The sequence below is a fragment of the Puma concolor genome, chromosome E4, assembly GCF_028749965.1.
Source record: "Puma concolor isolate L17-30 chromosome E4, mPumCon1.1.hap2, whole genome shotgun sequence".
Taxonomy (NCBI): Eukaryota; Metazoa; Chordata; class Mammalia; order Carnivora; family Felidae; genus Puma; species Puma concolor.
The window spans coordinates 29,869,375-29,928,056 of NC_141683.1; the positions used below are offsets into that span (position 1 = coordinate 29,869,375).

The 58,682-nt window shown below is 52.2% G+C and overlaps 1 protein-coding gene across 2 annotated transcripts; it reads right to left on the reverse strand.

Moving 5' to 3' along the window:
* Nucleotides 1-7,619: 7,619 nt before the first annotated feature.
* On the reverse strand, nucleotides 7,620-40,728 carry IGFN1 (immunoglobulin like and fibronectin type III domain containing 1). 2 transcript variants are annotated; one of them, XM_086694685.1, is made up of 25 exons: nucleotides 40,604-40,728; nucleotides 38,271-38,320; nucleotides 37,670-37,792; nucleotides 36,205-36,344; nucleotides 35,180-35,279; nucleotides 33,746-33,790; nucleotides 33,436-33,481; nucleotides 32,684-32,858; nucleotides 31,693-31,806; nucleotides 30,015-30,183; nucleotides 28,546-28,818; nucleotides 27,757-27,806; nucleotides 20,742-20,859; nucleotides 20,101-20,225; nucleotides 19,827-19,968; nucleotides 19,176-19,478; nucleotides 18,358-18,657; nucleotides 17,710-17,883; nucleotides 16,552-16,680; nucleotides 14,191-14,493; nucleotides 13,120-13,208; nucleotides 11,179-11,374; nucleotides 10,155-10,454; nucleotides 9,069-9,395; nucleotides 7,620-8,172 (listed from the first exon to the last, which is right to left on the reverse strand). In XM_086694685.1, exons 2-25 carry the CDS (start codon nucleotides 38,275-38,277, stop codon nucleotides 8,159-8,161), a joined length of 3,762 nt encoding a protein of 1,253 aa, XP_086550811.1. In that variant the 5' UTR covers nucleotides 38,278-38,320; nucleotides 40,604-40,728; the 3' UTR covers nucleotides 7,620-8,158. The 2 variants fall into 2 exon arrangements, with proteins under 2 accessions (XP_086550811.1, XP_086550810.1); XM_086694684.1 differs by lacking the exons at nucleotides 27,757-27,806; nucleotides 28,546-28,818; nucleotides 30,015-30,183; ... (7 more) ...; nucleotides 38,271-38,320; nucleotides 40,604-40,728 and having other exon boundaries at nucleotides 20,742-23,771.
* Between the last annotated feature and the right edge of the window lie 17,954 nt (nucleotides 40,729-58,682).

The following is a 58,682-nucleotide window of genomic DNA, read 5'->3' on the forward strand; positions in this document are numbered from 1 at the left end:
GTCCCTCTTCTTTCATTTTTATCAGTTGAGTCAGGAGAGGAGAAGATATGTGTGTGGTTGAGTCTTTGTATGTGGGTCTATTGAGAAATTGGAAGAGACATTAACATGTTGAAGAATAATCAATAGATATCCATCATCAATAGGAATAATCAATAGATATTTGAGCTCACTATATACCAGGAACTAAGCAAGAAGAGGAGGGTCCAAGAATGAATAAGGGCCAGTCCCCACTTGCACGGAGTCAATATCCTAGTTGGAGAAGAAACAGACACATACCTGCGCAGGAACAAAGATAAGAATGATGGCAGACTTCTCAACACAGCTGAAAGTCAAAAGATAATGGAGTGACATCTTTGGAGAATGGAAATGAAAACAAAGAATGACTTAGGATTCTATACCTCCCCCAATTTTTTTTCCCAAAAACCAAGGACTGGGATAATGCAATGTTGGCTTAAGCTGAATCTCCTATGGCACGTATGGAAAACAGGGTCATTTCTAGACACACCCCGGCTCCATGGTGAAATCTATACTCTTATTTTTTTTTTCAACGTTTTTTTATTTATTTTTGGGACAGAGAGAGACAGAGCATGAACAGGGGAGGGGCAGAGAGAGAGAGAGACACAGAATCGGAAACAGGCTCCAGGCTCTGAGCCATCAGCCCAGAGCCTGATGCGGGGCTCGAACTCCCGGACCGCAAGATGGTGACCTGGCTGAAGTCGGACGCTTAACCGACTGTGCCACCCAGGCGCCCCTATACTCTTATTTTTTATTAAGGTTTATTTTTGACACACACACACACACACACACACACACACACACACACACAAGAAACAACAAAAAAAGTCAGTGGAATCTTCAAGATTTCTGAAGTAAAATAGTTACATTTTAGATTTTTTCCTTTTTGAAATGTAATGGGAGCTGTTATATTACATAGTCATTTTGAGTCTTATTACATTCAAAACTAGAATTATTGTTTTAATTTTGATAAGTAATAACATTAAATGTATGAATATTGTATTTGGAATTAAGCACTTGAATTTACTCATTACTTCAGTAACTATTTATTGAGCCTTAGTACGTGCCTGGATTCTATCTACATCCTGGGGATAAGTAATAAACTAAGTTCCTGCTCTCATGGAGAGTTATAATCAACAAATTAACATTTAATTCATTTTATCGGCTCATTTCCCTGAATATAACACCCTGACTTCATCAAGTTTTCTGAGATTCTTATCTAAAGAATTGCTATCCTAAATAGCACAAATCATTTGAAAGAAAGAGTGGTCAGTGACGTATTTTGTCTTTTTACAAAATTTTTTTAACTTTATTTATTTTGAGAGACAGAGAGAGTGTGTATGTGTGTGTGTGAGAGAGAGAGAGTGTGCGCAGGGCAGGGGCAGAGAGAGTAGAGAGAGACGATCCCAAGTAGCCCCCTTACTGTCAGTGTGGATAACCAGGGTGGGGCTTGAACTCACAGACTATGAGATCATGACCTGAGCTGAGACTATGAGTTGGAAGCTTAATCAACTGAGCCACCCAGGTGTCCCTGTATTTTCTCTTTTATAGCTAAAATAACTGTAAAAAAAGAGGAGGGCAGTTCTGAGGGTAAAGATAACAGGTGTTCCAACCTTCTTGCTAGATTGCAGATGGAGTCTCTCCTTTTCTTTTTTTAAACTTTGTTTTGAGAAAGACAGAGAGAGCATGAGCAGGGAAGGGGCAGAGAGAGAGGAAGAGAGAGAGGGAGAAAAAGAATCCCAAGCAAGGTCCATACTGTCGGCCCATAGCCCGATGTGTGGTTCAATGCGGGGCTTGATGCAAGGGCTCGGTGCAGGGCTCGATGCCATCAACTGTGAAATCATGGCCTGAGCGGAAATCAAGAGTCAGACGCTTAACCAACTGAGCCACCCAGGCGTCCCTGGAGTCTCCTTCTAAATGATGCCATTTACACCTTGTGAAACTTCTCTAGACATTCCCCAGAACAGGACCCTTTGGGACTGTAGATTTAGTTACCTTCTCATGCTTTTGATGGCACTTGGCAGCCCCCTCGTGGCCAAATACTGTAACTAAAAAAATCTTTTGCTATGCTGAGATGCTCAGATGTGAAGTGTACTCATGTTTGAAACTCGCTTTGAGATGTGTAAAAAAATAATAGGATGGATTAATGGATGAATAGAGAAACGCACAGATGGTTAGGTACGTGATGCAGCAGATACAGCAACGCTAATTGTAGAATCCAGGCGATGGGCATATGGATCACAGTATAATTCAGCTTTTCTGTGAACGTTTATATGCTAATATATTGAATAAAAGCCTCTTTGGTAGGCTCTGGAAAAAATAAAGGATAAATAAAGACTTTTTTGGATGACTAGTAGCTGAAAAAATACATTGTCAAGAGACCTGCAATACGAGACACGTTCAAACAAGTTCTTTCGGCAGAAGCAAAATGATACCACATGGAAACCTGAACTACACAAAGGAGTGAAGAACACTGAAAATAGTAAATATAAATGGTTTTTCCTCATTAAAAATATCTTTAAAAGACAATTAAGGTTTTTTTTAAAAAAAGTTTATTTATTTATTGTGAGGGGGAAGAGGTAGAGAGAGGAAGAGGGAATCCCAACTAGGTTCCGCACTGTCAGCACAGAGCCCAATGGGGGTCTCGATCTCATGAACTGTGAGATGATGACCTGAGCCAAAATCACGAGTTGGGTGCTTAACTGACTGAGCCACCCAGGTGCCCTGACAATTGAGTTTTTAAAGCAGAAATAATAATGTATTTGGTGGGAATGCAAACTGGTGCAGCTGCTCTGGAAAGCAGTGTGGAGGTTCCTCAAAAAATTAAAAGTAGAACTACCCTATGACCCAGCAATGGCACTGCTAGGAATTGACCCAAGGGATACAGGAGTGCTGATGCATAGGGGCACGTGCACCCCAATGTTTATAGCAGCACTTTCAACAATAACCAAATTATGGAAAGAGCCTAACTGTCCATCAACTGACGAATGGACAAAGAAGATGTGGTTTATATATTAAATGAGACACTACTTGGCAATGAGAAAGAATGAAATCCTGCCATTTGCAGCAACATGGATGGAACTGGAGGGTATTATGCTAAGTGAAATAAGTCAGTCAGAGAAAGGCAGATATCATATGTTTTCACTCATATGTGGATCCTGAGAAACTTAACAGAAGACCATGGGGAAGGGAAGGGGGAAAAAATAGTTACAGACAGAGAGGGAGAGAGGCAAACCATAAGAGACTCTTAAATACAGAGAAAAAACCGAGGGTTGATTGGGGGGTGGGGGGGGAAGGGAAAGTGGGTGATGGGCATGGAGGAGGGCACTTGTTGGGATGAGCACTGGGTGTTGCACGGAAGCCAATTTGACAATAAGTTATATAAAAAATAATTTAAAAATAAAAATTCACTGAAAAAAAATAACGTATTTGGGGTTTGTAACTTATGTAGAAGTAAAAAGCCATGACAAAACAGCCCAGAAGATGGAAACAGGAGAAGAGAGTAAGCACGCTATGGTGAGGTTCTTACTCTGTATTTGAAGAGGCATATTCTTTGAATGTAAACTGTGATAAATTAAAGATACGTATTATACCCTAGACAAGCCCAGAATTTTGTTGGCTATGTCAACACTCCTTTCTCAGGAACTGAGAGAGAAAATGGCAAGAAAATCAATAAGAATATGGCAGATTTATAACACCATCAACCAACTTCACCTAATCGATATTTGCATAACACTCCCTGAAACAAAGGCAGAATGCATCTCCTTTCAAGTGCACAGAGAATATTTAACAAGATGGGCCATACTTTGGGCCATGAAACAAGTTTCATTAGGTTTTTTAAAAATGTTTATTTATTTTTGAGAGAGAGAGCATGAGCAGGGGAGGGGCAGAGAGAAAAGGGTACAGAGGATCTGAAACAGACTCTGTGCTGACAGCACAGAGCCTGATGTGGGGCTCAAGTTCATGAACTGTGAGACCATGACCTGAGCCGAAGTTGGATAGTTAACCAACTGAGCCACTCAGGTGTCCCCCATTAGGTTTTGAAAAGGTTGAATGACAGGGTACCTGGTGGCTCAGTTGGTTAAGTATCCGACTTCTTGATTTCTTCTCAGGTCATAATCTCACTGTCATGGGATCGAGCCCCATGGCAGTCTCTGCCCTGGGCATGGAGGCTGCTCAGGAGTGTCTCTCTCTCCCTCTCCCTCTGGCCCTTCCCTTAGCACACACACTCTCTCTCTCTCTCTCAAAAAAAGAATGAAGTAAACAATAAATAAATAAATAAATAGGTAGAATCATAAAAGTGTACGATCTAATTGCAATGGAATTAAGATAGAAATCAAGAAGGGATAGGTCGAAAATCTCACCTATTTCAAAATCAAACAACACACTTGTAAATAATCCACGGGTAAATAAAAAAGTCATAAGGTAAATTAGAAAATATCTTGAACTGAAAGAAAATGAATATGCATATCAAAACTTGTGGTTTTATAAACCACATAGCTCAAACAGCATTTCAAAGAAAAGAGCACGTTAAATCCAAAGTGAGCCAAAGAAAGGAAATAACAAAGATAAGAGCAGAAATCAATGAAATTGAAAACAGAAAAATAACAGAAAATCAATGAAACCAAAAACTGGCTCTTTGTAAGGATCAATAAAATGAATAAAGCTACAGCCAAACTGATTAAGAACAAAAAGGAGAAGACACAAATTATCAATATTAAGAATGAAAGAGGGGGCGCCTCTGTGGCTCAGTCAGTTGAGAGTCTGACTTCAGCTCAGGTCATGATCTCACAGTTCGTGGGTTCGAGCCCCACATTAGGCTCTGTGCTGACAGCTCAGAGCCTGGAGCCTGCTTCGGATTCTGTGTCTCTGTCTCTCTCTGCCCCTCCCCCACTCATGCTCTGTCTCTCAAAAATAAATAAAACATTAAAAAATTAAAAAAAGAAGAATGAAAGAGAAGATATCACTAGAGATCTTACAGCCAGTAGAAAGGACAATAAGTGAATATTACAAACAACTTTATGCTGATAAATTCAATAATCTGGATGAAACGGATAAGTTCTTTGAAAGTCATAAATAACCAAACATTCAAGATGACACTGATAGCCTGGATAGCCCTATACGCCTATTAAAGAAATTAAATTTGTGGTTAAATCCTTCCCATAGAGAAAACTCTAGGTCCGGTGGCTTTATTGGTAAGTTCTGCCAAAAACTTAAAGAAGATACTGTATCAATTCTATACAAACTTTCCCAGAAAACAGAAAAGAAGTAAGTAAGACAGATTCCAAAAACAGACCTACACATATACGGTCAATTGATTTTCAGTGAAGGTTCCGGCTAATTCAATGGGGGGAAAGGATAATCTCTTTTTAAAAATGGTGCTAGGCCAACTGGATAATGAAAAAAGAAAGAAAGCAAGTTTTGGCTATTACCTCACACCACATAGAAAACTTAACTCAAAAGGGATAGATCTAAAAGTGAGAATTAAAACCCTAAAACTTCGAGAAGAAAACAGGAGAAAATCCTTGGGGCCTTGGGTTAGGAATTATTGTTCTTCATTTACAAGTGAGGAAGCGGGCAAAGACAGGATAAGGAACTGCTGAGGCCACATAACTAGTTAGGTGGCAGAACTAGTCTTCAAACCCTAACATTCATGCTCACATGGAATGTACTTGACTGGCAAGGGCTTGGGGGCTTTGTGTGGAAATGAATGAAAATGTCCATGATATTTCCCCTCTCCTTCACGTTCTGTCCTGGTCATAGAAGTGTGCAACTCCCTCCCAGGCACACGTGACGTCACTTGCCCTGGACGTGAGCACTGGTGTCCCCACCGTCAAAACAGACCCCTGCTTTCCATGGTCCTGGGCTGAGTTGTTCACACTGAACCGCCTGCAGTCCTTGAACCCAGCCTGTGCTTTCCCACCTCCAAGCCTGCGCTAATCACGTTCTCATCTCTGCAAGCCCACTTCCTGCTTATCTGCCGAGAAGGTTTCCACCTCCTTTAGGAAGCCCTCCTTGATGCTCTCAGCCTGCAGCTCTCCCCTTCTCTGAGCTCCTCAGGACTTTCTTGGTGCCTTTGTTAGTCTTCTCTCCCTTCCAGAAGGTAGGTGTCTTGAGGGCGGGTCCCATGTCTGAGTCACCTTTGTACCTCCCTGCACAGCACCTGCTCTGGGCCGTCAAATGGATGAATGTATCTTGAGAAGCTATCACAAGTTGGGGTCTTTTGTTTTTGTATCTCCTTGGAAGGTCAGGCCCCAGCTCCACCCTTAGGAATGCGGAAAGGGCTCTTCTTCCATCCTTGCTATGTGAGCCTTTGTTCAGAGCCAGGCAGGCCGCGGGCACTGGGTCATCCCTTCTGTGGGAACCCCCCTCTTCTCCCTATTGCTGACACTGCGGTCTGAGCTGAAGCCCTGCCCTCCCCACACTGCAGCCTAAAAAGCACTCAGGCGAACAGTTCATACAGGCTGAAGTGTTCAGCCACTGCCTCGTAGTTTCCAAGAACTTCTTTCTTTGCCCGTGGCCCCAGGTTGGCCTGCCGTGGTAGCAAGGCAAAGACGGCAAGAGAAAACCCAAGGAAAACGGCTCTTGTGGGTTTCCCTGGTGGGGGCAGGAGTGAACCACGGCTTATACAAAGTCATCTAGTCCGTCCCCCTGCCTCTGGGGGCCTCTATTGGGCTATTTGGAGTGGACAATTATTTCTCGAATCCAGAAAGCTTTCCCCGGGTCACATATTCCCACATCTCGGAAAGGAGTTTTTGACATCCACCCTCCTTCATCCCTCCGTGGGGCTTGTGCGCCTTCCTTCCTGCATCTGATTGCAGTTGGGTGTGAGGGGAGGCCAGGAAGATGGAAGCCTGGATCCGGGCAGAGGGAGTGAAGAGCAGACTATGTCAGGCCACTGGCCAGGCCTCGGAGCTGGCACCCTGGGACAGAGTGGGGCTCAGGCTTCCCGGGGCCCCCTCCTTCCTTCTCGTCCCTGGGAACCCTGGAGTATTTCAGGGAAGCCCAGGAGGCGCAGAGGCCACGCCTTGGGGACGGAGGGGCACCTTCTGGTGGGAGGTCACATAGAGGTCCTTCCCTGGAAAGGGAGGCGTCCCAGCCTGTCTGTGACACAGGGACTGTGGAGAAGGTGAGGAGGGGCCCACACAGCCCTGGATGAGAGCCAAATCCCCATGCACTTGACGGTCTCTCTCAGCACCTTCTCACGGGGCCCACAGGTCACAACCTGGAGTAGGATTTTCCCCAACCCAGACTCTTTCTGGTGCCGGGGAGGGACAGGCAAAGGGCAGTCCTGGGTAACACTGGCTCCGTGACCCCTACACTATAACACCCAGGAAAGCCCTTGCTCTGCCGCTCACAGGAGTTTTGCCAAACAGAGGAGCGTGGGAGGTCTCTCTACTGTGCAGACCCAACAAGTCTTCTCCGCTTTCCTGCCCCGGGAAGCCACTGCTCACAGGCCTGGGCTGCAGAAGGAGGCCAGTCCTCACCCAATTTTTCCCTTGAGCCAGAACCCACCCGTCCTCCCAGCTGGAGCCTGGAATGAAGGCTCTGCATTGGGAACCTTTCCTCCACCACACCACCCCCAAGTTAACTTGCAAATGATAGGCTTGTATTAGCTTAATGTTTTAATGATGAAAGGCACAGAAGGCACTCCCTCCACACATACCCTGGACGCCCTGGCCCTCACCCAGGTCCTCTGACCTCCTCATTCTTCCCTCTGGTGTCCACAGCAGGCCCAGCTCTTCCTGCTCTCCCTCTAGGAACCCAGCTCGGGAAAACAAGGACTTGGCCTCCATGTTGCAGACAGGTTCTCTCTGGATTCCCCCAAAGTAGAAAAGAAAGAAGCCCACATAATGAGGGCGGAGGAGGTTCCCTGTCATCTGTTCAGGCACTTGGCTTGGGGTTGAGAGGCTGGATGCCCCCGCTTCTTCTCTTTCTTCCCCAAGGACTCCATGCCCTTCTGGTGGAACATCCCCAGGAAGGCCCTCACTCTGTCTCCCTGGGGCTCTGGGCACTACCAGTGTGCTCCATCTTTTAGGACTGGCTCTCTGGGCCAGTGTGGGCATCAAGAGGGAAGTTTCAGGAATCTGTCACCATCCGATGGCTGTGGGGCCAGACAGGGCCATCCCAGGGCGAGGTGGGGCTAGGAGCTAGATTCTGCAAGACAAAGCACACCAGAATATTCTGGCTGGTCCCGAAGGAGCAGCTGCCACTTCCCTCCCACCCCTCTTATATGGTGAAGGTCACACAGAACAGGGTCAGGCCCAGGGGTTCTGCTGTCAGGGGCCATGGGTTCAAATGCAGAGACACCGCGTGCTCTCCGAGCTTGGGCAAACTCCCTCCCTGGCAACCATCTCCAAACACCTTTTTGAAAACAGTCTTTTCAGGACTAGGTGTGTGCACACGCTGGGGCGCTTTGAGAGTGGCTTCCCGAGGGCCTTGGCATAAATGCCACAGAGACAAAAGACACGCTGGTTCGGGGCTTAAAGGGGGCATTTTTGCCCAAAGGTTGATTCTGAAGAGTGAAAAATGTGTAGGAGTTACTTCCCACCCCCCCTTCTTCAAAATAGAAGATGTTTAAGTACTATTAAGGAAAAATGGTTTCTTATTAACATATATTATTTGCTTTACTGAAAAGGAGACTACTGATAAGGAAATCAGTGGGGCTTTTTGGACTTAACGTCTGTATCTGGGCAAATTTATGAAGGTGCAACACAGAAGGCAGAAGAAGCCTCTTTAGCTCTCAGCTTGAGATGTGTTGCAAGGCCATACTGGGAAGCTTGGGTGGGTGGCACATAGTCCCCTAAGCCAAGAGTTGGTTGTCAAGGATCTAAGACAATACCTCATTTTGCAGATGGGCAAATCAAGGCCCTGGATGGCAAGAGATGGCCAGCTTAGGTAACAGAGATCCTGGAGAGCCAAGGCGGTTGGAAGAACCTGGTATCCTGACCTGCAGCCCAATCACTCTTGAGGCGACAGGGTGGGCTCCCTGCTCTGACTCTCCTTCCCTTCCCCCTTGCCAGCTTGGCCTTCTGCCGGGGCGGGACGTTTACCTATGACAATGAGGGTGGCGGTGCTGACAGCCTGGCCCAGCGTGTTCTCAGCCACTGCCTTGTACTGGCCGCTGTCCTTGGGGGAGACACTGGGGATGATGAGGGAGCACACGCCCAGCACATCAGTGCTATATACTTCCGGGTTTCCTGCCAGGCTTTGGTTGTCCTTGAACCAGGTGACGCTGGGCCGGGGCCAGCCCTGCACGGCACAGCTCATGCAGCACTCACAGCCCTCAGGCAGCAGGTGGGTCCGCAGGCCCACCAGGAACCGGGGCTTCTGGCTCAGGTCAGGCTCCCGGTAGCTGGGAGCCTTCACCGTGAACCTGTCTGTGGCAGAAACCAGGGCAAGAGAGAGAGAGAGAGAGAGAGAGAGAGAGAGAGAAAGGTCAGCAAGCAAGGAAGGGCTGGCTGAGGCATGAGTCACATGGAATGCAGGCATTTCCTCGGTCCTTCTGCCACATCTTACCTGCAAATTTGGCCCCCACGGCTTGATTCACTTTTTTATCTTTTTCTTACAATACCTTTTGGATTTTTTTTTTTCAACTATAAGCTAATACACATTCACTGTGGACAGACTAGAATGTATAGAAAGTCAAAAAGGGAAAGAATAAAAACCATGCATAATTTCACTGCCTATCAACGACCAGGGCTAACATTTTGGTGTGGAATCTTCCAGACATTTTTGTGTGTGTGTGTTTTAGAAATATGGAATCATGCATTCGATTTCATAATCTGCTTTTTCTAGTTACTACTTTGAAGGCCCACATTTCGTTAACTCTAAAACATACTTGGTTTTCAGAGAAACATTAACCTCTCTTTGCTGTATTGCCTGCAGCTGATTTGTGATCCCGCCCAAAGGCTTCCTGGACACGTGGACACCCACGGCACTCTGTTCTCTCTGGACCCACCCTGAGTCAAGGACACAGAGGCCCGTAGGCTGAGCGAGGTTCGGAGGTGGTGAGGCAGGGAGTGGAGGAGGCAGGGAGGCGGGGATGAGGGCGGGGCGGCCAGAGATACACTGAGCGGAGCTCGGCCACCACTGCCCAGGTTGCCCCCCAGTGGCAGCCCGCATCCCCGAGAGCTCACCTCGCTGCCGCTGGATGCACCAGGGCTGACTGGTGTCTGAGGGCTGGCTGGCCCCCAGCTCGTTCTTGGCCACCACCCGGAAGTGGTACTCGTGGCCGGGGAGCACACCCAGGAGGGTGAAGTGGTTGGTGTGCACGTGGTCGGCCACCTGGCGCCAGGGCCCGTGCGCCGAGGAGCGTGTCAGCACCTCGTAGTGCAGGGGGACATCCCCGGCCTCATCTGGAGAAGGTTCCCACTCAGCCGTCACTGTCCCAGGCACATTCTCCTGCAGGCGGATGGGCCCGGGAGCCTTCGGGCATGCTGCTCAAGAAAGCAAAGGGAGCTGAGTTCCGGGGGTACTGAGCAGGGGTCCCCAGGGCTTCTGCACGGCCCTCCCGGAGGTCCCCAAGTCTTCCGAGGTCCTGGGAGTGCAGTCTTGCCATGCAGGCAGCTAGAGCCAGAGAGAGAGCTCAGCTAGGGGTCTGCAGCTATCCCTAGAGAGTAGAAAACCTTTCCAACAAGAATTACTTGAATTCACTCTGGTTTATAAGTCAAATGACACAGGACAGTGGAGGGGCTTCCACAAGACCAAGTTGCAGAGCCCCCATCATTAGCTGTAGGTCACTTCTGTGTTCTAGAAGCTTCTCCAGGGTGGGTGGGGGCTATGTGGGAGTCCCAGAGGGGAAGGCAACATTTATCGTGTACAAGGACCACAGACAATCCTTCCAAGGCTCATTCAGTTGAGGTAATGATAATGACTATCTTTGCTCACTGACCCCAAATGAAGAATAACAAGTCCAGTGAAGGGCTGTGGCTTGACTGTCCCTAAGTTCCTGGGGCAGGACAACGGACCCGCACCCCGCACCCCACTCCAGACTCTCCTTCTGCCTTTTCTCCTTTCTTCAAGCTCTTAGGAATGGCTGGTGGTGTGGTCACCTTGGATTCCCTGGCATGGTAGACGAGCTGAGACTAGGCTAGATGGAGAGCTCCATGCCTTGGGGAGTGGCAAGCCAGTGTCGGCAGACCCTGCCTAGGCCTGCCTCACCTGCCACCCTGAGGGGGAAGCTGTAGGTAGCCTCCTTGCCCTCCAAGCTCCTCAGGACCACAGCGTAGAGGCCACTGTCTGAGAGGCTGGCCACAGGAATCAGGAGCTGGGTGAGGCCATCCTTGGTGAAGGTCACATTTCTTTTAGGCAAGGGCAAGCCATCCTTCAGCCAGGTCACCTCAGGCATGGGGGCAGCCTGGGAAATGAGAGGAAAGAAAAGTAAGCAGGGGAGGTTTTGTGGGGGTGATGATATTTAAGCTGGGCCTAAGGGGAGAAGAGCATTCTCGGAGGGGAAATGTCTGGGCAGAATCACAGAGGTGGGAAATGCCTCTTTAGGGAGGGGTTGGTCGAGAGGGAATGATACAGGATGGTATGGTAGGGGGCGGTGGGATAGTGAGGAAGCAGGACAGGGAGAGTAAGGCAAACCCCCAGCTCCTCGCGAGATCCTCTGGTATTGTACTCACTGGGCATCAGAGTCAAATGGGCATTCCAACAGTAATGAACCTCACGGGATTGTTCTGAGGATTGGAGAAGTTAGTAACACGTGGAAAGCATAGAGAAGAGGGCCAAGGAACACTCAGTGTTAAACACTCAGTGTGTGTTAGGTATTTTTGTCACCACTGTTGTCCTTATTATGGTCTAATTGTTAAGGACATGTAATTTACATTTTTTTTAATGTTTTATTTATTTTTGAGACAGAGAGAGACAGAGCATGAGCAGGGGAGGGGCAGAGAGAGAGAGGGAGACACAGAATCTGAAGCAGGCTCCAGGCTCCGAGCGGTCAGCACAGAGCCTGACGCGGGGCTCGAACTCACGAACCGTGAGATCATGACCTGAGCCGAAGTCGGACGCTTAACCGACTGAGCCACCCAGGTGCCCCAAGGACATGTAATTTAGAGTTATGTCTGGGTTTGAGTCTGCCTCTGCCGCCTATGAGTTCCCACACAGATGATGTTGGTGACAATGATGATTCTTTCTAAAGGCTTTTAAAATTTAATTAGAGAGAGAGAGTGCAAGTGGGAGAGGGAGAGAGAAGGGGGGAGGGGCCAGGGGAGACACAGAGAGAGAGAGAGAGAGAGAGAGAGAGAGAGAGAGAGAGAGAGAATCCCAAGTAGGCTCCACACTAACAGTGTGGAGCCCAACGCGGGGCTAGAACGCACGAACCAAAAGATCATGACCTGAGTCGATATTGGATGCTTAACCGACTGAGCCAGCCAGGCGCCCCGACAATGATGATCTTAATAGTAATCATCATCATCATCGTAATTACTGATGGATAACACACACTGGGCACTTGCTATATGCCAGGTACCGCACATGCTTTCCATGTATTAATTCCTTGAATCCTCAGAAAAATCCTTTGAGATAAGTTACTATTATCCCCATTTGACAGATGAGGAATTTGGAACACAGAGAGGTTAAGATATTTGTCCAAAGTCAAACGGCTAGTGAGTAATGATGCTAGAACCTGACCCCAGGCAATCTGAGCTTCCAGCCACCACACATTACTGCTACATTACACATACAGAGACAGGTGGTGTTGGTTGGGGATCATCCCGAGTCAAATGCAGGTCATGTGCTTGTACAATACTCATTCTAAGGTCAAAAGGGATTATCCACCCTGCAGGCCCCTGAATTCCCAGGCTAAGTAAGGAGAGGTGGAGGAAAGTGGGCACCATAGCTTAGAGGTGCAGTGACAGAAGCTACCACTAGAGGGACTTGTAGACAAGAGCAGAGTGGCCACCCAGTGGCCAGGTGAGGGGCTGTGCCTTCAGGGAGGACCCTCTTCCTTCCTCACTTCTGGCCTGATTTCCAGCACAAGCCCTGACCACTGGCTGGGGACCAAAAAGGAGGGCGGTGGGGAAGAACCACAGGGCTGAATCCGGCTCTTTTGGCTGCTCTGGGCTCCCTTCTTCCCCACTCCCCATTAGATATACTCACTTCAAAGGAAACAGGCACACGGATGGTGTCCCCAGCTCTGACCATCAGCAGGTCCTCTGTGCTGGAATCCATGAGGAACTTGGGACAGACTGGAACACACAATATGGCTCGTCACCTCCCTCCACACTTGGGCCCCAGCTCCAGGTCTCCAACAAGGCGGAGCTGGAGGGGGAAGTCTGGGCCCGACTAATTGGTGCAGAGATCCATGGTGGCAGGGGAGGCTCTGGAGGAAATGGATAGGGAGCTGGGAGGAGGATCCCGGGGGCAGGGGGAGCCGCAGGAGGTGGTGGGGAGCTGAGAAAGGGAAGCCATCGGGGAGAGGGTGAGGGTTAGGCCGGAACAGAGGGCGACAGTGAAAAGGTAATACAACTCTTATTTTGCAGAGGAGATAGATGAACACTGACTGAGCTAGGAAGTGACAGGCTTGGGACCACACCAAGCCAGAGGCGGAACCAGGACAAGGTTCCAGGATTCTGGATTCTGGGTACATGTGCTATTCATTGTACTTGTCTTCCTTATGGTTACTATGACAAGTAGGGCCTGCTGGGATGGCCCAGGTCAGCTTGGGTCAAAGACGAGTCAGCTGTTTCCAGGGGTTAAATCCAAAGGAAAAGATCCACATTTGGGTAACAGGGAGCTGTGTGTCTTCTACTCTGAGCACGAACTGTGGGTGCTTAGTAGCACTTGAGTAGCACTTATGCCTTCTTAGGTCATGCTTGGGAAGCAGCAAAGAATCCTGGAGAGAGCCTGGACTCTGGAGTCAGAGTCACCTGGTTTAAATCCTGGCCATGCCACATACCAGTGGTATGACCCAGGGCCAAGGGCCTCTGACCTCAGGTTCCCTATCTGTAAATTGGGGGCAAAAATATGAACCCTGTAGGATTTTTATGAGTTAATGAGAAAACATTTCTGGACGGGCCTGTCTGGTCCAGTGCCGGGCTCATAATAGGTGCTTGATAAATGGCCCTTCATGAAACTGGGGAAGGGGATCCTGGCTCGGCAAGTGCACGGACGCTGCTCAGAGGCCCTCTCAGGAAGGGGGCACAGGAAGAGCAAGGAGGTGGCACTCACCGGTAACAGGCATGGCTTGCACTAATGCATCCAGGGCAGTGGGCTGGCCGTGGCCCCCGTCGTTAACTGCTGTCACCCTCATGAAGTAGCCCTCTTGGGGCCGAAGCCCTTTGACTGTGAAGGTGGTGACCGGCACGGTGCCCGTATGGCATGGGCTCCATTGCAGACTGTCTGAGCCACGCAGCTCCACCACATATCCCTGGGCTTTGTCCCCATCCTGAGCATCCGGCTGGGCCCAGCTCAAGGTGATGCTGGTGTTCGACGTATCTGTGACTTGGAGGTCCCTCACGGGCCCTGGGGGTCCTGGCCAGGTACCACGGGAATGTCAGGAACGGCATCACCCTCTCTTGAGGGAGGCCACTCAGTGTGGATATTCATTAGTTTTCATGGGGGAGGCTGGGTATCTCTTTCACTTAAGGATTCTGCCCCTAGACTTCCCTAGAGCAGGTACCTGGAACCACACCCTTACTCTATCCTATACTCTGCCTCAGCTACGCACCACAGATCCCAGGTCACCTGCTCCAGAAAGCTTTCCCCACCTCAGTCCACTCATTCAGCCACCTGCCAACCCACTTCCCCTAATTGCCCTTCTGTATTTCCTGGAATGGGGTATTCTCGTTGATGACCTCTTGGGCTCCAAGATCCCCGAAGGCTAGAATTCTGTCTTTTGGTTTTGAGCTCTAAGTTAGTCAAGACCGCCTTTTGGGCACTCAGTCCATACTTACTCTTCACCTGTTAAATGGAAAGGATAATAACAGGCCCTACGCACCCACAGGGGTTGTGATGTGTGTAAAGAAAGGGCTCTGTGAATTGCACAGCAGTCTCTCAGGCCTGGTTGCCCACTGGAATCATGTAGGGGGAGCCTTACAAACACTGATGCCTAGATCCCACCACCAGAAACGTGCATTTCATTAGTCTGGGGTGCAGCCCAGGCAGCAGGATTTTTAAGAGCTGTCCACGTGTTTCTAAATCTGGGCTAGGGCAGTGCTTGTCAAACTTGAATTTGTTTACAAACTGCCTGGGGATTTGGTTAAGACTACAGATCCTAATTCGGCAGCCTGGGTGAGGGCTGAGATTCTGCATTCCTAGCCAGTCCCCAGGTAATGCTGCTGGTCCATGGACCATGCTTAGTAGCAAGGGTCTAGGACAGGTAGGGACTGGGGTGGCTAATGTGGGGCGCTGCTTACGCTGCTTGCTGTCTCCATTCCCTATTAGCAATGAGAGAGGGAGAGAGATTGATAAACTAGGACGGGGTTGGTCCACTTGCAAGGGATAAAATCTTCCCCCTCTCATCTCCTCCACTCCACACTCTGCCCTTTCTAGGACTAAAACTTAGATGCCACTGGGTCCATTCAACTTGTACAACGTTCTGTTCCTGCTGGGTTCGTTTCAACAGACCTGACACCTACCGTGTGTGCCCTGTGGGGATACAAAAGGACTCTCAAGGTGTGGACCACCTGGCCAACCCAGGAGGTGCCAGAAATGTGCCGCTCCCTCCATGGCTTGCCATTAGCAGACTCATAAGGGGATAAGAGGCTCATAAGAGGTATACAGAGGAGCGTCTTCCAAGTTGTATGTCTTGGGGTGAGGTTTTGGATAGGTGTTTTGTGGAAAAGGTATTCTCTCCTCAAATTTGGGAAATCTGGCTCAAACTAGAACAGGACTCTTTCCTGTAGGACTTGGAAATATCAGAGGCTAGATGTTATAAATATCTGTTGTGGTGGTGGTGGTGGTGGTGGTGGTGGTTGTTATGAACATCTTTGATCACAGAACTTTTTGGTTGTCTGTGTTGTTCTCAACATCATGATGCTCTGACATCTCTCTGTGCATGGAGGTCTGAAATCACAGACAGGGAAATGCTGTTCGAGGCTGAATGTTTCTCAAGGGCAGAGACCAGGATTTATTTACCTAGTTGCGGGCACAATGTTAGCCACCTTGAAGGGCAAATATCTGCTGTATGGAGAGTCAATGGTGAGGTTCCACTGTGACCTCCCACCTGCCCCACAGAGATGACGACCCTTCACTGGGGTGGGCGGACAGTTATAGGACTGGAATGAGTCCTTGAGAGCTGACCTGCTCAGAACCTGAAGAGTGAGCAAAGTGATCTTAGGAAGGGCTTCTTCTAATCCCCACTGCCTGGCCCCTGGGCCTGTCTGATCTCAACTTGGGGGCTTATGTCTCCCCCAGGCCCCTAAAATATGCCTCACCCCAGAGGCCTTCCGACCTTTGTCTTCCAGCCTTCCTGACCATTTCCTTCAGGACTGGCCCTGACCTACGTCCCCAGTCCTGTCCCGCGGGCTTCAGAGCTGTCCCCTGCGCCTCACCACCACCACCCCCAACCTGGGTTGGTGCTCTACTTACTCATGGGGTCCCGAGCAAAGACAGCATCTGATGGGGGTCCAGGCTCTCCGGGGCCAGAGGGAGCCACAGCCGTGACCCGGAACTGATATTGACAGCCCTGCCGCATGTCCACCACGGTCCACTTCCTGCCTGTGAGAAGCCAACCCCACATTAGTCCCACCGTGACAGGACCAGGTGATGGGGACACAGATGGCGCCACCAAGCTCTGGAAAAGACCAAACCTAGGGTGCTAACACCTTCCTCCTCTCCAGGCAGCCAGCTACCGGTGACTCGGTTCTCTCCAAGGTGAAACAACACTGCTCAGGATGTCAGAGGCCCTAATCCTTGTCTGGTTCTGTCACTAACCTGCTGGTGGTCTCGGACAAGTGCCTTAATCTCTCTGGTTCTCTCTGCTTTACAGAGTTATAAGAGTTGTTATAAATATATATATTTATAAATAAGACAGAATGACTAAATAGGGAAGTTGGAAGAGTGCCCTTAGTTCCAAACCCTTTTTCCAGAGATGAGGAAACTGAGGCCCTGAGAGGCCTCTGCTCCTAAGTGGCACAGCCCTGGCTAGAAACCTGGTCTCCTGACAACCCGCCTCGAACCTGGTCTTTCTCCTGCAAACTTGGCTTGGACTTTTCTGAGTTCTTTCCGATCTCAGAAAGCAGTTTCTTGGAAACCGCAGGGAAGTTAATGGGATAGGGGACACTTCCTCCCATCTTATGGATGAGGAAGGTAAGATCTAGAGAAAAGAGTGCATTGCCCGAGGTCCAGGACCGAAGGAAAGGGGTTAGTGCTAGCAGCTCCATCTCTGGCTTCCATCCTGAGACTTCTGGAACCCTCTCCAGGGTTTCCTAACCTTGGCACTATTGGCATTTGTAGCCAAATAGTTCTTTGGGGGCATGGGGATGGGGAGAGGGGCGTGGCCCTGTGTATTGTAGGATGTTTAGCAGCGTCTCTGGCCTCTACCCCCCACCTTCCCACACTTCAGTTATGACAAACCCAAATTGCCAGACAATTGCCAAATGCCCGCAGGGGGCGAGACCACCCCAAGTGAGACCCACTGTACTAACGGGATCGGGCACGATGGTGCCACAGGACCCTGGAGCCCGGAGGTCACGTAGGGAAGCTTTGGGCCAGGATAACTCAGAGCGCCCATTCTGGCCCACTCACCAGGCACGGGCTGTGCATTTACTGCTGTCCAGGTGTTACTCCCCTTCTTGCGCTTCTCGATCAGGTAGCCCAGGATGTGGGCACTGCCGGGGCCCCTAGGTGCCGTCCATGTCAGTGTGATGCCCTGGCTGGAGGCCGACTGGATGGCTGGGGTGGAAGGGGGCCCGGGAAGAGCTGGGGGCAGAGAAGGTGCAGATCAGCCCAGCGGCTGAGGAAAGGTGCCAGCTCACAGTGAGGTCCTGGGGGCCACACTCTGCTCTTTCCTAGGGAGCATCAGGGGGCTGAGCCAGCCTGCCCTGGACACTGTTCTGGCTGTGGCCTGGGAGCCTAGAGGCTGCCCTGAGGCCCCTCAGCTTCAAGTTCCCTCCAGATGGAGGGCATCTGCTGGAGAATGGCGCTTGCCCCACCCATGCTCCTGAGAACGCGGGCTCTGCTTGTCCACCCCTACTCCCAGAGAGCCAGGGCCACGAGAAGACCCCATAAATCTTGCTTCCTGATCGCCCGCCAGATCCCCAAGGAAGCTGATGTAAGGAGTCTCCACAGTGCTCTAGAAGGGCCCCAAGACCCCTGGTGTCCCTCAGTGTCTGGGGCAGCCCCGCCTACTCTCTGGGCACAGCGGAGAGCCCGGGAGTGTTAGAGCCCTCTTACCCTCGGGAGCCACCAGCACCTCTGTGGACTCCAGGGCCTCCCCGGGCCCCTCAGAGGTCACAGCCCGCACTCGGAAGGTGTATTTCTTGCCCTGCTCCACGTGGGTATCGGTGAAGGTGGTGGTGCCTGCGGGGGGCTCGCCCACCTTCAGCCAAGTGCTTCTGCCAGCCTGCCGCCTCTCCACCACGTAGTGCTCCAAGGCCCGGCCCCCGTCGTCCTGGGGGGGCCGCCAGTGGAGGCAGACACCAGCCCCCTGGCAGTCCTGTGCCTCCAGGGGACCTTGTGGGGGCTGGGGCTTGTCTGGGGTCCCACCGAGAGGAGCAGGAAGAGAAAGGGGGGGTCAAAGGAGCTGGAGGGGAGTGGCGCTAGACTGCCCCCCTCATCAGCGGATAAGCCTGCAGTGGGGTAGAATGTCCAGAGGGCCTTGGGCATTACCTGGAGGTGTCCCCGGTCTCCACCCCCAACACACACACACAGACCCACAGGGGTGACGTGGAACGTGCCACCGTGGCTGCCCCTGCTCGGCGCTAACTTGCTGCCACCACTCAAGGCCGGGTGCGTTAGCTCCCGGGGCCGGGCGCATTCTCCCGGAGAAGCACAACCAGAGGGAGCCCAGCCCTGTATTTATCTAAACTGCTTCTTCCTGACCAGTCTGAGAGGGGGAGAAAGGACAAGGTGGAGAAGGTCTGGATCTTAAACAGCATGCAAATGAGGGTCTGAGCCCGGGGACCGCACTCTGGGCCTGCTCCTCCTGGCAGGGAGGTTCCACAAGCCCAGGACCCTCAGGCCTTGGCTGGGGAGAAGGCTGGGGCTGGCACCTATAACTTGCAGGGTGAGCTTGGCCTGGACGGAGCCTCCCTCGCTCCTCAGCGTCACGCTGTACTGGCCACGGTCCTTCCTGCCAGCGCTAGGGAGGCACAGCCGAGTGAAGCCGTCCCCCAGGGCCACCTGGACCCCCCGGCTGCTGCCGCTGCCCACCAGCTCAGCTCCGTCCTTCTTCCAGGCAGCCTGAACTGGGAGGTGGCTCTGGAAGGGGATCTTCACTGTCACCGGCTTCCCAGCCTTGACCACCAGGGGCTCTCTCAGTTTCTCTGTCACATCTGGAGCGATGACGGGGCGATCTAGAGACACAACGGGGCAAGGGCGTCAAACGGCAGCCTGGGCACCGCGCACCTGGGGGGTGGGGACACAAGGACCCGGAGAAGGAAATGTGGCCGAGAGTAAAGACCCCTCCCCAAGAGGACTAACAAGGGGATGAATGGGCTTCATCTGCTGCAGGAGGGACTAGGATTAGACCTCTCTTCCTGACAGAGGGTAGGGAGAGTGTGGGTCGGCTTTTTAAAATCACCTTCTCAGACTGAGGATGAGATTCGTCACTGGCTGCAGACTAGCACACAGTCAGGTGTCTAAAGGGGGAGCATACCACCTGGTGCAAAGGGGCTGCTGAGCAGGGCAGAGCGGAGCCTCACCGTGGACACTCAGGGTGGCCTCGCTCCGCTGGTTGCCGGCTACAAAGGTGTACCTCCCAGCCTGGGGCCCCTGCACATGGGCAATGAGGAGTCTGTGCACGAGACCATCTTGCTCAAAAGTGACTCCATCTTGGGCGCTGAGCTGGAAACAAGGGCCACAGAAGAGCCTGTCATCCCCACCCCTGCCCAGCTCCTCCAGCCCCCCCCCCACCCCCTGGGGTAAGCAGAGGCTCCTCCCACAAACTGGCTGGAAAAGCACGGGGACAGGCCGTACCTTGACTCCATCTTTAAACCAGGCACCGGGGCCCAGGTCACGGGTGAGGGTACAGGAGAAGACAGCGGCCTCTCCCTGCTGTACTTCCAGGTCAGCCAGGCTCTTGGAGAAGTAGCTCATGGGGCCTGGAGATACACAGAGGGAGTTTGGGGGGGGCTAGCCACCCAAGGATTCCCCCCAAGGCCCAGCCTCCCAGACCATGGCCTACACTGTGCCCTGGGAGGCCACCACATCCTGCCAGCTGGGCTCAGCAAAGCCAAACCTTCCATTTCTTCTCAGCAGGACCTAGGCTTGTATGGGAGACCTGGGATGCAAGGTAGATGAGGGGCCCCTTGAGTCACATGGGTGGGAAGTCTGAGGTCTGAGTGGCTCACACAGAGCATTTCAACAGCTCTAGTTCTTTGGACATAGGATGTTAAGACAGAGACCCAGAGACCTCGGGGCCCCACGCAGCCTGGATCCCACCTGCACAAGGAAGAAGAGGCCGCTTCCTAGATGGGAAGAGATCCCTAAAAATGGGGGGGGGAGGGGCGCCAGCAGGGACAAACTCCTGGGGCTGGAGACAGAATTGAGACCGACCCAGTCATTCCAGTTGCCCTTGGCTCTACCCCACTGGAGCCATTCCCCTGAGAAATACTTACCTTGGGCCTCCTTGGAGAAAGCGTCAGTGCCACGCTTGGATCTGGATCTGGTACTCAGGGTGGCATCGCTCCCCTGGCCATAGATGTCTGACCTGCCGTCCTTGCCACCTCTCCTGCTGCCAAGATGACTCGGGGGCTCCTGGCTCCAGTCTTCGTGCAGAGTCACCCCTCCGCTCCCTCTGCTGTCTCCTCCCAGTGGCTGCCCCAAGCCTCTGCCCTCCTCTGCTCCCCTTCCCTTTGCTGTTCCAGCCTCCACCCCTGACTGTCTCAGGGACCTGCTTCTGAGCTGGCCAGGCCTTCTGTCTGACCCGCCACACTCTTCTGCTCCCCATCCCTCATATTCCTTTTGGGCACCTGGACCCTGGGCCTTGTCATTCTCAGCCTCCAGGGACCCTCTTTCTCCTCTATGTCCTTTGTCTAGCTGAAAGCCCATGCCCTGGATGCCCCCTGATCTGTCTACAGAGTCTTTTCTGCCAAAGGGCCCATCTAGGCTATTCCAGGCTCCCTGAGGCCCTAAATCCCCAGGTTTTTGGGTGAAGCCATTCTCCCTATAAGTGGAATTCTCTTCCTCCAGGACACCTGAGTCCCCTGGGCCAATAGACCTGCCCCTTCCAGGACCTGACCCTTTGCTATCCAGGAACCATGGGCCTTGACGCCCACCAGCTCCTTCTTGGCCTGGAGCACCCTTCCTGCTCCTGGAGCCATCATGGGTCCCACTGAAAGTGGGATCTTTCTCCTGCAGAGATCTGGAAGCTCTGGAACCTGGGGACTGATTCCCAGCACCTGTGCTACCTTGGCCAAATCCCTGGTCTTCCCTGTCTAGGGCCCCAGTGCGGCTTACACCTTGTCCATCGGCAGAACCTGATGCTGATTTATTCCTTTCCCCAGGCATCCGGTTGCTGTCTAGAACCTGGCCTGTACCCACTGAACTCCTCCATGCAGCTCCCATCCTTCTGCCTTCCACCTGTGAGTCCCCACCTCCTCGAGGTGCAAATCCCCCAAGGCCAGCTGCTCTACCCCTGTCTGGTGTTCCTGGGCCTGCTTTCCAGAAGTCCTGCTCATGTCCACATTCCAGAGCAGCCACATCTGCCCACGTCTCACCCTCCATTGCGCCCTGACCATCAGGAAACCCAGAAGCCCCCATACCCCCTGCTTGATCTGCAGACCCACCCTCCCTACTGGGAGGCTCTCTGCCCCCAGGAGACCCTGGGATCCCAGTAGCATCTTGCCACTCTCTGACACCTGGTTTTCCCATAGAGCCAACAGCCCCCGGTGCCTCAGGGACCCCTGAGGTTCCAGAGCCCCTGAGACCCTTCTTGGAGTCCTGCCCATCTGAAAGACTCTGTGACCCTCCTTGAATCCCCAACACCCCTGCGCCCGAAGGGTCGTCCCCGCATGCTGCACCATCTGTAGTTGCTGGCACCTCAGTCGTCCTAGAGCCCAGTCCTGGATGTGCCCCTATCAAAAGCCTCCTTCCTCTGCCCCTCTCTGAGCCATCTTTGGAGTTTGTGACACCATCAGCCCCTTCTGATGCTGTCCAGTATCTTGACCCTTGCCCTATGGCTTCTTGGTCTCTGGGTGCACCCTCATACCCTACTCCAGCCTGTGTGCCTGTTACTCTGAAACTCCCTGAACCATCTCTGTAGCCCACCTCACCTTCTGACCCCATTTTTTCAGATACCCCTGAGCCTCCCCTATAATCTGCCTCATTTCCTGACCCTAGTCCCTCAGTACCCCCCAAATCACCCCTATGGCCTGCTTCACCCCCTGACCAGATTCTGCCAGAACCTCCCAAGCCATCTTTATAACCTGCCTCATCTCCTAACCCGATTCTCCCAGAACCCCCCAGACCATCCCTATAATCTGCCTCACCCCCTGATTTGATTCTCCCAGAAACCCCCAAACCATCCTTATAACCAGTCTCATCTCCTGACCCCATTCTCCCAGAACCTCCCAAGCCATCCCCATAGCCTGCCTTACTCCCTGACCCCATTCTCCCAGAACCCCCCAAGCCGTCCCCATAACCTGCTTCACCCTTTGACCGAATTCTTTCAGAATTTCCCAAGCCATCCTCATAGCCTGCCTTACCCCCTGACCCCATTCTCCCAGAATCCTCCAAGCCATCCCCATAGCCTGCCTTACCCCCTGACCCCATTCTCCCAGAATCCTCCAAGCCATCCCCATAGCCTGCCTTACCCCCTGACCCCATTCTCCCAGAATCCTCCAAGCCATCCCCATAGTCTGCCTTACCCCCTGACCCCATTCTCCCAGAACCCCCCAAGCCATCCCCATAGCCTGCCTTACCCCCTGACCCCATTCTCCCAGAACCCTCCAAGCCATCCCCATAGCCTGCCTTACCCCCTGACCCCATTTTCCCAGAATCCTCCAAGCCATCCCCATAGCCTGCCTTACCGCCTGACCCCATTCTCCCAGAACCCACCAAGCCATCCCCATAGCCTGCCTTACCCACTGACCCCATTTTCCCAGAATCCTCCAAGCCATCCCCATAGCCTGCCTTACCCCCTGACCCCATTCTCCCAGAACCCCCCAAGCCATCCCCATAGCCTGCCTTACCCCCTGACCCCATTCTCCCAGAACCCTCCAAGCCATCCCCATAGCCTGCCTTACCCCCTGACCCCATTTTCCCAGAATCCTCCAAGCCATCCCCATAGCCTGCCTTACCGCCTGACCCCATTCTCCCAGAACCCACCAAGCCATCCCCATAGCCTGCCTTACCCCCTGACCCCATTCTCCCAGAATCCTCCAAGCCATCCCCATAGCCTGCCTTACCCCCTGACCCCATTCTCCCAGAATCCTCCAAGCCATCCCCATAGCCTGCCTTACCCCCTGACCCCATTCTCCCAGAACCCCCCAAGCCATCCCCATAGCCTGCCTTACTCCCTGACCCCATTCTCCCAGAACCCTCCAAGCCATCCCCATAGCCTGCCTTACCCCCTGACCCCATTCTCCCAGAACCCTCCAAGCCATCCCCATAGCCTGCCTTACCCCCTGACCCCATTCTCCCAGAACCCTCCAAGCCATCCCCATAGCCTCCCTTACCCCCTGACCCCATTCTCCCAGAACCCCCCAAGCCATCCCCATAGTCTGCCTTACCCCCTGACCCCATTCTCCCAGAAGCCCCCAAGCCATCCCCATAGCCTGCCTTACCCCCTGACCCCATTCTCCCAGAATCCTCCAAGCCATCCCCATAGCCTGCCTTACCGCCTGACCCCATTCTCCCAGAACCCCTCAAGCCATCCCCATAGCCTGCCTTACCCCCTGACCCCATTCTCCCAGAACCCTCCAAGCCATCCCCATAGCCTGCCTTACCCCCTGACCCCATTTTCCCAGAACCCTCCAAGCCATCCCCATAGCCTGCCTTACCCCTTGACCCCATTCCCCCAGAATCCTCCAAGCCATCATCATAACCTGACCCGATTCTCCCAGAACCCTCCAAGCCACCCTTATAACCTGCCCCACCCCCCATCCTCATTCTCCCAGAACCCCCCAAGGCATCCCCATAACCTGCCTCACCCTCTGACCCCATTCTTCCAGAACCCCCCAGACCATCCCTATAACCTATTTCACCCTCTGACCCAATTCTCCCAGAACCCCCCAAACTATCCTTATAACCTTCCCCACCCCCCATTCCCATTCTCCCAGAACCCTCCAAGCCATCCCCATAACCTGTATCACCCTGTGACCCCATTCTCCCAGAACTCCCCAAACCATCCTTATAACCTGCCTCACCCCCCATCCTCATTCTCCCAGGATCCCTGAAGCCATCCCCATAACCTGCCTCACCCCCTGACCCCATTTTCCCAGAACCTCCCAGACCATCTCTATAACCTATCTCACCCCCTGATCTGATTTTCCCAGAACCCCCTAAACCATCCTTATAACCTGCCCCACCCTCCATCCCCATTCTCTCAGAACTCCCCAAGCCATCCCCATAACCTGCCTCACCCCCTGACCCCATTTTCCCAGAACCCCCCAGACCATCCCTATAACCTATCTCACCCCCTGACCCCATTCTCCCAGAACCCCCTAAGCCATCCCCATAACCTGCCTCACCCCCTGACCCCATTTTCCCAGAACCCCCCAGACCATCCCTATAACCTATCTCACCCCCTGACCCCATTCTCCCAGAACCCCCTAAGCCATCCCCATAACCTGCCTCACCCCCTGACCCCATTTTCCCAGAACCCCCCAGACCATCCCTATAACCTATCTCACCCCCTGACCCCATTCTCCCAGAACCCCCTAAGCCATCCCCATAACCTGCCTCACCCCCTGACCCCATTTTCCCAGAACCCCCCAGACCATCCCTATAACCTATCTCACCCCCTGACCCCATTCTCCCAGAACCCTCCAAACCATCCCTATGATCTGCCTTACCCACTGAACCCATTCCCTCAGGAGCTCCCAAATCTTTCCTATAGCCTACCTCATCTACAAGCCCTATTCCCCCAGAGGACCCAATACCATCCTTATAACCTTCCTCACCCCCTGGCCCGATGCCCCCAGGCCCAAGACCCCCTGACCTTTCTCCATAAGCTGTTCTCCTTCCAATTTGCTGAGGCCCTCGAATTCCTGATCCACCCCCATAACCCGGCACATCACCAGAGCCATAAGCCCCCTGGCTCTTGGAACTGGCCCCAGCATGAGGAGCTAGTGCCTCAGGGAACCTGGTATCATCCCAATGACCAGCTCCAGCTCCAGAGGCCCTAGCACCAAGGTCCCTGGTCCTACCCCCGTCATTCACTTTACCTCCTGCCTTCAGATACCCTGGCTCCATGGCTCCTGCTCCCCCAGAGCCATCTTCATGGCCTCCTTCTCCAAAGGCCCCCAGAGACCCTGAGGCTCTGAAGTCCCCATAGTCTCCAGTCTGACCCCAGGGTCTTATTCTTCCAGAGACCCCTGGTTCTGCTTCCACATATCCCTCCCCAACAGACTCCACTGTTGTAGAGGCCCCGTGGCCACCTCTACCTACAGACCCCACTGTCCCAGGACTCCCTAGGCCACCATGAGAATGATGCCTTCCCCCAGGGCCAGTATCCCCTTGGCCTCTGGATGCATCCCTGGCCTCTGGATGTATCCTGGCTTCATCCATGGGCCCTCTTTCAGGGCTACCTGAGCCACTCTTGAGACTAGCAAGTTTCCCAGACCCCCTTATTGCAGGACCAGAACCATCTTTGTTTCCAGACCACATTTCCCCAGGTACCCCTGAGCCATGCCTATAACCACCCCCTTCCTCAGACTCTGTTCCCCCAGGTGTCCCAGAGGCAACTCTACAACCAGTGCCATAACCAGATCCCATTTCTCCTGACGTCACTGAGCCATCACTATAACCAGCCGCATTTTCAAGACCTAGTTCACTGGCATACCCTAAGCCACCACCATACCTAGGTCCTATTCTCCTTGCACCTCCTAAGCCATCCTCATAGCCTGTCTCACCTCTGGGTCTTTGTCCTCTGGAGTCCCCTGACCCATTCCAGAAGTCTGGTTCAGAACCTGTTGTCCCTGGACCTCTTAACCCATCAAGGTCTCCTAGTGTCCCCCCAGACCCCTGAGCATCCAGGCTTGGAGACCCAATTAGCCTGTGGCTTCTGGTATCCAACCCCTGACCAGATCTCATCAGTCCAGCCCCTTGGGCACCACCCACACCACCATCCCCTACACTAGACCCCAACATTCCAGGCCCACGGTGAGCCCCAGTTTTGCTGAGGCTGGACCCTGTGTCATCCCAAGGACCTGTGCTCTCAGACTCTATTCTGCCACTACCCTCTGCTCCCCACTGCCCTGCTGTCCAGCTTTGTGAATACTGGAGGCTTCCGGAGTCATGCCCTGCCTCACCCAAGCCCCCTGCTGTCTCCTGGCCCTCCCTTCCCCGGAGTCCCTGTAGGCCCTTTTCCCAGCCCCCAGGACCTCCTGGGCCTCCAGGGCTAGTTTTGTAGCCCTTTCCCCCACCCACAGACTTCCCTGGGCCACGATCATCTGCCTGTAGTGAACCCTCAGCTTTGTCCTCAGGCCCCTCTCGTCCCAGGAGGAATTTTCTGCTACCAGATATTGATGATTCCTGGAAGTTCTTTCCTAGAGATTCCTCTGGCCCCCAGAAACCCCTTGCTTCCCCATTATGAGCATCTCTACCTCCCTGAGAGCCCCAGGACTCAGGGCCTATGGCTGCCTTGGAGCTAGAAGCTCTTTCTCCAGAGTACTCCTGGGCCCCAGGACCACCTACCCTATGACTGTCTCTGGCTTCCCCCAGGTCAGTCCCACTACCCCACACTGCCCTTGTTGCTCCTTTCTGCCTTTCCCTGCTCCGATCACCCCCTCCCTCCACCTCACCCAGGCTTCCCTCCTGCAAAATCTCCATCATTTCCTCTTCTGACCAAGAGCCCACAGGACCAGACTGGGATCCCCTCAGAGCTGTCTTTCCCCTCCCAGGTCCCAGATGAGCACTGCAGAGTTGTTCCTGGCTATGCCTGTCCAGGGGACTCTGATGATCTTCTCTGTATTCCTTTCCTTCCCCACCGCTTCCCAGGCCTCCCACCTGAGAGTGCCTGGACTTAGCCTCCCAGCCTCCTGCTGTCCTACCACATCTGTCCCCATCACTGTCCCTGCCATGATCTTGCTGTTGACCTTCCGTGAGGCCCAAACCTGATTCCAGGCCTTCTCCCTGTGGATAGGGGCTCCCTGGAAGGCTTCTGTCCCAGCCTCCCGCCCTGTGCAGCTGATTTTCCCCAGGGGGAGTGACTGTGTATCCCTCTGCTTCCCCAAAGCCCTTTCTTGCCTGTCCAGGGCCCCAGGCTGAGCCAGCTGCCCCATCACCCTCCATCAAGGAATAGCCATGCCCACCAAGGCCACCTGTCTCTGAGCCAGCTGTCAGCTGTAGCTCAGAAGCAGGCCTGGCCCCATTAAGGGAGCCCTCCAGGGGGCCCTGTTCTCTGGGTTTCCCTCCCTTGCCACCGACGCTCCTGGAATCTTCTGCTTTTGAAGTCCGGGTTCCTTGTGCTTGAAGCTGGTGGTGATCACTTGTGGTCATAAGGCCTTTATCCTTCCCAGCTTTGGTGAGAGGTCAATGGCCCCACAGAGAGACGAAAGAAAAGACCCGTTAAATCAGGCCAAGGCACCTGTCTGACCCCAACTGCTTTGACTGACCTTCAGGTTCCCCAGTAGAGAAAAAGCTGACCATCTCAGAAGCCAGGGTGTGCCAGCTCACTGATAGATGAATCCTATCACCACCTCCCCCAGCCCTCAAGCCACAGACCATCCCGCTGCTGCTATGTGCTTCATGAGGATTTTTGGAGAAAACACATAACCCCAAACTCATCTCCTTATCAAACTGCCACGAGCAGTTGCATGGTTTTTAAAAGATCTGTTTGCCCCACCATCTGCCTTACAAATGCCCAGTTTAGTTTCCTGAGATCACCTTGAGCCCACATCCCTAGGGGGATTTAAGGGTGTTCTTTGGCCTAACCCAGGGACTTCTCACCCATACTGAACTTGGGCCAAGAGCTGGCCAGGACCCTCAGGCCATCTTGGATCTGCACCCCCAGAGTAATTCCAGAGGCCTCGCGGAGGAGATATAGCTGAGGTCGACCCGGCCGGCAGTGAAGGGCCTACATCACAACAGCTCAGGAATAGATCTCGGGAGCCTTCCTCATTCTCTGACAGGGAAGGAATCCTCAAAAGCAAATGACTGACCAAAGGGAGCCCCTACTCCTGACCTTCTTCATGCCCTCCTCGGCCCTGAGGCTTGCCTTGGTAGAGGCAGGGAAAGACAGAGGTGTGAACCACTCACCTTCAACCACCAGCCAGGCGCTAGAGCTGTGGAACCCAGTGCCAAGCGAGTAGAGGCCCATGTCTGAGAAATGGGCCTCCCTTACCACCAGACGGTGGGTCAGCCCATCAGGAGACACAGACACTTCATATTTGTTGCTGAGTTGGAGTGGCTGGTGCCGGAAATTCCAGGTGGCATTGGGGCAGGGGTTGGAGAGAACACACTCGAAGACGGCGTCACCCTGCTCTTCACAGTGGGCCTCAGCCAGCGGGACCACCACTCTGGCGGGGATGGCTGTCCGGGAGGTAGGAATGGGGGTGTCAGCTTGGCAACATGACGCAGTGTGACCTGACACGGTGGGGCTGCTTGGTCAGAAGCCCAGGTTCAGACCAGCTCAGCCACAAACCCCCTGTGTCATCTTGGGCAGGTCACCTCCTTACCCCAGGTGACGGTCCCCCCCCCTATAAAATGAGGGATTATAATTAGGTTATGAATAGTAAGACTGTTTTCAGCTCTGGAATTCTGTAATCCTAAATCCAGAAATTGTATCCTGGGGTAAGACAGGTACGTGAAGAAAACCTATATGCTGACTGCCGGTGCTTTATATATGTTATCTTATGAATTCTTGTGACCACTTCCAAGGTAGGTATTATTATTTCCTTTTTATAGGAAAGGAAACAGAGGCTTCAGAAGTTCAACGATTTGCCCCAGTTTTACCCAACCAAGAGGCAACCCGGTCAGAATTCACACCCAGGTCTGGCTGATTCCAAGGCCCCTGCCCCTCTCCCCTATACCAGGCGTATGCCCAGGCATACCAGAGATCTCATGCCCTCTTTTTTCTCAACCTTGATTTAGAACCATGTTCTTTACACTCTATCTGCCCAAAGCTTTCTTCTCCAGTCTCTCCTCCTCCCAGGAAGCCTCTGGAGCTGTCAGGTGCTTCGGTGGAGGGGGGCGGGGGGGGGGTGGAGATTGCATACACAGCTACTTGTGGGATGGGGCAGAGTTTGATGAGGGAGGAAGGGACGGTTCCCAGGTGAGGTGTGGGCACTAGAGGCAGGGAAGGAAGAGGTCTGTACGGGGCACAAGTGTGCCTAACCTGGGTAGAGCTTCTTGCTGCGGGGGGGGGGGGGGGGGGGTCTGGGAAGTGAGAGTCTGCATCAGAAAGGAGTGACGAGGAGGAGCGGTATTAATTTGGACCTAATCTGGAAATAATTGGTTGCTGCAGAAGGTCTGTGAGCAGGGGTATGGCATGGATGTTGTATGTCTGTGGCTGGAACTCAGCACCAAGAGAACATAGACCTTGGACCAAGACTTTTGGAAAGCAGAGATCACTTCAATTTAACATCTGGGTGTATCTTCCTCTTCTGAACAGTCTTTGCAAGGCAGGGGTAGGGGGCACATCACATTTCTCTTCCCCCCAACCATGGCATGAGCCCCCCTCCTTACGGATCTCCCCCATTCGAACTTCTGAGGGGAAGAGCACCCACCGCTAGCATCCAGTTCCGTGGAGAAGATTTCCACATCCTCCACCTTGACCTGGTAAATGCCAGCATCCTCAGGATGCAGGTCCCGGATCTGGAAGTGGTAGCGTTTCCCCAGCTGCCGCAGACAGTGCTTGGTCTGGTTGTCGAAGCCGTAGGGGATCATCTCACCATCCTGAGGCGGAGAAAGGAAGAGGAGGGTTCAGGGCCTCAGCGGGTCCCCAGGACCTCCTGCCCCAACCCCATTCTGACAGCTTTCTCTCACTGGCCCAGGCACCAGACAACATATTGTTGGAACCACACGGGGGATGGGAGGGGGACAGGGGCAGGGGGTGGAGAGCAGGGCTCAGAGGCCTTGAAAACAGGGAATGTGAGGCGAAGGGGAATAAATGTCCTAGGAGTGTCCTTGACTCTCACCGTGGAGTAAATAATCTGTAAGTGTTACCCAAGAGGCACCTGAGAGTGGGAGATCTCAGCTGAGATTGAGTAGAGCAACTACCAAGCAGCCTGAGGGGGTTAGCAGGGGGCAAGGAGGCACCACCAGGAGCCCGGGGCTGGGGGGGGGGGGGCAGCACATTTGTTCCCAGAGGGTCGTGAGAGAGTTCTATCAGATACCCTCAGGGCTCTACAAAACCTAGTACTCTATACCCACGCCCACTTTAGCTAAAGCCTGGATAGATTTGCTATGTGCCAGATACTAATAATAGCTCATCTTCGGTTGTCTACTGTGTGCCAGGCACTGTTTTAGGTACTTGGGGCGCATTAGTGAATACAACAAAGATTCCTGCCCCCAGGGAGCTAAAATTCTACAAGGGACACAGACAAACAACCAATATCATAAGCAGGCAATATAACATATATTAGAAACAGATAGAACTAGGGAAAAAAAGAAAAGAGAGAGGAGGGTACAGATTCAGGAAGGCAGGATGGGGTTGGGGGGGCACAACAGTGTCACACAAGGTGGCCAGGGGAAGCCTGGCTGCGGGGAAGACCATAGACGTGACAGGCAGCAGGACCAGTTGGAGCAGGGAAACCGAGGCGAGCCCAGGGGAGGGGGGAGGGGGCAGGAGGACAACAGAGCTAAGAAAAGTGGTAAATCATATATAATCTCATTCATCTTTTAATTGTGCCATGAGATAGGTCCTACATGACCCTCACTTTACATGTGAGGACCCCGAGGCACAGGGACGGTAAGCATCTTGCCTGGGGTCCCACAGCCAGTAAGTGGTGGAGCCAGGATGAGTCTGACGATAGAACTAGAATTGCTGTGCTCTGTTTCCTCCCCCAACACACACATCTGCCCCAGTTCCCACTTTGTTGACAGGCAGTTACTATTGGAGCCCATGCAAGGATGTGTCAGATCTCTGGAGAGAGAGCTAGATGGATGGGGGTGCAGAATCGGATGGGGGATTTCTCAGAATTCTCTTTTAACCCCCGCTGCCGCCTGTCCCCGTGCCCTGGCTGGAGAACCTGGCTGCGTAATGAGAGGTAAGAGCACTCTGCGAACTGTCCACACCGAAGTTTGACCTCACCCGAACCAGGAGTTCCATACGATGCAGGACTCACCATCTGTGGACCTGAATTGCTCCCAGAGGAGAACCCGTGGACCCCTATTTCCTCCCCGCCCAGGACCTGCAGCATCCCTGCCAGATCCCTCCCCCTTCAATGGCTCCTCCGGCCTCACCTTATACAGGTAAATCTTGCTCCCAGAATACTTGAGGTCCAGCTCCAGGTCAAACGTTGCGACCCCCTCCTTGCTGACCTTGATGTGTCTCAGGTTGGAGATGGCGTTGACATACTAGGGAAGACAAACCCGCCCGGGGAGCTGTCTGAGCTCTCTAATCAGGGCACTCCAAACCCGCAGACCCCAGCCCCCCAGGGCCCCACTGGAGCATGCATTTGCCCATTTTACAGGTGGGAAGAAATTTTCCAAGGTGAGACATCAGGTCAGCAAGGAAAGCGAGAAAGGACCCCAGGTGTCCAAGTGCTCTGAGAACCTGGGAGGGCTTTTCTGTTCATCTGTTATTCCGTCCAATAAAAATTTAGTTGAGCTCCCACTGTGTGCAAAGCCCTGTGATAAGGTCAGTGAGAAAGCTTGGAGGACAGAAACTGAGTCCCAGGATGTTTGATGAACCACCTTCAAAAATGATAAAATACTATTTTCAGGATGATGGAAACTTGTTTTGTTTTGTTGTTTTGCATTTCCAGAAGACAAAATCAGACTGATGCTATAGTTAGGTTAGACCCAGGGCAGAAGTTCCTGCAGTTTATAGGACACTGTGGAATTCCCTCCACTGGAAGCTTTTAGAAATAAGACAGGTATCCAAGGTCTGGGGAGGCTGACAGCTGACCGGAAGCCCTTGCAGCACCGGGCTGGGTGCCTTAAGGACCTTCCCTCGTTCATCCTCACTAAGCCTAAGAGGCAGGTATGTCTAGAACACCCGTTTTACAAATAAGGAAACCAAGACACGGAGGCCCTAACTTTCCCAAAGCCCCAGATTTTAGTAAGGATCAGAGCCAGATTTTAAAGCCAAGTCGTGGACTTTGAGGCCTGGGTCCTTGGCCCGACACCGGGGTCGGGCGGGGACGGTGCGGACGAGGGCGGGTCCTCCAACAAGCCCAGCTCCAGGAGGGGGCGCCCGCGAGGCACCGGGCTGCGGCCCAGGAGAGGGTACCTGGGCCATCTTGTCCTCGTGTTCCTTGCGCATCTCCCGCAGCTTGCGCAGCATGCCGCGGTAGTCCACGATGCCGTACTTCAGGCAGATCCGCTCGTAGTCCTTGCGGTCGGCCGTCAGCAGCAGCTGCCACACCTGCTCCAGGTCCGGCTTTTTCTTGGGGGGAGGCGGGGCCCTGGGGAGCAGGGTGGGCGGGTCAGAGGACAGAGGAGACCTGGGGGAGTCCCAGGAGGTGGCCCCCCGGGCCTGCCCCCCCCCCCCGAGGGGCCCGTGGGGAGCTGCCCTCTCTGCCCTGGAAGAAAGGGACAGGGAAGCTGGGCTCTGGGACTGACCACTGTCAGGACATGATGGACCCAGAGATGGGTGCGTCCGCCTTCTCCCCACAGTGCAAACTTGCTCGCAGGAGAAACACCACTCCTAACAACTTTTTTGTGTGTATTTCTGAGAAAGATGCGCAGGGCGGGGGGAAGGGGGAGAGCGCAGATTATTCTGTTACTTTAACACTTTTTTAAAAATATCATTGTTCTAGCGGAGCATCCCATTTTACAAAGGAGTAAATCAGGACCCAGACAGGAGAGATGATTAAGGACATAGAGCTTAAAGGCGGCGGAGCTCCCAGGTCAGTCCTCCATCTCCTCCCATTGGCCACCTGCAGTCTAGCTTCCTAGCCGGTGGAGTGGAGAGCTGAGCCTGACTTGCCCATGGAAGTAGCAGGGAGCCTTCACCCCTGCCCCTGGAAAGCCCAGACCCACCTCTTTTTCAGGAGATTTCGGTAGTCCATCAACTCCTTCCTGAGGTCTAGAAAAGGAGCAGGAATGAGGCCCCAAGCCCAGGATGGGATGCCCAGAGGCTAACACGGGGCTACTCCGTAGCAATGGGGGTAGGGTGGGGTGGGCAGTCTGAGGACCTGTGGTCCATGGTTGACAGCCAAGCTTTTGAACAGGCTCTCCTGGGCACTGGTTATGCTCCATAAGGTAAGGGTTTGGCCAGGTAGGGAGCACCAGACAAGGAGTAGCCCATTCCCCCAATCCCAAGGAGATTTCTGGCCACCCTTCCACCTACCCTCCTGGGGTTCCTTGTGCCTCTTCCGATTCTTCCGAAAGCCAACTGGACCATCAGGAGGAGAGGAGGGAGTTAATGTGGACAGATGGGGAGAGAAACAAGACACATTGGTGGTCTTCCTGAGAGCCAGCTGAGTGCCAGGGCCCTGCCCTCTCCACTGACCTCCAAGTCACAGCAAGGGCTCAGCAAAAGGGCTCAATAGGGCGGATGGTCTGTCTGTCATAAGCTTTGGTACCCCAGAGCCTTAGCATGATGGAGGTGGAACTCACCTGATTATCATTGCATGCAGGGGAGGCCCACTGACATGGCTGCAGGGACAGGGAGGTGGCAGAAGTGAGTGAGGTGACCATGGGTGACGGCACACTGAACTGTCTCTGGAGGGGCTCTTCCGGCACCTGGGAGCTGCCGTTTCGGGGTATAGGCCAATGTTGCCAAAGAAGTCAGACACTGCCGTTTGCCTGACCCTGCAGCCATTCCCAATCCTTGTCCTCATCACCTATCCACTCCCACTAGTAGGAAGGAGGCCGGAAAAGCTAAATACTGGCTTCCCTTGCAACTAGGAGTGGCCGTGTGAGTGACACGGTTCTGGCCAATGAGATATAAACAGAAGTCTCCAAGGACTTTCTGAGAATGCTTTGGCTTTCTTGATAAGAGGGCCAGATGTACCCGGTACATCTGTCTGTGGATTCAGTGTGGGTCTGCAGCAGTTGTCTTATGGCTCTGAGGAGATAAACCAGCTTCTTTGGGTAGCAGAAAAGCGAGACAGGAAGAGTCCGGCTGTCCTGTGACAGCCCTGAGCTGTGGTTTGATCCCTGGACTCTGACCTCAGGACTTCTTATCATGTGACATGCTCAAGTGTCTATTTCTTGGGCTATTCGTAGTAGGGTTTTCTGTTACTTGTATACAGTATAGCCAATTGAAAGACTATATCTGCTTTCTCAAGAGACATGTACCTTCCCGTTATTACCCGTGGACAAGTAACTTAAAATTTGGAAACATTGTGCAAGCCAAAGCAAACAAACCGACCCCACATATCTGACTGTCACCTCTGACATAAGCCTGTACAAAGGATCCTTTGTACAGTGGAGAACTGAGGCCCAGAGAAGAAAATGAAGCCCATTGAAGGAGTGAGCAGAAGGTTCAGGACCAGACACCAACCTCCAGCTCCTGCCCTCATTCCAAGGGTTTAAGAGAATATCATCCAGAGCCTCTGCCATGGGGCATCTGCTGAGTGTGCGCCTTTTAAACCAGATGCAGAGTTAGCGCGGAAGTGGATAAAGCCAAGGGCTCTGGCACCAGATGGGGCAGCAGCCTTGGTGTCCCTCTCTCTTTTTACCCCACCAGCTGCACAGCCTCTGAGGTCTCTGAGGGGAAAAGCAGGGCCAACATCCAAGCACTGACGAGACAGGAAGAGGGGGAGGGGGACAGGCCCACCTTCGATGACCATGAGCCTGGTGGAGCACGTGGCTTCTCCGTACATGTTCACTGCTGTGCACCGGTACACGTCTGTGTCCTCACCCGTCAGCTTGTTGATCTGCAGAGAGGCCAAGGCCAGGGGAACAGGGCTAGCACCTCCCTTTCCTCCACTTACTGGACATGGCTATAAGTGTCTAAAGATGAACAAGACACAGCCCTTTCCTTGCGGAGCCCCCAGCCTTCATCAAGAAAGTCAGACCCCAAAACAAAGAGCTGGATCATGACAGAGAGCAGATGTACCAACTCTCTGCCATCAGAAGCAACGTGGCATAGCAGAAAAAGCGCGCGTGTTTTTTTTTTTTTTTGGATTGGATGGATCTGGGACTGAATATCATCTCTGTCATATATTATGGGCTACGGCACCTAGGGTATATTACTTCACCTCTTTGAACCTTTGTTTCTTAGAAGGTGAGGATAACATCTCAAAAAGTAGTGAATGGTCAGCATTGAGTTATATAGTCCATGTCAAATGTGTAGCCCAAGGCCCAGCGCATAGCAGGTGTTCCATGACTGGTAGCTGTAATTATTACTCATATTGGCCGGCACGGACAGAGCGCTCCCTGGAGGCCAGGACTGAGTAGACACTTTACATCAACCTTTTGTATTCATAACAACACCATAAAGTAAGTACCGTTATCACCCCCATGTTATAGGTGAGGAAACAGGTACAGAAACAGAGAAGTAAGTAACTTTCCAAGGCCAGGGTGGTGGGCCTGGGATTGGAAGCCAGGCTGTCACACTCCAGAGCTGGAATTCTTAAGCTCCAGCCTCCGCCACCTGCCAGGTTAGCAGCAGAGGTACCCTCAAGGCAGCCAGATCCACATCTGGCTCAGGCGACCTGGAGCCACAGGGTGGAGCTGATTGGACTCATCCCCAACTGGGACCATCTCCTACTCCTCTGGGGATTGGAGGCCACCAGGGAGACCTTCGAGGGGACAGGAAGAAGTGAGTAGACCTGGGTCGGGGGAGAACTCAGATCTTACCTGTAGCACGTGCTCCTTGCTGCCAGGGGCAGAGGAGATCTCGTACTTGCTGGAGTTACTGAGGTTACCTTTGGTGCACTGCCAATGCACTTTGGGTCTGGGCTCCCCACAGACCACGGCCCGAAGGATGGCATTTTTCCCTGGGGCAGGAAAAGTGGTCAAAAGATTGGCAGGTTAGGGGAGGGGTGACAGTGTACTTTATTGAGATTTTCATTTATGTTACTTTCACTGCTTTAGGCATTTCAACTGCCCAATCCAAAAAGGGTGTCAGGCCTCGGTGCCCTTGACTCCAAGGCTCTTATGATGCCAGGCGGAGAGCAGGAATTTCCAGACAATGCCTGCTTGGCTTCTGTATCGCAGAGTGTGGCTAGACTGTCCATGTGGAAGGGGAAGCAAGCAGGCTTGGGGCAGAAGGGGGTATTTCTTTGCAAGTGGGTAAGGAAAGGAGTCTGAAGGATTCTCCCACGACTGGGAAGGGGATGAGTCTTTTGTAGGTTCCATGTCCACTCTCGAGGTGGGATGGTCCCGAGACACAGGGCTCCAGCCTCAGAAAAGCGCCCGAGTTCCATGTTTGGCCTGGAAGGCTGGGCGCTGCGTACCCTCAAGGAATCCCTTGGGCTCCTGCCAGGAACATCTCAGTAGAGATCAGTGAGGAGTGAAGAAGACCCAAGGGCCCTCCCCAGTGATGAAAGACAATTTCTCATGACTTTGTTGAGTGGTGACTTAAAGTCAGATTTAGAAAAATAAAGTGCCATTCTTTTTCTTATACCGGAATGTTGTAAACTCAAGGTATTTCAGGAAGCTGTGTTGGGAGAACACCAATTCTCATCCCTTTCCCCTAAAGCCTTTGCTGCCATCACTTTCCTGGGCACTTTTCTCACACGGCTCAAATTAACTTATTTTATTTTATTTTATTTTATTTTATTTTATTTTATTTTATTGTATTTTATTAAGAGAGAGAGTGCAAGTGGGAGATGGGCAGGAGAGAGGGAGAGAGAGAATCCCAAGCAGGCTCTGTGCTTGGCTCAGAGCCCAACATGAGGCTTGATTTCACCACCATATCACAACCTGAGCTGAAGTCAAGAGCCAGGCGCTAACCAACTGAACCACCCAGGAGCCCCTTAACTCCATTTTATAGTGTCTATAGTAGCTGCTCGGAGGCAGGGAGAGGGGAGGGCGCTAAGAAACACCACCACCGTTCCCGCTCCACGGTTAGCATCCCCCAATCTTATTCCCAAATATTTCTTGTTTCAGCATACCGTAGTATGTCTTCACTCCCTTTCTTCGTTTGGCTCCTCAGGTCCCTTGCCCTTCGGGGGACCCAGGCAGGCAGGCACCGCACAAGTATAAGGAAACACGGCGTGGCCTGGTGCTGGACTTGGGGGCTGGGAGGCAGGCTGGGAAGGACAGCGCCCAAGCCCCCTCCACTGCACACACCCTCAGCAGCTCCCCTCCCAGGTCTCACCTTCCTGCAGCGCCATGGGGACGGGCTTCTGCTGGAAGTCTGGGGTGCTGAAGCCTTCGGGGATATTCTCCACCAGCTGCTGGATGCTCACCCCATGAAGGCGGGATTTCTTGAGGGGCTTCCCTGGGAAAGGTGGGGGAAAGGGAGATGAGCCCTTCCTACTCTTCCTCGTGGGTGGCCCTTCGACACAATGGAGCACCGACCCAGGCACCCAAGGACCATGAACCCCTCCTCACTATCCTACCAGGGGCAGGACTATCTCCCAGAGCTCCTGCCTGTGAGCAGGGCGTTTGAATTTTCTAGTGGAATCTGACAGTCCTCCAGCAGTGTGAATGAAGCCCCTGGGAAGTGGACAGGGAGCACCCAGGGAAGACCCTGGGAGCGTCATGGGGGTAAAGCTGGAGAAGGGAGAATGCGAAGGGGTTCCCCATGGGGGGCTTTATTCAGGAAAACAAGTTAAAACCCAAAGCCGAGACTAAAAAGAGCCAAGAGACAGGTGAAGTCCCAAAGACCTCTGAGCCCTATCCTTGCCTCCTCTCCACCCAGTGAGAAGCCCAGATGAGGGGCAGGGCAGGGGAGGGGAGGTCAGCTTTTCTCTCACCTGCCATAGTTTGGGTGCGTCTTTGGTTACCAAGGGTGGCAGCTGATCTCCTGAGAACAGAAGACAGAATTGTTTATGAGAGGTGCAGGCTGGTCTTACCCCATCTCTCCCACACCATCGGGGCATCAGTCACTCTCTGGCATGGGAGCTGGGTAGAGTTGTCCCTGAGAGCTTCTCTAACCCCACCTAGTGACACCGATTTGTGTCCTACAATTCCCTGCCCAGAGACAGGGAGAGGGCAGGTTGGTGCTTGGTTGTACCTTTCCCAGGTAATCGAGACCACAGGGCTGAGCCTGTAACTGGTGAGCTTGTAACAGCCTGAGCTGGTGGCTTGGCCTTTGAGTGCGTCCCCAGGCCTGATGGCCACTCAGAGGGTGAGACATAACCTCCCCAAAGCTCAGGGAAAACAAATTCCTGGCGTTTGGGATTCCTTTAGCTATTTAGTGGACCGCCCCCTCTTGATTTTGGAATGTCAGTTTGCCAGGGATATTCTCTGGGACTCCTGGCTCCTCCCCTAACTCTGAGATTTTCTAGCAAGACCCGGCAGCCTTCTGCCTCCCACCCTCAACCAATCTGGAATCCTACTGATGACCAGATCTGCAGGGGGGAATCCCTTAGTTGTCTGTTCTTCAGCTCTTTTTGACCCAGGCTGACAGGATCCTCATAAATCCATCTGGCCCCCCTCTGAAGCCAGTGAGTTACAGTGTCAGGTGACCAAAATGTTCTCCAGCCTTTCGCAACCACCATTACCACTATCTCCCCCTGATTTCTTCACAATTGCCCCCTTCCATTATGGCTGATGGGGAGTGCCACCCAGGAGAGAGAGGGGGCTTGGCCCTGGGCTGGGGTGAGAGCCTTGATGAGAGCCATGAATTGAAGGGCAGTGGTGGGGGGATGTCTTGAAAGAATTCTCCAGCAGTCCCACCCCCTGTGCGCTTGGCCCGTGCCCGAGGGGTTCCATTTTGAAGATGCCGTTCCCTTCCCCAAGAGCCTTGTGTTCAGGATAGAATCACACATGACAGAGCAAATTCTTCCCTCCAACTGACACTTCCATTTCACAACTGTCCACTTCTGGCCTCAAGGTGTCCCCTCTACAGCCCAGAGGCTGCCCCCCAGCGCGCTGGAATGCCATGGCGCGCCAACTGCGTTCTGGAGCGGTCACAGGGCCACAGCCGCTGCACAGCAGGGAGTCATGAGGGAGGGCGAGGGATGATGGAGAGCAGCCGCCAATGGAGGAGGATGCAGCCGACCATGAGTGGCGGGAGCTGCAGGGGCCTGTGTCCCACCCGTTCCCCAGTCCCATGCCCTGGCACCTGTATACGACCCCCACCCTGGAGTAGTCAGCGTTCAACAGGGACACCTTCGTTGTCATCTTCATTTTCATCACCCCCCGCCCCCATCACCCTCGCCACCAGCTCTCAGTCCCTTACTCCGCTGTTTGTCACACATGAGGTGTAATACTAACCGCTGCTCTCCCTCTGGCCTCCTGCCTTCAGGTCCCAGCTGAGAAGGGAGAGAGAAGCAGAACCCCTACAGGAACCTAAGGGTCCGAGATTCGGCCACCTTGCCCTCTGCACCCCCATTCTCTCCAGGAAGCCAGATTTGGGACAAGGTTAGTGATAAACGGGCAAGAGATCTGCTTGGTTGGAGACTAGAGGGATATGGGCTCAATCAGAGGGGAGGGGGAAGGAAATGAATTCTCTTCCCATGAATTCTTTTTGCCCTTTTGAGAAGAAATTCCAATTTTTCTCAGCACCAAAGAGCAGCCGTGTCATGCCCAGCCCATCATGACTCTCAGCCCTGGAGCCCAGGGCAGTGTCTCCTGGTCTGTCCCGGAACAATAGCCCTCAACACTGCTCACCCCTGCCCCTACCTGCCGTCGTCTTGCGTCTCTAGGTAGCTGCTGCCTCTACCTTCCAAACTGGTAGAATTGAGGCAGGAAGAGTCAAATGGGGTTTGTCTCAACTGCTTTGACCATGTTATTAATCAAGATGTAACAAGCCCCAGACCTGAAGTCGTTATTCTAGACAGCTAGTCAGATTTTTAACCTGATCATCATTTCACACTCTAAGCCAAACAGTGCCTGGAAAATCAGAGCCAGGACAAAACTGCTCAGACAGGACTCACTGAGATTCTCTCTTCCAAATATCCTGGAGTCCTCTAGAAGGGATTGTACAGGCACCCCAGGGTGGAATCAGCCAGCCAGCAAACGTGCCCCAGGCTGATCCCATGCCCACTGCCTGCCCCTTCCTGAGTAGAAAAGTTAGAGAGCATTCCAGCATCCCCATCTCTGCCCTGCTCTGCCATGGGTGGGCATCCAGGTACCCACTTACCTGGGCACACCGCCGACCTCCAGCCTCCTGTCTGCTCCCTCCTCCCTGTTTCCAGCTGCTGCACACTGCTAAAGGCTCTGAATGGACTGCTGGTGGACAGACAGTGCCGGGAGCAGATGTAGGTCACTGCGGACGCCCCAGGCTCTCTCTGCCCCTCCCACTCACCCCGCCTCCCTCCTCCGGCTCCAGCTCAGGCTTGGCAGGGCAGCCCCCCTCCCCCAGGGTTAATGCCCTAGCCTCTGAGGAGGTCAGAGATGGAAGGGTCCTGTGACATCAGCTCATCCATCTCCTCGGTTTGCAGACCTGTAAGCTCTTAACCAGATTGGCTTGGTTAAGTTTGTTCCATTTGCCTCATTCAGATAACCCCTTTTGGCGGGGGTGGGGTGCCTCATCCAAAGCCCTAATTTTTCAGCTAAGCTGATCCCTTGAGACCCTTGACACCATAAGTCACACTAATACATAAAGCCACTGCCCTCTTGGGAATCACAACCCAAAGTGGCACCAAATAGGCAACAGACTTCGGGAACTAGACAAAAGGGCATGATCCCAAAGGCTGCACCGTGGAGGTGCACTTCAGTGACAGTGTGGGGTGGGGGGAGACCCTGGGAGTCCTACAGCCAGGAGGCTTGCTGGGAGAAGGTAAATTTTCTTGGAATAGAAGGCGTGACCCAGCCAGCTGGGCTGGGGGCTGAAGGTGGCAGGCAGATGGTTGGGTTTTTGAGGATGTGTGGACAGAAAATGGGAATTGGGGCTAGGATGGCCGGTAACATTTTCTTTAAAAAATTTTTTTTAACGTTTATTTATTTTTGAGGGAGAGAGAGAGACCGAGCATGAGCAGGAGAGGGGCAGAGAGAGAGGGAGACACACAACCCGAAGCAGGCTCCAGGCTCCAAGCTGTCAGCACAGAGCCCAGCGTAGGGCTGGAACTCACAAGCTGTGAGATCGTGACCTGAGCCGAAGTCGGACGCTCAACCGACTGAGCCACCCAGGTGCCCCTAAGGTATTTTCTTAAGGAGAGTGGAGGGGAGGCGAGGCCCAGAAGGAGATAAGATGAGAAGCCCACCTGGTCTGCTTTGGAAGAGCCGCCTGCTGTCTCCTTGAGGACAGAGAACTGGTTTGCTGCCACCAATAAGCAATGATTGATCAAGAATTCAAGTGAGGTAGAAGGGAAATGGGGCTAATGTGTCCTTCGAGGGGAGGGCATTGGATATTTACATGTACTCATTAACACACTGCCAATTCTATAGGAGCTACCTCTGCATATGTTCTTAGAAGGGAGATGTTTGACTTCTTCCACTCCAGTGTGTGTGTGTGTGTGTGTGTGTGTGTGTGTGTGTGTGGACACGCGCACATGCAGATGTATTTGTCGCTCTCTGTGTTCCTAAAGCTAGGTGTCAGAGGCTGGTGTTTCATTTATTCAAGAAGTATGTGTTGAACACCTGCCCTATGTCAGGTCCCAGGTCTGGCCCTGTGTGAGGCATTGGGAATACAAAAGTAAGCAAATGACAGGGCCTTTCCCTCGTGGGGCTTACAGTCTAACGGGGCAGACACATGATAAATAGCCAATTACGAACTGCAGCGTGTGCTCTGAAGGAACTGATAGAGGGCCGGGGGAGCTGGAGCTCAGAGACCTGGGGCAAGAGCCACATGAGCTGAGCTTAGACAGGTGGGCTTGAGGAACCATTGAAGAATTGATCTCTGTCCTAAGGGCTATTGAGGCTTATTTAAGCTGGAAGGGTGACAGGACCCAGTTTGCATTTATTATTTTATTTTTTTATTTTTTAATGTTTATTCTTGAGAGAGAGAGAGAGAGAGAGAGAGAGAGAACAAATGGGGGAGGGGCAGAAGAGAGGGAGACACAGAATCCGAAGCTGGCTCCAGACTCTGAGCTGTGAGCACAGAGCCTAATGTGGGGCTCGAACCCACAAACCACAAGATCATGACTGGAGCCGGAGTTGGATGCTTAACCAACTGAGCCACCCAGGCGCCCTTCCAGTTTGCATTTTTAGAAACTCACTCTGGTGCAGAGTGGAAAAAGAACTGAGGAGGGTAGAAGTGAGAGGGAGGAGTCCAGGTCCCAGGAGGGTGGTCCAATAAACCCAAGATGTTCTTTCTGAAAGTGGAGCCCTGGGCTCCAGGGGACCTTCTGCACTGCAATGCTTCATTGTCCCAGGAGGGGAAGAAGGAGGCCCAATACAGAGCCCTTCAGCATTGTAGGTGCCTCCATTGGCCCCCAAGTAGCTGGTAGGTTCTTCCCTGAGGCCTGGGAATGGCCCAAATACTACCATAGGCATGCCTCTCTGCTCTGCACTGTCCCATACTTGGATCCTTCTCATTGCAGTAAGATGGAAATTTCAGGACTCCATGGAACTAAAATGGGTCAAATAGTTTTCACCCATCCCTCAACTTCTGTTTTTATCCTTTATCCTTTATCAAATGGAATGCCCAGTAATATTTAGCTATGGTATGTCTAGCATGTTCAGCCATCTGCCTGAAGGTGAGAATCTTCAATGGTATGAAAGCTCCTGGGCCAGAAGCTCGTGTTGTTCCTTGTGACTGGCAGTAGATAACAAAGGGGGGGTGAAATGGGGGTGCTCAGCCCCTTTAAGGGATTTCCTGGCTGTCTACCACCCAGGCCAGTGATAGGGTGTTCTGACAATTCCCCAGTGAATATTCCCAGTGCCCAGATTTTATCCAGTGGTGAAATTTTCACACCGCCTCTCTCCATAACATAACCTCATTACACCTCCTGATAGATTTTTTTTTTCCTTTGGAGATAAAGGAATAATTTTGGCCTATATTATTAGGGGAATGTCCATGTCAGAAGAGCTCTATGCAGGATTTGTGTGTATCCATTCTTTCACAGTGTCTTATGGGAAGGGCTCAGTGACTTTGGGTAGTGAAATGATCATAATTTATTATTGTTCCCCTGTCCCCACAACAGGGAAGGGCATTATTATATGGCAGGTGCCAAAAGCCTCAGGCCCCCTACAAGCCTCCCTCTGGGGACCATTTTAATCCTCATGGCATGGGTTGGGTGGGATGATCTCTGAGATCCTGGCCAACCTGAATCTTCTAGAGTCCTGTGATTTGCTGAGTGGGTTCCATGGGCAAGGCCTTGTGGATTTGGAAAGCAAGGCTATTTCATGTGACTCAGGAGAGAATTTGAATTCATTTGCGGGCTGCTACTGCCTCTATGTCTTAGTGTGAAAAATGGCTCTGCTCTAGCTGGGCAAAGCCCTGAAGACATTTTCCATGGGACCGGGTCCTCTTGTTCCCATTGAGGTCCAGGTAGATGGGATGGGAGGGCATCGTTCTAATCAAAGACATGTATGTACCTGTGCACATATGTGCGCGCATGCACACACACACACACACACACACACACACACACACAAATGTCACCAACAGAACTGCACTTTCCAGAAAGATAGAAGGCCGCATGCTGTCCTGTGGGGATGGCTTCAGGGATTTGGGCCCATTTCTGGGCTTAGGGCTAGGGAACAGGACTCTATTCCCACCAGTCCTTACCCAGGAAGACAGGGGGTGGGGGCAGACAGCACCCTTCCCGGTGCTTCACCAGCCTCCCTGGGACACTGTCAGGGCTGTCCTTCCGTCGGCCATTCTCAAACCATCCACACCCCCCTCCACAGCTGCCCACCTGGCAGTATGCCTTCCCATCTCCAGCCCAGCCCACGGGTCAGCCTTAGTTCATGTCTTTCTCACCCACCTGCAAGTAATGAATGTAGCCTTTTGTAAATGAAGATCTTGGAGACCACAAGGGCAATTTCATGCTTGCAAAGCCAGCTTTCATCATCAGAAAGATGTGTGTCAGGAGCTCATCCTTTCATCGGAAAGGGTCTAGCCCAGTAGGTCCTGCTGACCTGAGGGCCACAGAAAGGGATCTTTGGACCCCCCCAGGGAGCAGAGGGCGAGAGGATTCCTTGCTCCAGTTTCTAGGAGGGGTTAGGCCACAATGGGCATCAGTCCACTGGGTCAGTACAGAACCTTCCAGAAGATTAGAGCTGGACAGAACCTTTGTTAGCATTAACAATATCAACACAATGACAATAATAATACTTAACTCTTACAGAGTTCTTGCTACATGTCAAACATTCTTCTAAGTCTTGAGATACATTAACTGTTAAATCTGACTCTCAACAACCGGTAATCTGTGGATCTAATCTGACTCCTTCCTTTCTAGAGATAGGCTCTGTTCAAGCCTCAGCGCCCTCTCTGCAAAGGAAAGAGGCGGAGTAGATCCACGGACCACTAGTCGTTAATGGAGACGAGAGTGACCTGTCAAAAGGCCGTGGGCTGGGGCGAAGCACCAATTGGTAAGTCACCCCAGAAAGCCGCTCCCTTGAGGTGTCAGTCAGATGGTAAGGAAGTGAGGAAGTAACTCTCGCTCAAGGATGCGAGCCCGCTCTGCTCTCTAAGGTTGCGTTTTCGTATGGTTGGCTATCTCATGAGATACCTGTTTGTTCTCATCTAATCACAGTAAAGTTCAGCACTTCCTGGGTCCAGAGATGCTGCGTGACATCGTTACGTGAGCTGTTCTGTTTAGCCGTGTAACAACCTTATGAAGTAGACACTTACTATGGTCCACTTTACAGAGAAAAAAGCTGAAGCTAAGAATGGTTAAATACCCACCTCCTGCTTACACAACTAGTAAAAGACTGAGTAGGAACGCTGGGGCACCTGGGTGGCTCAGTTGGTTAAGCATTCGATTCTCGGTTTGGGTTCGGGTCGTGATCGCCTGGTTTGTGGGTTCAAGCCCTGTGTCAGGCTCCATGCTGTCTTCGTGGGGTCTTCTTGGGATTCTCTCTCTCTCCCTCTCTACCCCTCTCCCTCTCTATCTCTCTTTGTCAAAAAAAAAAAAAAAAAAAGACTGAGTAGGAATGTCAAGCAGGCACTCTAACTCCATTACACTTGCCTCCTGGCCCGGCTCTTCAGAACTTTAAGAATTAGATATAATCTAACATTTTGCAGCCTTCATGGCTGGATTCTTTTGACCATAAGCCTTATCCTCAAAAGATCTAGCAGGGCCTATCAGAAGTTGAGAAGGGTCCAGCCACTTCCAATTTTTGAGCCTTCTGGCATTTTTTAAGGAAAAAATAATAAAAACAGGGTTAAAATATGAGTAGTGTACTTTAAATATTTGCATTTAGCCACTTTACACTTTTAACACCTAGACACAAAATACCGTGCCATGTAATCATGCACTTTACAGTTATTACAGGGCTGATAAAATGGCTAATTCTTGGTGTTCTGCCAGTAGCACGATCTGGGAATGAACAGTTTGTGCTTAAAAAAATTAAAAGGACTGTCCCTTTCTTTCATTCCTGTCGGTGTTTCTCCTATGACCGTGTGGAAATATCATTGGGCGATAATGTTGAACCCTTCAAGAAACACCCTGCCGTCACTGGTTACAGGCTCTGCTGGGGCAGGAGCCGGAAGGGGAGGGAAATCCATGGGGTTCAGAGAACGCTCTTTGTCACCCCTTCTCCAGTCCCCCCACCTCTCGGAAAGTTGTCCCAGCTCAATGTCCTTAGCAGCCCCACCCGATGACGGGCAATGCAGGACGGGTTTGTAAGTGGCAAACCGATTGGGGAGAAGACGCCCTCCTGGCATCTCTCCAGAGAACTCTCATGGCATCCAGGCCATGTGCCCCTGACAACCACAGGCCTCACAGCAAGAGGCTTTATGCTGGCAAAAGAGGGGACACGGAGGGCAGGAGACCCCACCTGGGCACTCCTCTGGAATCCTGACCCAGCTCTCTGTCAGAGAGCTCCCTGAGCAGAACTCAACTCCCCTTTCTCAGGTAGAGAAACTGAGTCCAGAAGGCAGTGGGGAGCTGGGAAAGCAGCAGCGAAGCAGTCTGGAAGAGGAGCCTGCCACCTTGAGCTGGGACATGAGGCAGACTGGGGTAGGGGGAGCTGGGAGCCTCAAGTCCTGGAACTGCCCATGGAAGCCCCACAGGGCAACCTGACTCAGACTCTTGTATTAGAAGCAGGCTCCATCAGGGCTAGGCCCTAGTGGAACCTCCATGCTGTGCAAGGATTCTGCTTGCACCAAATCTAAGCTCCTCGTGGCGTTCAAGGCCTTTCCACCAACCAACGCCCTTCCCAGCTGACCTCCTGGCTTATTCTCTCCAACTCAGACACGCTGGCCCTTGTCCTTCAATTCATTCTCCCCCACACCCCAACCCCATCTAGAATGATGACTTTCTTGCCCTCCTGTGACACCCATATTAAGTGACATGTCCGTGTGACCACATTAATTCACCTCAGCTTTTATGTCTCAGGCCTGTCCTGGGGATATGTTCTGTCTCCGAGTCCCTGGAACTTCCTAAATGCCAGAGTGTGTCTTTCCTTTCCCCACACCCACTGTGTCCCAGGACAGGGCTCTGCTCTCGGCAGCTTTATCACAGGGCAGTGTCTCCTGAACCTGTAGCCTCAGGGGTTAGGAGACGGTCAGAAGCTCTCTCTTCATGGTCCCCGTCCCACCCTGCAAAGAAACATTCCCTTTAAGCAGAAAAGAGTTCTGGCTAAACCTGAGTTTAGCACACCCTTGAAGGAGCCTTTAGGCAGGTCAAATTCCTTGACAGGGCAGGAAAGAGCCCTTCAGTAAAACTCCCACCTACCCTGAAGGCTTCATACCCAGGGAGGTTGTAAAGTGCTTTTTGTGCCTTGCAGTGGAGTTTGGTCTTTATTTGGGAGTGGATGAGGAGCCATGAGGTTTTTAGGCAGAGAAATAATAGATTTGTCTTTTCGAAAGAGCTTTTGGGTATTGTTTCTTGGTTAGATTGGAGTGGGAAAAAATTCAAAGCCAGAACCTATCCACCCCCTCCCCGCTTAGACTGATATTTTTGAGAGTAGGGCTGTGTCTCCAACATCAGACCAGGGGCTTCCAAGGTCAGGGACAGGGACTTCCAATCCCTGCACCTAAGCCTGGATACATACCCAGGGAAAGCTCAGTCTTGTGGACTGGTTTGCAAAAGGTGGAAATCGAGGCCCAGATGAGGTATGACTTGTCCCTAGGAACCTCCACTCCCACTGGCCAGCTGAGATGAGTACCATGGGGATGAGACCCTATGACGCAACCCCCCGGCCTCAGGTTCCAAGGGTAGTATGGCTCCTTCCCTGACATCAGCTGGCCTTTCTCTGGCATCAACTTTCCGAGTTCCCAGCAGCCTGACCACATGCAGCTGGTGGTAAAGTTCAGGCTGAAACCCCATCCCTGACCAGTGGCTTGACCCTGGGGTACCATGCCAAAACACCACTGGCAGGGGCCTGGCCGAGGGCTGGGCAGGGAGCGAGGCTGGGGCCTGCGGGGCACTTCAAGTCCTTGTGAGATCCAGCCATGGAGAAGGAAGGTACCCGTCAGTCTCCTGCTTAAGAAAACCTGAGGTCAGGACCTCCCCTGGGGACTGGAGAGGAAACCAGTCCTGCCCTCAGGGGGCTTGCTCTCTGATGGGGAGACAGCCCCTGCCTTCTACACATGGTGGCAGAGGAACAGCCCCAGTCCTCAGAGACTCTCGTCTGATTGGGAAGACGTAATCTCCACCGTCAGGGTCACCAATAAATGGTGTCTGTCATTGGGGTTGGCTCTGACAGTTCTCCATGACAGAGATGGAAACTAGCGTGTTTGAAGCATCCACAATGGGCGACTGAGCTAGGCACTTGGAATCATTATGTCGTTTAATTGTCTCATTTCCTCTTACAGTTTCCACTGTGGCTTGCAGGGAGGTGTTTGTGCACGCTGTTGCCTCTGCCTGGCTGGCTCTTGTCACTGGTTGGAACTCCTTCTCTGATGATCCAATGCAAAGTAGCTAGAATTTATTGATACAGAACTGATCCAATCCATGCCTTTGTTTGTTGGCTGTCTCCCCAGTTTGAAATAGAAACCCCATGAGAGAGATTCTGTTTTGTTTACTGAGTTGAGAACAGTGCTTGGCATTCATTTGTTGAATGAAGGGCTCCTAGCCAGAAAATCTACAAATTATTTACCTGACTCTAACTGGGGGGAGTGACAAGCAAGCCCCCACCACTATTTGATTTTAGGTGGGCCCGTTTGGAGACCCCAGTGTAACTGAGATGATTAAAAGACAGGAAGAAGATACCTCTCACGGCTCTGTGTAATGGAACCGGAAGATGGGGAAGGGAGAGGTCCCAACAAAAGGCAACAATGAGACTTAAAACAGGGATGGGACTCATTGGGAATTACACAGCCATTTAGGTGCAGGTTGTGAGAAGCATGGTTGATCATAGCCTCAAAGTTAGGGGCTGACAGATGAGGGTCAGGATGTAGGATTAACAGAGTGACAGGCCCTTGACTCAACCCTAACCACAGCATTACCAAACTCTTACAGTCATCCAAGCCATCCTCCTGAGCAATTCTGGACAGAGATGGAGAATCAGCTAATGTTTAAAGACACAAAGGAGCCACAGTGAAAACTAACTCCTCTTTATTGGCTTTGGTTCAGAAAGATCAGGGGCTCACCTGCCCAATCAGAATTTGAGATGCGAAGTGTTAAAACTCAAATAATTAAATATTCTCAACGAGTAGAACAGCAACAGGAAATAACCATTGAGTAGAGGAGGACTTTAGCCCCTATAAAGTAAGCTCGAGAATCCATAGCTTATGTGTCTCCATGCAGTGTGGCAAAGCCAACCCTGTGAGATCTTATTGTTTGAGATAAACATCAACTCTTTGACCTCCTCCAAATGTTTTCCCCACAGTTGATCCCCACCCATTTAATTTCTCAAACACGGCTCCAAATGAAAGTTTTATTTCTTTTTTAAAGATTAAATTCAATGTTCCAGGAGGTATGAGCTGCTGTCAGAGGCCAGTGAATGATTGAGTAACCAGGTGGACTTGAAGACCTTCACCAAGGGCCTTGACTTAGTGGCAGACCCCATCCTTGGCTCTTACACCTATGGACACCTTTAATTCCACAATTAAATCGTCCCCATTTTACAGAGAGGGGACCTGAGACATTGAGAGGTGAAGTAAGTTTAGGTCACAGAGTGAGCCTTAACTGAGAGCTGGGAATAGAGCTGGGAATAGAGCCAGGCAGACAAACCTCTGTGTCCCTCAAAACTTGGGCTTCTCCATTTATAAAACAAGAGAGGTTCAGGTCTGCTTGACTGCAACCCTGTCCGATACCACTCTGGAAGTTCCTCCTCGAGAACCGGAAAAGACAAAAAGAAAGAAAGAGAGGGCAGGAGAGACGGAGGGAGGAAGACAGAGAAGACAGAGAAGACAGAGAAAGAAAGCACTCCCATCCCCCTCAAAAAAGAAACATAGAAAAAGAGAATTCCGCCACAGGAATTCTATTAGTTCCAGTCACAAGGAAAGGTGGTTTGTTTAGCTCAGCGACACATTTTCGTGCTGTTCCTTCCAAAAGCCCAGCCTGCATCAAGAGACTGCGGGACCCCCACCTATGTTCCCACTTTCCTTTTCCTAAAGCTCTCATGCCTCCCACCCTCCCTGCAGTTAATTCTGGGAAATGCCCTGGACAGTTCCTGGGCTCCATTATAGACTATATCCCAGGGGGCCACCTGTCAGCCTAGGTTGTTAGATGTTTGCTCTTGGGAGATTGACAGGAGGCGGCTGGATCTCATTAATGCCCAGGACAGAAGAGGGATTTACTGCCTGGTGGCTGACTTGTGCCCCTGGAGGAACTCAATCAGGAACCACTTGACAGAGTGCCAGCATGATGGCTACATAGAACCAGGAACCTGAAGATCCCGGGTCCCTACTTGGTCTAGTCTTGTGTCCATGCTGGAGACGGTAACACCAGTGTTCATCTCTATTCTGGAGAAAGTTCTCCAGGACCCTCTTGCCCATTTCATCTCTTTGCCTGGTTCTGATCTAACCCACATGAAGGAGATAATGGTGCCCTGAGCCTCTTGGTTCTCTCCAGGGTTACAGCGTCTGATGGGCTTTCCTCTGTTCCCCCACAATGATTCCACTGACTATACAGTGAAGGATTTCACTGGCTTCTCCTGAAACTTTCCCCGAGGACCTCTCTGAAGGAGGCTCTGAAGCAAAAGATGTGATTTCAGACTTCCTGGATGCCACCCTCAGCTTTATTTACAAAAATCATGGGGATAAAAAATTACCTTTACATTGAGGGTAGCATGAGAATTTAAGGAAGAAAACTTTTCATTTCCTGGCTGACTTTCTGAGATCAGTTTGAAATGACCTTAGGCTTAAAGGATCAAGATCACAGCTCCCTAGAAATGAAAATCAAGGGAAATTTTGTATGGTGGAAGTCACTTGAGTTGCCAATCATATTATTTCCTGGTCTACACTGGTGGACACTTATGATCTTCTAGAAGAAGTGGTAGGGGGTCTATCCTGGATTTGCAATTATGCAGGTAACTGCAGATACAATTTGCAAAGATAGTCACATTTCTTAATCATGTGACTCTAGCCTCATCTTAAACTTATTGAGCATCTGTCTCCTTGTTTGTAAAAAGGGGATGATAATATTCTTAGTGGAGGGGGCATGGACTCTTGAATCCGACAAACCCAGGTTTAAATACCACTTTTGCTATCCAGAGGCTTTCAGCCTGGAGGGCTTGAGTAGAGGAAAAGTGGGAGGAAATATGTCACAGAGGCAAGGGGTCAGCAATCACACTGGGCCACTGGCCGTGATAATGACTTGCCTTTTACTCTAAGATGGCTGTTCTCAGCAGAGGGATCACAAGATTTGGCTTATGTGATGAAAGGACCACTCTGGCTGCAGGGTTGGAAATAGACTGCAGGGAAACAAGAGTGGAAGAGGGAGAGCAGACAAGCAGCACCTGCAATAATCTAGTGATAGATGAAGATGCCTTGGGGCATCTTATAGCAGTGGGGCTATGGGCAGTGGTCAGATTCTAGATGCATCTGCAGGTAGAAACGGCAGGATCTGCTGACTTGTCATCGTTTATCATTATATATTTGAGCAAGTATTTTTAAGCATTTGTTCCACTAGACTGAAAGCTCTATGGAGCACGAATCACGCGTGTATTTTATTCCTTGATGGATTTCCCATGTTGAGCCCAGTTCAGCAGTGTTTGAGGGAGGAATGGAGGAAACCCGGGCATCTTCTTGATAACCTGTGCCTGTTGTGCCCCTGAGCAGGTGACCTCTTGCCCACGCTCCCTTCTCTTGCCAGAAGTTCTCTGATGCCACAGCGAAAGGGCAGGGTGGGCTGGGACGGAGGCTGGAATTGCACCAGTGGAGGAGATGATGCGGGCAGCGGGAAGGGACTGGGGTGGGGGGAAGGATGCACTCATCCAGAAGCCTGAAGAATCACAAGGCCAAAGAGAGGGAGCTGCGATGGGAGAATGAGTCAGGGGGAAGGAGGAGAGAGACGGACCTTTCCAGTAGAGTTGCATGGCCACACACGTGCTCCCCTGAGATCAGTCCACCAGCGCATGGGGTCACGGGCATGGTGGGGATGGACTTCACAGCAGGAACCCCGCAGCAGTGAAACTGGGGGTTGTGCTCCTCCCTGGGCACCAAGGTCAAAGGTCTGCCCTTCGGTAGCCCGGTGGCTCTGGGGCAGGGTAGAGGTGGTTGCAGGTGGATGGAGATTCCGAGGGGCAAAGGTGAGGGAGGAGGAAGGGGCATGAGGAGGCGCAAGGAGAACCACGGAGGGAGCCAAGGCGGGAATCTGAAGGAGAAAGCAGGAAAGAGGGGTTCACTGGGAAGGGGACCCAGAGGTACAGCACTGCCCCTCTTCTGCCTGACATTCCATACTGTCTTTTAAATTAGCGATCCTTCCGCATGGTGTCAGGGTCATTACTTCTGATCGCTGTCCTCCGGGGCCGTTCACACGAGCTCACGGGCTCACTCTCACCTCAGTGTTCACACGCAGCTCGCCCTGGTACCTGCAGCACGCACATGCCATGTGACTTGCTTCTTCCTCCGCCCTAACCACAGAAGAATCTGTACATCGGAGTGTCCACAGTGAGCGCATGCGTGCGCGTGCACACCCACCCACAGACACACCCACACCCATACACACACAAGTACCAGGACAACAGGCGCCAGGCAACATAGTCTTACTATCTCTATGTCTGTCCCTGAGATACAAAGCCTTTCTGGCCTCCTCATTTTTCTCTAGGTCTGATCTAGAGAGGGAAAATTTTCATGGTACTGTAATTTTATCCTAAAGCCTCTGCCTCCAAGGACTTTATTCTAGTCCTTCCATTCAAAGGTCCCCTCTGCTGCCTCTGAGCCTTGTTTCTAGGTCACTTAATCTGCCCTGAACCTGGATCTCTGCCTTTCTGTCAAGCATTGTTCAAAGCTTGTTGAAGGCCGTTCTCTGCCAGAAACCTTCCCTGCCCTCCTTTCTCTCCTGCCCTCCCCTGCCATCTGCTGCCATTCCAGCATCACACAGATGCAAGGAAGGTTGCCAAGGACGGAGCCCGTGTGTCTTTTTTACACCCCCTTCTCTCCCTCCGCATATTTGCACACAATCTCTGTGAACTCCCCAAGGAGAGGATGGTGTCTCCTTCTCCCTCTGGTTATCCTTGTACCACCCGATCCTGGGTTCTGCCCGGGAATTACTCAGCCTTGGGTGTTCTGCCAGGAGATGGGATCCTTAAAGCAGAGACCTGAGCAGGCTAAGCATATCACATGTTTGCAAGTGACTGCATGGGGCATGGGGGCGGGGGTGCAGGGTAGAGGGGGCAGGATGGTAAGAGGGTGGCTCCTTCAGGACTGTAGGTGCTGGGGTTAAGCTCCCCACCCAGCAAGGCCAATCTCAGCACTTGAAACAGATCTTTCCTATTGAACGACCTACAGGCGGTTGCCCTTGACTGGTTGGAGAAAATTTAGCACCTCTCAGCTCTAGTATTTAATGAGCTGCCCAGGCTGTTAATTGCTTTGTCAGCTTTCCTGCCAGAGGCGCTCTCTGGTGAGGAGAGAAGGTGAGAAGAACCTGGAACAACCTGGAATAGGGAGGGCAGGTGTCCTGTGGCAAGGAACTGGGGACTCAAAGGGAATCTGGGCAAATCAAATCTAATGCACCCCCCCCCCACCCAGGTATGAGAGCAGAGGCAAAGGGCCAAAATAGAAAGAGAATGAGATATTGGTTTGCAATCTATTTTTAATATCCCGTCAACATGCCTTGCTTGTAAGCAAGTCCTGGCTAAGCTGCCAGGCAGACTCATTCCAGTTGCCCCCCAAGAATACCTCAGAAGTTATCCCATCAAAGGCACAAAACCCTGAAACGAAGAGACGTAGCAGCTCCCGAGGCACAGGCCTGGCAGGGCCCGAGGGCTGGGACTGTGGCCATTCACAGCTAGCTCTAAAGCAAAGGGTGAAAGATCAGAACAGGTTTTCCAAAAAGTTGGGGGGAGATGAGCATTGAGATGAGAAAACCATCAGGTTGGAAACCACCCTCTCTGCCTCCTCTCCCCAGTGCTCCTGTCTGACTCCCCCACCACGTGGAGCTGCAGCGGAGGGAGTCTGGCTGGGCACCCACCGGCCCGGCGCCTGCACCACCCTGCACAGCCACAAACCCTCCACGGCCACAACGGGAGGAGTGGGGGCGGTGGGAAGGAAGGGTGGGCTGCAATTTGGATTCAAATTCTCATTGACTTTCTGACCTGATTTCCTTTAGCCTGTGTCCCGGTTTCCCTGGCTTTCCAACACCCATCTCTGTCTCCTTCCTCCCTTTGGGGGGAAATTGGGAAGGCTGGAATGGTGATATCTGGCAAGTTCTTGTTCTTTGGGAGACAGTAGCTGGGCCCCAGGGGTATTATCAGAACCCTAGACTGCAAGCCTGGCTCATGTTGCCCCAGCTGGCCGGGAGGGGAGGGGTCGCGGTTAATTTTCAGCGGCGTGACTGTCCTAATCGCTGTTATAATTGGAGTTTTCTGAAGATAGTGCGAGCTCAGAAACTCCCCTTTCAAAAGAAAACCCCTCAAACTGCTCCAGAGGTAAATATTCACTCTCTCAAGGGTTCCTTCACTCATTCACCCCTCCCCCCCACAAACATGGCACCTTCCTATTGGAAGTCCCCCTTCCAGACAGAGTCCAGGAAAATATTCCTCCTATCAACTTCCCTCCCCAAACGAAGGTCTCTTAAGACAAGATATCTGCCTCTGTTCAAACAACTCTTGGAACGTGTGATGCACATGTGTTTGGCCTTAATTAACAGAAACGGGCGCTGAAGGGGAAAGGCTGGTTCTATGACCACGGGAAAGGACCTTTGCTCCCTCAAACCTCGGGAAGTTTATAGAGAACATGATGGACACGTGTATTCCCACAAGAGTTAAGGGAGAGCTCTGCCCAGTGACAGGTGAGATAAATTCATCCTTTTGATACATATTTAATTGATCAGCTACTGTATAAACATTTATTGAGCAGCAGGTCTTATGCCAAGTGCTGGGGTCCCTGCCTTCACAGAGTTTTTGGTCTAACCCCCTTCTAGCAGAGGATTCAGGCAAGCAAGCGGTTACAACGAAACACAATAAAGCTACAGTAGGGGACTGCTGGGGTTTAACAGGAGCACATGTGGCAGGCCCAGCCCAGACGCGGGAGACAGGAGCAATCTGAGGAGGCTTCCTGAGGAAGCGGACAGGATGGGCAAGGTAAGTGAAGAAGATGGAGGAAGAGTGTTCCGGGTAGAGAGAACAGCACATGTAGTGGCATATAGAGGTGGAAAAGAGAGAGGTGCCCGGGAGGAAGTGAGATGATTCTGTCACATCTGGGATGATTCCTCGCAAGGCTCGTCCCCATCAAGGTCGTCCCAAAGGTCCCGGACAGGAAGCATGTCGCCAGCCGTACTCAGCTCAATGAGGATGTGCTTTGGGTGTTCTCCTAAGTGCATCGGCCTTGGGCTGCTATGGCTCCAGCAGCAGAATACATGGGTGTTAGTCAATGACAAGGCCTGTGGAGACTGCCCCCTTAGGAAGAAAGCTATCTCTGCACAGGTGCTAGAGAAGGACTGAATACAGTGGTCAAAAAGCCTGGGGAACTCCTCACTCTTAAGACAGCATCCCAGTGCCCCATTCTAGGCTGCTTCGAAGACAGCAATCCTGACCCTCAGTCAGTGCTCTCCCTGGGCCTCTGTCCACTTATGACCTCTGTGGGGGGTGGGAGAAGTAGGCATCCCTGCTTGTGTAGGTCCAGGGTGGGAAGTATGACATAGAACCTGCCCGCTGCTGCCTTTTATCAGGGATCAACAAACTACAGCCGATGGCCTGTTTTTGTAAATAAAGTTTTATTGGAAACAGCCAGACTTACTACTCATTTACTTGTCCTCTCGTGGTACTTTGGCGTGACGACAGCACAATCGAGTAGCTGCAACGGAACTTGTGCGGCCTGAATAAAATATTCACTGCCTGGCCCTTTGCAGACCCCTGGCCTAGATGAATGGAATACTTTAAATCTGTGTGTGTACCTGCAACATTTCTGGAGGCCTGCCCCCAGAAATTCCATCTCAGCAAATGCCCTGGCCTCAGGGCAGTACAAAGAACATGAAGAATTTCCTCCCATGGAGATTTTTGAGACGAGCTCTCAGGTGGGCATGGAGGAGGGAATATCCTGCAGAGAAGCAGGAAGTACACTTCTTAACCTTCTAGCCCTTTCTGCGAGCTGAGGCTGGATGACAGAGGGATAGCTTTGAGGGTCTGACAAAAAATTAATGAAAACCGCAGCTGTGAGAGAAGGGGGGATGGCAGCCAGAAGGGCTGGGTCACAGGGAGGCCAGGGCAGCCAGAGGGGCAGGAAGAGGGCTCCACACTCAGCCCTTGTGACTAGTGAAATAGAGAGGCCTGTCAAGTGATGCTGTTTTCTGATGGCTGCCTCATCAGCATCCCTAATCCTGCAGGGGTTTGCACACTCCTCTCCTGGTCCCACAGCGACAGCTGAACTCAATCAGGAGCCCCAGACCAGCCTGTTGGACCGGACAGAAAGAGAAGCAAGTGAAGTCCAGAAGGGAAGAATTCTCCAGGGAGAGTTTGAGTCTCCTTGTCTGCAAGGGCCTTCAGAGGTCATCTCACTCTCCCCCCTTCTCCAGAGCGGGCTGCAAACACCAGGCTGGAGGGGCAGTCTTGCAGGTGGGTGACATCTGAGTCTGACAACCACACTCCTAGAAGGTTCTTCCCAGGCCCATCCTTTCTAGGTGGTTAAGAGCATAGACCCTGGAGCCCAATAGCCTGGGTGTGAAAGCCAGCTTGGCCACTCCCTTGCTCTGTGACATTGGTCACATAATTTAATCTCTCAGCACCTCTGTTTCCACACTTGCAAAATGGGCATAAAATAATATCTGCTTCACGGGGTTGTTGGGAGTTCTAAGTGAGGTAACATTTGAATAATATGTAAAAGAGTGCCTGGCATAGGGTAAGTTCAAAATACACAGCGGCTCCTAGACTCAATCAAGTTATTAACTCTTTTCCCTCACTTATATTCACTTGCTCTTGTAGGCTCAAGCATTAAAAAAAGTAGTTGGCAAAAGACAACAGATACTTCCTCTGATTCAGACCTCAAGGGGCCTAATAGTATGTTGGGTCCTGTTGATTCAGTGTTTGGCTCCAGGGCACAATCTAAAACTGGGATAGAACATTCCAGAACGCGATAGCTGGCCTTCCTACCTCCTCAGCGCTGAGCACCTAGAACTCTGTTAGGAAGCCTGCCGAGAAGGCTAGTCCACCAGAATTCTGGCCCTGAGTAAATCCAAAAGAGTCTCCAGTTAGAGATGTTATGGATGTGAAGACTCAGAGCAGTGTGGGCCCCACGAGAGGCCACAGAAAGAGAAGCTTTCTGCGACATGAAGCTAACATCTTGAGCCCACTGCCCCCTTGCAAGGAAAACGCTGTCCCTGAGCTACCTACCCAGTGGCAGCTTCTATCACCCTGGAGACGAATCACAGCAGGTTTCTGCCACCCAGATGACAGTTGAAACAACCATAACTTCTCCCTCCCTCTCTCCTGATGCTTTGGGGCCAGTCCTCCCAAACACCAGACTCTTTAAAAGTACTCAGTAAGTACCTGATGTGTGCCAGACACTGTGTTAGGCATTTTACTCAAGTTCAGACATTTGGGGAACTTGCTGGAAAGAGTGAGTCACCAATCATATGTGCCCATGGCGCCATGTTGGGAGCACTTACTCCACTGCCTCCTTCTTGGGACAGATTTCTGGGTCTTGGGGGTAACTGAAGGAGGCCCTTGCCGGTGTACTCCTGCCTGCCCCGCCCAAGGATGGTGAGCCATCCCTGTCCCAGGCGGAGCCAGCTGCAGTTGGCTGTGATTAATGGCCTCTATTAACAGCAAGCTGTAAACTGATCGAGTGCACGGTGTCTGTGAACATCTCACCCCTGCTGAATTCCACACCAGAGACTACTCTTTAACCCCTGGAACCTCCTGCCTCCCCCAGTTTGAGAGACATAGGATCAGTAAATGGCTTGGGTGGGGGGGGGGGGGCAGTTCAAAATGCTTTGGAATCAGGGAGCAACCCTAGGAAATGCTTTGGAATCCGGAAGCTAACCCTTTGGGGGAAAGGTCCAAACCCTAAAACCTGAAGGTAGGGGGAGGCAAGACTGATGTCTGGGTCAGGGAAGCCAGTTTCAACAAGCCGCAAAGAAATTCCAGAGCTGACTCTGGCCAACACCTGGGTGACCTTGGGCAAGCCACTTCCCCTTGTCTGGACCTCAGTTTCTTTATCTGTAAAATGAGGGGGCCACCTGCTCTCATCTGCCAACTCAACAACACCGGCTGTGATCACAGGAACGTTTACAGAAGTCACAGGTCAGGCTTTCCCCTCATTCCTTCATTCCCTGAGAGAATTCCTGCACATAAGCAGTCCCTCCCACACCATTGCCCCCCACCCACCTCTGACCCTCATCTGACCTAGCCATTAGGTTGATTTCCTTCAAGTCAATTACAGACTTTTTAAAAGAAAACAAAAGATCAAATTGGCTTTCCTTGGTGAGCAAACACACATGCCAGAGAGGCCAGTGAAATTCATAGACTTCCATCCCATTTTAACTTTCAAACACTCTTTGGATTCTCTTTTTTGTTCTTAAAAGGAGGTAAGATGTGCCAGGTTTAGTTTAACCCATTGAACA

Bases quoted from the DNA above. Each gene is read 5' to 3' on its own strand.
- IGFN1 (XM_086694684.1), bottom strand. From the start codon at position 23,760: ATGGGGTCAGGGGGTAAGGCAGGCTATGGGGATGGCTTGGAGGGTTCT. The intron at 13,209-14,190 runs GTGAGTGCCACC...TGTGTGTTCCAG, and splicing joins GCAAGCCATGCCTGTTACCG to TCTGTCCCAAGTTCCTCATG. The intron at 9,396-10,154 runs GTGAGCTCTCGG...TTTCTGCCACAG, and splicing joins GTGCATCCAGCGGCAGCGAG to ACAGGTTCACGGTGAAGGCT.